Below are 72089 nucleotides of genomic sequence, written 5' to 3' on the forward strand. Positions count from 1 at the left end.
TTCTTCAGTTGGAACTTCAGGTAGGGAGGGATTGACTTCAACTTGAGGTAAACAGTCAATGGCTTCAGCATTGATGATGATAATCTGTTGAAAACACTTATGGAAGTGTTCAACTCACTTCTTTAGGATCATGTCCTTATCACTAATAGATGTGGCTCCATCAGCACTGAGTAGTTGAGATGCATCTAGGTCTTTGGCCCATAAATAGCCTTCAGGGAATGATAAAAGTACTTTGGATTGTTATTATCAACATAAAAGTGAATTTCACCTGTGCAGCCTCTGAAGCAGAAATGCAACAAAGTATAGATTGATTCTCTGCTGCTTGCGCTAATTTTGGCCTAACAATCAACATCAAGAAAACACAGATACTCCATCAGCCACCACCATACCATCCACACTCAGAACTATCGGTTATAGCAAATGGAGAAGTTTTAAATGCTATGGATAAGTTCACGTATCTTGGTAGTGTACTTTCCAGGGATGTAGATATTGATAATGAAGTTGGCGCACAAATTGCCAGAGCAAGATCAGTGTTTGCAAGCTCCAAAGGAAAGTATGGAAGAGAAGAGGCATTAGACTGATTACCAAACCAAAGGTCTACAGAACCATTGTGCTGACTTCATTATTAATGAAACCTGGGCAATATACCAGCACTATACCAGGAAACTGAATCGCTTCCATATCCATTGTTTCTGGAAGATTCTGAAAATCATCTGGCAAGATAAAATACCAGACACTGAGGTCCTTTCTTGAACTAAACTGCCAAGCATTCAAACTTTACTACAGAAAGCACAATTCTGATGTGGGCTGTCCACATTGTTTGAATGTCAAACATACACTTGTCAAAAAGACTATTTTATGGAGAACTCACACAGGGCAAATGCTCCCACGGTGGACAAAAGAAGTGATACAAGGACACTCTCAAGGCCTCTCTTAAGAACTTTGGCTTTGATTGTGTGACATGGGAGACACTGGCACAGGACCACACAGCATGGAGTGCCCTCATCAGAGAAGGTGCTGGGCTCTATGAGCAAAGCAGAATTGAAGTACCTCAAAAGAAACACGAAATGTGCAAATTAGGGAACCCACACCAAATGTTCACGTGGACTACTTGTGCCGACTTGTGATAGAGCATTCTGAGCTCGTATCGGTCTGATCAGCCACATTCGGACACACCGTAACTTGACTTTAACATAGTGATGTTATTTTGATCCTCTTTGAGAATGAAGGACAGCAACCAAAGCAACTATATGTGTGTGTGTGTGTGTCTATGTGTGTGTGCGTGTGTACATATATATGTGTGTGTATGCATGTATGTATATATGTATGTATGTATGTATGTATATGTATATGAAACTAAGAAAGATAAGAGTAAACTGAAGTCAATTCATAGTAGAGAAGAGTAGTGTCATAAAAGACCACTGGATAGCAAGAAGAAGGACTGAGGTTGGCATCCCACATCAAACCCTTGCACACTGTGTGATCTTGAAGAAGTCCTACAACTTCACAGTACCTCAGTTTTATCATTTAAAAAAAATTAAGGTGCCAGTAGCAGGGCCTTGCCCTCCTCAGAGGGTGCCTGTCAAGAATAAATGAGCTATCATAAGGGATATAAGCCAAGAAATGCTATACACAAGTGAAACAATCCTGTTATTCCCGTTGATAGAGAAATTCTAGATCAAGTTATGAAACAGGGATGGAAAATACTCATCAGGACAGATCTGACACCACCTGAAAAATTGAGAGTAAGGACTAGGAAGGCAAGAAAAACAACAACTCAGGTGTCACCATGAAACACACGCTTTATTTGAGTCAGTGGGAGGAGAGTTACAAGGGCTCAGAGAATGGAAATCACCACCCAGGTTGCAGCACAGAGGAGAGCTCATGCAGTGGCAGGGGACCAGGAGTCTGATCTCTCAGGGTTGTCCTTCCATTGAAGCTCCAGGAAGCCTGGAGTAGACTAGGTTGGTACGTTCTCTGTAGTCTCTCATCCCAGGCGTGGGATGATGGGGGTGGAAGATGGGAGTGAGACAGAGGTTTCATTTCTGAAATGACTACAATTCTAAGAACAAAAGCCTTCTCCTTGACTTTCCTTTCGGGGAAAAACAAAGGCAGAGAAGCGTGGAGATTCAGAGAAAATGGCTGGAAACTCAGATAGCCGTAGGATTGCTCAAGCTACTTGTTTCATGGTGCTGCCAGCATCAGGCACTGTTACTTCCTCTTGGGTGGGCACTGCTGCTGGCAGGGTGGAGCACGTGGGGGGAATTTCTGCTGGCACTGCTGTGGTGGACTTGGCTCTGGGCACTTGGGAAGACATGGTTCTGGGCACTTTGGAAGACATGGCTCTGGGCATTTGGGAGGGCATGGCTCAGGGCATTTGGGCTGGCAAGGCTGTGGGCACTTGGGAGGGCAAGGCTGTGGGCACTTGGGCTGGCAAGGCTGTGGGCACTTGGGAGGAGGCTGGCAAGGCTGTTTGCACTGCTCCTGATACTGGTAAGACATCTCTCCTGGATCTCAGTGAATCTGAAAGAAACAGAAGACAGTGTTCACAGTCAGGTACTTTTAAGGGCAGGATGGCCTGAACTAAGTATGATCTTGGAAATCTTGGGCTAAATTTTAGGGTTTCAAATGCCACTTGACTGAGAGTTAGAAGACCTAAATTCAAATCCTGAGTTTGACAATCACTAGCTGAATGATTTGTGCAAGTCACTTAACTTTTCTTAGACTTAGTTTTTCCAACTCCAAAGTAGGCATAAGAATATCACCCTATTTATCTGCTTACTTCATGATGCTGTTATATGAGGTAAGTTCCATATAAACTGTAAAATGCTATAAAGTGAGCTGATGTCATAATTTCTCCCCTCACACCACTCCCCCAACATGGCATTACAAAAAAGTTACCCTGGAGTCTCAATGCCTAAAATGAGGAGTACAACCTCTAGCAGGTCCTTCCTAGTTGGAAGAGATTTTAATTCAGGACAAGCAATAGATGATTTGTGTGTGACCTACCAAGTTAAGCTCAGTTTTTTTGGTAGGTGATAAATTTTGGAAGCCACGGCAACTCATGGAGACCATAGATTAAGGCATGGACAGGTGGGAGAGAATTCTCAGACCAATGAAATTGTGGATATTTGGGCGATTTATCATCATCATCATCATCATCATCATCATCATCATCATCATTATCCCAATTCCAATGGAATTCCCCTGCCTTCCACTTTCAGTGCTCATCTACTCCTTGCTCCCTCTAGCTAATTTCTCTCTGTCCTCAGTTCATTTTCCAAATATTTTAAGAACTCCCAACTCATGATGGTAACAAATACCACAAGTGTCCCATGGGAACAGTGAACTATTTCTTCTGCTTCTCTGGATCTGTCTTCCCTTCTATAAAATGAGAAGGTTGGACATGTAGGACAGAAGAAAAAATATTGGTCTGAAGGTAGAACATATGTGTCTGAGTCAAACAATCAAGAGGCATTGAGGAAGCTCTCACTGTGTACCAGAAACTTTACTAAGTACTGGAAATACAAAGAAGACAGAAATACGTCCACGCCTTCAAAGAGTTCACACTATAACAGGGGAGAAAACATGTACATAAATTGGTTTATATAGGATACACACACAGTCTAAAAAACATAACCATAGAGGGGAAGGTTTCTCTGAACCTCAGTGTCCTCATCTGAAAAATATAGGGGTTGGAGGTGAACCAGATGATATGGAAGGTCCCTAACACTTCTAAGAGAATTTTAAATAAATGTTTGCTGAATGAATGTTCAACGGCTCTATGATTTTATAAGTGGTTTGTGAGCATCTATAAAATCTTGACGGAAAAGGACCAAAATCACTGAAATTCTGGCTAATTCATGATGAATCCACAATACCAACATCGCCACAACCATGGGTCCTTATACACCACAAGCTGTACGGAGACAGTACCAGCGGCTCTCATGCTGCCCCAGAAGCTTACCCTCAGATGGGTGACTGTGACAGTCAAAAGGGAGATTCTGCTCTAACCATTGGACTCCTGTAAAGGAGGATGGGGCCCCAACAAGCATCCTTTAGTTCAAGGCCCTTCCTAGATTTCTCCTGGGCTTCTTTACTTCTTGTACAAAGTATATTTCAACACTACCCACAGGCAAGCCAACAAAAACAGTCTATTAAAGACCCTTCAACAACCTTTCCTGAATACCCCAAACCAGATAACCAATTGCATGAGCTTCATTAAACAAAGGTTGAAGATTCAGAGTGAAAAAGAATCTTTGACATTGTCTAATCCTCCTCCTTCTTTTTACAAGTAAGGGAACTGAGGCCCAGTAAATTGCCACAGGTCACACAGGTGGGTAGTAAGTGACAGAGTCAGGATTCGAACTCAGGTCTTCTGAATCTAAATTTAGCCGTACCCTACCATGCCGCCTCCATAACATACAGCATAAAATTGTAGTTTTAGAAATGATCTTGGAGGTCAAAAAGAATCTTTGTGCCAGAGCTGGGAGAGTTTTGAGCTTATCAAAAGGCTTTTGTTGTCATTGTTCAGTCATTGCAGTTATATCTGACATTTTGTGACCCCATTGGGGGTTTTCTTGGCAAAGATCCTGGAGTGGTTTCCTACTTCCTCCTCCAGCTCATTTTACAGATGAGGAAACTGAGGCAAACAGGGGTAAGTGACTTGCCCAAGTTCATACAGCTAGTAAGTATCTGAGGGCAGATTTGAACTCAGGAAGATGATTCTTCCTGACTCCAGGCCCAGTTCTCTACCCACCACACTACCTAGCTGCCCTCTTCACCTTTAATCATTTAAAAGATGATTAAGGCCCAGAACAAAAGTGACTTGACCAAGGCCACATTGTTGATTAGTAACAGATGTAAGATAAAAATTCAGGTCTCTTCCTTTCTGAAAAGGGCTCTTTAATCAATTTTGCTAATTTCAGCGTCAATAAGGACAAATCAAAAGTGTTCCACAAGAACAGCTTAGGTATTTAATATGAAATTATCTAGTTGTGGTATTTCATAGAAACATACAATGATCAGTCAACTGATAAACATTTAAGTGCCTACTATGTGCCAGAAGCTACGCTAAGCACTGGGGATACAGAAAGAGGGGAAAGGCATTCCCTGACTTTCCAGGACACCAAGGCACCTTCAAGATCACTGATAGGCCACCAAAGACCTTACAGAGATGAAGAAACTCATGCCAAAAGAGGGTAAGTGACTTCCTTAAGGTTCCAAAGCTAGTTAGAGACAGAGCAGGGACTAGAACTCGGACCCCAGGACTCCTGATTCCCCAGTCAAGGCTCTCTCCACTCCGCCAGACTGCTTCCTCTGCCCATCAGCCTCCAAGAGGAATCCCAGTCCCAAGATGAGCCCTGAAGAATCTCAGACTCACCCAAATGCTCCAACGCAGATGAAGACCGGGTGGCTGGCGGATGGCTGCAGTGTCAGCAAGAGCCCCTTTATAGAGCTGGGAAATCCTGCCCAGAGGAAGTGGGGGCAGTCCCATCTCTGCAATCCCAATTATCTCCCGAACAAAACGTAAACTACCTGCAATTCTGAAAATGACTTGCCACCCTCACCCTCATTACCAGAACCTCCCTCTTTTGCAAGCCTCCCTGGGGCAGCTGCCTGCCCGTGAATGACTCATCCAAGGAGTCCCTGCCTCAATTGGAAGACACAGAATGGACTGAATCTATCCCATCTTTGCCACTGCTGGAAGCATCGGGGTATCTAAGCTTTGCAGTGGGTGAGAGAATCATGGAATCTAAGAGTTGGAAGAGACTTTGGTGGCCATCTAGTTCAATCAATACATTAAAGGAAGCCCCACTCTAACATTCTTATCAAGTGGCATCCGAACTCTTCTTGAAAACCTCCAAGAAAAGGGAATCCATCACCTCTCACAGCAGTTCATTCTTATTTTGATTAGTTTTGATTGTTAGGACATTTTTCCTCATGTGAAGCCTAAAGTTGCCTTTTTGTGATGGTTTTGTGGTGCTCCTATTTCTGCACCAATGGGACCCAAGAGATCCTCCATGCTAAGCATGCCAACACCCTTAATTCAATCATCATATATCATAGACTCGAGGCTCTTCACCCTCTTGGTGGTCCTCTTCAAGAGCAATTAGGTGCTCTCAAATTATTTCTTTCCTTATACTGGGTAGCAACTTCCTATTAGCTACTTTGTTCTGTCATTTCTGGGGCAAAGACCATTCTCCTTAGCTGAAAAAAATAAGAAATGAAATAAGAATTCAGTGACTCATCGTTGTTGTCAGTTATCATTGCATCCACCCCAAGGAAATGTCCTATCTCTTCTCTGAGCCCCCTTTTTTTTCTTTCAATATCACCAAAACAAAAACCCTTTTTGTTGCCTTTACATTTCCTTCACCATCTTCAATTCATTCTGAGCATTAGCAACCCTGCACTATCTTTATAGGACTGTACTTCCCTCTCATATACTTTTTTGGTTATCTGCATTTACTTCCATGTTCTATGCCTCTCTTTAACATTTAAGTTGGTTGGTGAATTGGCTGCACATTCACAATGGTCTTTTCAGACCAACCCCAGTTTTTCTCCTAATTGGGATTTTTTTCCCTTTGTGCCTTTTGAATTTCATTCTTTAGCATTCCCTTTGAGCTGGCTTAGCCTGAAGTATGCTATTTCATGAGATCCTATCCCTATTTTCCCCCTGAACTTAATGAAATCTGCTTTCCCAAAACTGAAGATGCCTGTCAGACTAAACCCAGATTTCCTAGCCTTCTCTGTCTCAAACTCCAGGATGGAGCAGTCACTTCCTTCCAACCTTCCCACTATTTCCACCTCAGCAACTGGTTCCTCTATGACAGTGAGAATCAAATCCAGAATACACCTGGTGGGTTCCTACACTTTTTGAAAGATTAAATTATTGTTGAGCAAATCAAGAAGTCATTGCCTGGTCTGTTCTTGGTAGGGAGAGAATTCAAGCAGATATCTCAACTGAATCATCATTTTATCATGCCTTTGTATAAGGTTTGTGATGTGTTTCTTAAAGTCTCTCTATTTCTTCTTCCTGTCCATCTAGAATATGGCCCTAGTTTCTTAATATTTTTCATTATCTAGTTGGGTATTCATTCATTCGTTTGACCATTCATTTACTGATTCAATAAACATGTGATGATTGTCTTCCATATTCTTAGAGACATCTAGGTGGCTCAGGAGTTAGAGTGCTGGACTTGGAATCAGGATATACCTAAGTTCTAATTCATTCTCAGACACTTACTAGCTCCATGACTCTGAACAAGTCACTTAACCACTGTCTGCCTCAGTTTTCTTAGCTGTAAAATGGGGATAATAACAGCACATATCTCCCAGGGTTGTTTTGAGGATCAAATGAGACAATATTTGTGAAGCACTTGGTATAGTGCTTCACCTAGCACCCACATACTAATAAAAATGCTCATTCCTTTCTCTTCCCTTCCCTTTCAGGGCTCAGTGTTAGGACGCAGTGTTGGACTTGTTGGGTATAGATCAAAGACAGTCCCTGGCTTCCAATAGCTTAGTAGTTTCTTTAACTACATAATTCATTTTTTGCTATATCTTAAAACATAGGTTCACAGTTGCTGAATATCTGGGAAATAACCCAAGAAGGTTGGCAGTTGGGAAAACCTCCTTAGGCTTAAAAATAAATGGCTGAGGGGCAGCTAGATGGCGCAGTAGGTAGAGCATCGGCCCGGGAGTAAGGAGGACCTGAGTTCAAATCTGGCCTCAGACACATGACACTCACTAGCTGTGTGACCCTGGGCAAGTCACTTAACCCCCATTGCCCAACCAAAAAATACAAAAACAAAAACAAAAAATAAATGGCTGCCAGAGATTCACAATTGAAATAATTTCCACACAGGAAGTAGAATGACCTTGCTACTGTCTCCTAAAACAAAGGGGTTCAGATGGAGATTGGGGATGAAAAACTTTGCAGCTTGGTGCAGGAGTCAAAAGACTTGGGTTCAAGTCCTGCCTATGATTCTGTATGATCTCAGTCAAGTCACTGAATCTTTCTGGGCCTAAATGTTCTAAATTTTAAAATTAGAAGTCTAAACCGGATGGCCTCTGAAATCCTACCAGCTACGAGTCAATGTGCCTATTTAATAAAACAAATAAACTACCACAGAAGGGAGTGAGCTTCCTGACACTAATAATAGCTGACATTTAGATAGCTCTTCTAAGCAAAACACATTACATCCTTTCATTATCTCATTTGAACTGTGATCAACAATTCTGTGAGGTAAGTAGTACTGTTTTTATTATGCCAATTTACAGATGAGGAATCTGAGGCTCAGAGAAATAAAGTGGCTTTTCCAAGGTCATGGCACAAGTAAGTGCAGGCAGTAAGATTTGAACTCAGGTCTGAACACCAAGTCCATAATTTTTCACTATGTACCCCATGCTGCTTCTCATTAAAAATATTCAAGGAGAGAGGCAACTAGGTGGCACCATGGACAGAGCACTGACTCTGGAGTCAGAAGGACCTACCTGAGCTCAAATCCGGCATCACACACTTACTAGCCATGTGACCCTGGGCAAGTCACTTAACCCCAATTGCTAACAATGAGGAGGAAGAGGAGGAGGAGGATAAATATCCAATCAGGGCCTTGGATGACTATTTGTTGGGAATGTTGGAGAGGGGATTCTGATCCTTGTACAGTCTAGGCTTCTGAGGATCCTTCTAAGTCTGTGATTTTATGAAATATTAACTGCTGACCAATTATTAACAGTCATAGAATCATAAATTCATAGAATCTCAGAATTGGAAGAAATTTGAAAAGTCATTTCCAGTCCAACTTCCTTTCCTATTTTTGAATAAGAATAACTAGCATTTATATAGTGCTTTGAGGTAAGGTGCTTTGTAAATACCTCATTTTTATCTTTTCAATAACTCTGGGAGGTAGGTGCTATTATTAAGGCATGTATGCCTCACTTTTCTCATCAGCAAAATGGGGATAACAATAGCACCTACCTCCCAGAGTTATTGAAAAGATAAAAAGGAGATATTTGTAAAGCATTTTGCTAGTAGAATATAAAACAATTTAAATTCTGGTGTTATTATTTTATACGTGAGGAAGCTGAGGCAAACAGAAATTACATGACTTCCCCACAGTTGCACAGCTAAAAAGTGTCTGAGTCTACATTTCAGTTCAGGTCCTCTTGACTCCAGGACCATGGCACTCTATCCACTGTAACACCTAGCTGGATGTTATAATTTCTTACATACAGTATTCCCAAGTAGCCAGCCAGCTTTTGTTTGAGTACCTCCAAGGACAGTACTTCAATCCATACAACATTTTTAAAAGAATGATACAACTGAGAGTAACACACACACACACATACACACTCTCTCTCTCTCTCTCTCTCTCTCTCTCTCTCTCTCTCTCTCTCTCTCTCTCTTTCTCTCTCTCCTTGCCCCTCCCCACCTTCACTCCCATGCAAACCTTCCCCTCACACACAGACTCAGAACTTCTACTTTCACCACTTCCTTTATGTCCGCCTCTCCTCAACAAATACTCTTCTTCATGCATGCCTCTCCTTCACCCAAATGCACACTTCCCCCTACATATTTCACACATATGCACATCCCTCCCTACATCTATCTCTTCCTCCCCTCTGTCTGTCTGTCTCTACGTCTGTGTTTATGTCTGTCTTTCTGTCTCTCTCTTTGTCTCTGTTTCTCTGTGTGTGTCTGTCTCTGTCGCTGTCTCTCTCTCTCTCTCTCTCTCTCTCTCTCTCACACACACACACACACACACACACACACACACATACACATATACACACACATTCACACACACACACACACACACACACACACACACACACACACACACACTCCACCACCACCATCAGAAAGAAGAGTCAAGCATTTACAATCCCAACCATCTTCTTAACCCAAACCCCTTTTCCAAACAGCCTCGAAGACAGACCTCAAAATGCAGTCTGCAATTCCCTGGGTATGTTAGGATTGGCAACTATGGTGCATCCAAATTGGACTAAATTGTGGGGTGGGGAAAATCAGGGCATAAAAGGTTTAGAGAGGAGGGGTAGGTGATTTGGGCTAGTACCTGAAAGGTTAATCATCTCTTTGAAAATCTTATACTCTGTATCCAGGAGGGACAGCATGGGCTTTATCCCTTTTACCCACCCATCTGTAGATCTGGAACAGATTTAGGTGGATTAAGGAAGCTAAACACAGGCAGTAGTGTCAGAGAGAATTGGGAAAGATTCTTAATCTACCTGCCCAAGATGGCACTTTCTGGTGAAATACCAGAGATTAAATGTGACCTCAGTTCTGCTTTGTGCATAATATGCAGAATATCCCAGGTATGAATCATCTCCCTGCCATGACCCCATAACACTCAGAGCCTTTTGCCTTTAATTGAATTCAAGTCGTTCTAAAAGTCTCCTATCCACAGTATGGGATCTGTGTGGCTCTGATTTCACTTTGGGGTTGGATTTTGCTTCCAAAGTCAACCTTTGCCTCCATCCAAAGACTTAGCTTATCTGCTTCAATTTTAGGGTCTGGAAAAAAAGATACCACCCTAAGAAGCAGAAGTAAGAAAGAAAAGCATTGTGGGCAAAGGGTACAGCCAGTGCAAAGGCACACAGATACGAAGTCAAGTAGACCTCAAGTAGGCTTGTCAGGCTATGGAGTGTGAGAGAGAGGTTTCATGTTGTCCAGAGTCAGGGGTGGGGAACTTTGGCCTCAAGGCCACATGTGGCCTTCTATATTCTTGGGTTCAGCCTTTTGACTGAGTCCAAGTTTTACAAAACAAATCTTTTTATTGAGGCGATTTGTTCTGTGAAGTTTGGATTCAGTCGAAAGGCCGCACTTGAGGACGTAGAGGGCCACACATGACCACAGTTGCATGAGCTATCCATTGAGTAAGTCCATCACTATGCACATCTAAGATAGGCCCTGCAGATAATATACTGAACTGGGCCTAGACTTGGGTCCATCTTCTAAAGCATGGGTCAAACTACATCAACTCCCTACTCAATAAACTCCTGCAGCTCCCTACCCCTTCCAGGATCAAATACAAATCCTCTGCTCAGCATTCTAAACCCTTCAGAGGTTGGCCCCTTCCCACCTTTCCAGTCTTCCTACATTTTCCTGCTTTCCATGCACTTAGCCATTCACTGGCCTCTATTTTTTTTAACAAAACACTGTGTTGCCAGGGATGGCTTTGATGGCTTACATATAAAGAGTAAAAGGAATAAGTCATTTTTGCATTTGTATGTGAGAAAAGAGCATGAGGTGGTCACTTTAGAGAGAATAGCAGATGACAGTGGACACACTCTCGGCCCTGAGATATTAAAAAACAAATAAATGAACAAAAAACCCAAGGAAAGACCTTCAAGACATTGGAGAAAACTTCTTTGCTAGATTTGTGACGCTGAAATCTACTTCTGAGAAGGAATGCCTTTACAGAAGAAATCATTCACCCATAGGAACACCCAAGTACCAGGCAACTGGCAAAATCAACTGCCAACATAAGGATGTTTAGCCTGGAAGACTCAGTAGATAACATGGTAGCTGTCCTAAAATATTCAAAATGTCGTTACATGGAAGAAGAATTGGACTTTTTCTGATTGGCCTCAGAGGGCAGAATCAGAGGATGGAGGTTGCAGTGGTCAATTTAGATTTAGGACAACTTCCTAACAATTAGAATGACTCTAAAATGGAATGAGCTGCCCAAGGTAACAAGGTTCCTCTTTATCAGGCATCTTCAAGCAAAATCTGAATGAACATTTACTGGGAATACTGGAAGGGAGATTCGCATCTGACTATGGTTTAATTCAATGATCCATGTAGTCCTCTCCAATTTTGAGATTCTGTGAAGATATTGTCCAGGTGACCATTGCTTTATGCATCTGGTACATTCCTGAACGATTAAGTGAAATCATATTTCTGTGTATATAATATTTTAAACAAATCAAATTTTAGCTTCACTGCAGGGAGCTGGGAGTTTTAAAGATCCCCTGGGCTGAATCCTTCTGTGAAGATTTTTTTAAATAAATAATGTCTCTGAGTTTTTGTTTCCATTTGGATTTTTAATTATTTTTGTTGTGTTTATTCAGTCATGTCAGTTATGTCCAGCTATCTGTGATCCCCTTTGGGGTTTTCTTGGCAATGATACTGGAGTGGTCTGTCATTTCCTTCTCCAGCTTATTTTGTATATGAGGAACTAAGGCACACAGAGCTAAGTGACTTGCCCAGGGCCACACAGCTAGTAAATATCTGAGGCCAGATTTGAACTCAGGAAGATGAGTCTTCCTGACTCCAAGCCCAGTGCTCTATCCACTGAGCCACCATTTTCTTAAAGTGAAACAAACCCGTGCTACAGTAAGACATTAGGACATAGAACAGACTTTCCCCTTGTTTTGCCTCTAAATTTTGGAAAGGATGACAGGTCATGAAAATAAGGGCAGGGGCAGTGAGGTGGCACAGTGGATAGAGCACTGACCCTGGATTCAGGAGGACCTGAGTTCAAATCCAGCCTCAGACACATAACACTTACTAGCTGTGTGACCCTGGGCAAATCACTTAACTCCATTGCTTGGCCAAAAATTAAAAAAAAAAAACCATAAGGGCAGAGTTGAATAAAAGGACACTCAGAGCAACCACTGAAGGAATGTGAATACATTCCATGAATCACTGTTTACTCTGCAAATATTTCATAAAAAAAAGATGTGGCTGAGATGCAGAAATATGGTAACTACATATTCTGGCCAGGCCCAAACCTGAACATGCTTGATGTATGTGCCCTCTACATGCGCTCTCTGGCCACATCTTTTCATGTATATTTACTAGTTACATATGTTCCTTTGATGTAGGCTCTCCATGTGTATTCCCTGGCCAAATGTGTTCTCAGTGTGCATGCTCTGCCCTACTGATTGTGTGATGATCTATAGGATAGTATAGTCCATGGGTGCATAAGTGGATCTTCTCTTATTACTTCATTTTTTATTCTCGTTGACTAAACTTGGTTCGGTGAGCAGATCACTAGATCTGGAATCAGAGAACTATGTTGAAGTCCCATTGACAGAGGAGTCAGAGGACCTAGGTTCAAATCCAATGATTTTCTTTTATTATCTATGTGACTTTGAGTGAGTCACTTAACCCCTCTAGTTTCCTCATCTGTACAGTGAGGATATTGTCCTATATGGTCTCAGAGGTCCCTTCCAGCTCTAAAACATTTTTTGTTTTGATCATATGAACCCTAGGGCTAACCTGTAAAAACAACACATCAGTTGGGTCTCATAAGCTCTAGTTTTATGAGTGAGTATTGGACCACAGAATGTCTCAAACATGGAACATTTTTTCTGGGGGCCCAGATAGGGGAGGTGTGCCCTAGGGGCTACATCTTGATTGAAGAAGACAGAAAGGCAAGAGAAAAACTGCACTATCTTCCAAAGAAACAAGTGGATAAGAGAAGCAAGTAAGGAAATTATAATGGAATCTGTCCTGCTGCTATGCATGGTACATCGCCCTACATGCATTGCCTTCTTCTTTGTCTTCTTTTCAATATCACACATTGTAAGAGAACAAACATTTGTTAAGCAACTATCATATAGGTGCCAATCACTGTGCTAAGTGCTTTGTTGATATCTCATTGATAATGTAAGATGCACAGAGATCGGATGAAGCTTAAAGGATTGTACCGTTCTTTTCAAAATCCAGAGAATAAAAAGCTATGGGCATTAAAATGAAGGAATGATGCCTTTCCATACTCCTTGTATCATTGTTTTTGGTCTTGTTGGCATAAAGAGAACCTCTATGTTGGTGAAAAAACTTCCATGGAGCAAAATACAAAACTAAGGTCCCGGCAAACTATAAAATGGAGTGAATGAATGCCAACCTTTGGTTTAGGGGAGGTTTTTTGGTCAAACGATTTTAATGATTTGAATGTGTACTTTTAAAATATGCAAATAAAAAGTTACAAAACCTGGGGAAACAGAATAGTCTTGAAAATCCCTGAGGTTGTAAGCCAAGCACACTTTAAAAAATGATAGGATCATAGATTCAGGGCAAGATATAGAGCTTATCCTGTCCATATGCTTTCATTTACAAAGAAAACTGAGGTCCTGCAAGATTAAATGATTTAAGGGGCAGTTAGGTGGTGCAGTGGATAAAGAACCAGACCTGCATTCAGGAGACCCTGAGTTCAAATCCAGCCTCAGACACTTAACGCTTACTAGCTGTGTGACTCTGGGCAAGTCACTTAACCCCAATTGCCTTGCCAGGGGGAAAAAAAAAGATTCAATGACTTACAGAAGGTCACAGAGCTTATAAGAAGCAGGCTATAATTTAGCAGTGAAGATTCTAACGGTTAATTTCTCAGAATCCTCTATTTCATGAACATCATCAGCTTCTCAGAGCAAGGCAAATACATTAAAATTCACAACATGGTGAAAAGAGACCAATCAATGTGTTGAAAGACATGTAGGCAAAGGAGAACAGCATGAGACTGAGAAACAATGAGTAGACTGGTTAGACTGAAACCTAGACTGTTCATTCTATGCAGAATGACTGGAAAGGTAGCTTAAAGCCAGGTTGTAGAGGGTGAGGCTATTTCCAGTATATTCAATAGACAATAGGAAGACGCTGAAGGCTTTTGAGCAGAGAAGTAATGATGTCTTAGGATCTGCATTGATGTGAAGGATGGACTGGAGAGAGGGACAGGATCCATTAAGTCCACTTAGTAACTGATAGTTACAATAGTAAGGTGAGAAAGAGCTTGAACAAAGATGGTAGCTATGATAGTGGAAAAGAAAGGGAAGATGTAAGACATATTTAAGAAACAGAATACACTGGACTTAACAATTGATTAGATACAAAGGAATAAGAAACTCGTGATGTCATATAAAGAGGACTGGGTTTGGAATCAAAGGACATGAGCTCGAATCCTAGTTCTGTCACTACTTATATGACCTTGTAAGTCACTTCCTTTCTCTGGGCCTCAGTTTCCAAATTAGACTAGATCAATAGTGTTAAAATGCAAATAGAGCTTGCCACTAAACTGCATATAAGGATCTCTGCTGGCCACACATTGACTTAGAAAACCAAAACTTAACATTCTCTAAGTTTTATTATATTTTTATGTTTGTTAAATATTTTCCAATTGATCTTAATCTGTTTTAGGTTGTACTAAGGTATGTTGCTGGCCATATTGGACCCCTGGCAACTCCTGTTTGAAACCTGTGGTCTAGACACACTCCTTTCATATTCTTATACACTGCTTTATATGATTAGATATCTTTGCATATGGTTATTTCAAGTGTCTACAACTAGATTGTATATTCTCCAGGGTATTTATTGACAATATGTGATATTTCTTTGTATTAACCACAGTTACTAGCAAAGATGTGGGTATATATGATAGATGCTCAGCAAATCAATACTTTTTGAGTAGTAGACTGCATAAGATCTTTGAGGGCTTGCATTGTTTTGTTTTTGCCATTGTAGTCTCAGTTGCTAGCAATGAGTGCAGTTGCTTAACCAACCTTTGTTGATTGGAATGGAATTCAATTGAATAAGTCTCACAGTACTGTCCTAGGGAGGCTGATTGTACCCAGCATGAATCATGTCTCCCAATTCCAACACTGAGATCACCACTCCAGCACCACCAATGACATCTCTTTGGGAATATGTTACACCAAGAAGAACTGTCAGATTATTCCTCCATCTATAGGAAGGGGTAGCACACAAAGAACTGATGTCTGAGCCAGGAAGACTTGGGTTCAACCTCTGACACCCACTAACTACGTATATGTAAATCCCTTAAAACTTTCCGTGTTCTAAGCAACTCTCTAAGACTATAAGTTGCAGATATCTGACCTGCATTGATAGAATGAGCTATCTCACAGTCCCTATCTGTACATAGAACCAACCAGGTATGACTCTATTCAAAACATTTCAGTGGCTTGCTATAGCTTACTGAATAAAACCCCAACTCCATAGGCTGCTCTAAGCTTAGCCTGGCACCAAAGGCTCTCTCCACAAGCTGAAGTATACCACTAATCACCACCCTAAACTGTCTTGCATCTGCTTCTCCATGCCAGAATGGTCTCCTCCAAACCATTCTGTTTCCACCTATTGAATTCTAAGCCTTCAGTAACTGCTCAAACCTTTTTTGACATCAGATTATTCTTGTCAGAGTGAATCTATATAAAATTTTTAAACATTGGAAAGCCCTCAGACAAAGCTGACAACATCACAGAATGAGTATGAGAGAAAACCTAGCTGCAATTGATGCCATCTAGTTACATCTGTTTGTATTAAAGAACATAATAATGAGGTTTCTTTATGAATCCCTTCCATAATTTTTTTTTCATTTACTGATAGAATCCAGGCCATTTATTTATTCAGAACACAGCTATTATTGCAATGAATTGGATTTGTCTTCTGAAGAAAAAAATTCTACCCATTCTTTAAGATCCAGCTCTAATGTCACCTCCTCTGGAAAGCCTTCCTTTTCCTAAAGTTGGCAAAGTATTTTTCACAAATCAGCATAGCATTACTATTCAATAGATATAGCATAGGTGCGTTTCTGTGCCAGTAACTGCGGGTGGGGAGACAGTGTGTCACATGTTAGGGTCAGCAAATATAGCTAAACAGTAGAGTGTAGGAGGAGTAATATGTTTTGAATTTGAAAAGATTACATGGAAGCCAGGGTGTGAGAGGTTTTAAAAGCCAAATAGAAGGCTTTATTTTATTCTAGAGCTGATATGAAGCAACTGGAATTTGTTGAGTGGGAGAATGACACAGATCTACACATAGAAAAAGTCATTTTGACAGTTGTGTGAAGGACAGAGAGACTTGAGGTATACAAGGAAGTTTATGGGAATCCCAAATGAGTCTCTGAACAATGTGTTACAGGAGTTCAAAGATCACGGTAGTCATACGAGTATGATTATTGCTACTCTACAGCTATGGAAACTGAGGCACTGAAGGTTTGATTTGTCCATACTTACATAATAAGTATCTGAAGCAATATTTGATCTCCTGACTCCAAGTCCAGCACATTTTCCCCAATGTCATGTTACCTTTAAGAGGATGAACCTGAAAAATAATTGGTGCTTGAATGCATGTGCATTAGAGCAGAGTGGGGGGCAGACAGGGAAGTGAGAAAGATCTCTAATCAAAATATGATTAGAGGGCAGAGAAGGATTTTAAAAGGTTTATGCTGGACTCTGATAGAACAAGGAGAGGGAGGAGGTCAGAAGCAAAGCTGGCCCTGGGGGGGAACAGGGAAGGAGGTAAAGTGAAGTCTACAATGACCCTCAGGCTCTCCTTCACCATCTAGACTATGTTCCATTTCTATAGGGACAGTGTCTCAACTACCTGTCAGCTAATCCCCAGGAAAATATTAGCTAATAACTGAAGCTAAATACTGAGTGGGCAGCTAGGTGGTGGGACAGCTAGGTGGCACAGTAGATAGAGCACTGGCCCTGAAGTCAGGAAGACATGAGTTCAAATCTGACCTCAGACACTTACTAGCTGAGTGACCCTGTGTGCCTCAGTTTCCTCATCCATAAAATGAACTGGAAAAGGAAATGGCAAACCACTCCAGTATCTTTGCCAAGAAAACCCCAATGGGGGTCATGAAGAATTGGATATGACTGAAAACAACTAAACAACCACAACGGCAACTAGGTGGAATAGTGGATAGAATGCTGGCCTGAAACTGAGAATATCTGAGTTCAAATCCAGCCTCAGACACTTACTAGCTGTGTGACCCTGGGCAAGTTAATCCATATTTTCCTCAGTTCCTCATCTGTAAAATGGGCACAGACTAGAGAAGGAAATGGCAAACCGCTCTAGTATCTTTGTCAAGAAAACGTTATGGACAAGTCTAGGGAGTCTCAAAGAGTCAGATTCAACTGAACAGCAACAAATACTGAATATTACTTTTCCCAAGGGAAACTTGTATTTTATGGGAGATTTTTGAAGACCAAAAGTCTTCAGGGTACTTAGGTGGGCAGAATTTTGGGGTCTGGTGGATATTTTGGGGCAAGGCAGCCCCCTAAATCATATTGCATAGGCAGTCCTCTCCTCTGTTCACTCATAGGGTCAGACTAGGGGAAAAAATGGATCAAGGGAAGAAGAGCAGAAGAAGAGGGAGAAATAAAAGGGAAAAAAGGGGGAGAAGAAAGTGGCATGGGTAAGAGGATGATGAGAAGAAGAGAACGGTCAGTTTTTGTTCGCCTTTGTGCATCATCAATCCTGGAGCTGACTCTTCTAGGGACAACAGTGACAACTGAAACTGTGCTCAGGAGACATGAAAGCATCATACAGTACAGAGGAGAGTGCTGCACTTGGATCTGGAGTGCCAGGAGGGAGTTCTTGCTCTGTGTGACCTTAGGCAAGTCACTTCTCTGAACCTCGGTTTCTCCTCCTATGTAAAAAGAACTGCCTCATAGAACTGCCATGGGGCTCAAATGACAGAGTAGATATAAAAGTACTTTGTAAACTTTCAAGTGCTATACGTAAATGTAAAGTTGGAAGGAGACTTAGGGTGACTTATGGTCTGGTAAACTCATCAGTTTGTTGAGGGTGGTCTTTTCAGCAATTAGCACAGTGCTCTGCACCAAGGAGGGCACTCACTAGATGCTAATAGCCTTGGAATTCTGCCTACCGTGAAGAAAAAGGAATGAGAAAAATAGAGATGGCCCAATGGACAATGACTAGAGGTGAACATACGTTGACTTAAAAATTGCCTAAGCATAGATGCCAATCTCCGTAAGAAATCATTACCAGTATACATAGCCTCCTACGTAGTTCTGGGTTGTGTCCCAGTTTTGCTTCTGTGTAACCTATCTGCAGGCCTTAGAAGGGCTGTCACAAGAAAGAAGGAGGCGATGAGTTCTGTTTAACCCCAGAGGGCAGAAGTAGAAGCCAGTGGGTGAAAGTTGCAGAGATGATGATTTAGGCTTGACAGAATGAAAATCTTCCCAACAACTGGAGAGCTGTCCAAAAAAATACAACAGGCTGCCTCAGGAAGTAGTGGGATCCCACTCTTTGGAGGTCTTCAAACAGAGAATACACCATGTGTTGGCTGAGTTGTAGAATAGATTCTCTTTTCAGGCACTGGATGAGATGTCCTCTTAGATCTTTTCTAGTTCTGAATTTCTGTGTGTTACCTCAGGTGAAGCAATTCCTTTCACTGAGCCTTGGTTTCCCTGTCTGTGAAATGGACTAGTTATCTTCTATGATGTTTTTCAACTCTTGCCTTCTTTGGTTTAATGAGTCCAACCCAGACCCTGTCTTTAAACATTCCTGAGACAATGGGGTGGGGGGGAAGGGGAAGGAGTCTGGATGAGGGTAGAGAGGGCATTACTAAGTATAGTAATCTTAAGCACTCCCCCCTCCCATACACACACACACACACACACACACACACACACACACATTTCAACACTCCCCTCCCAAACAAAATTGTTAGCTCATCAGCAAAGATTACCTTTCAGACCTCTCTCCCATCTCACTCTCAGCCAAGATAACAGAAAGGCCCCTATGCTATGAGTCAAGAACAAATAATTTTGTAGCTCAATGAATCAAACATGTTTGCAGAATCATGGGAAAGATAACTAACACATTAGATAGCAGAGTCAGTCTACAAAACTATCTCAACAGCCTAGAAGGATTTATTTAGAAGGCAAATTTAATGCAATTAAATTGAGTGAGAATAAATATAAAGTCCTACACTTGGATTAAAAAAAGTGCACATATGGTGGGGGGGGGGCAGACAATAATATCTGAGGTTTTAAGTGAGCTGCAAGCTCAATAAGTCAACACTGTGACATAGGCAGCCAACAAAGCTAATGGATGAAGAAAGGTCCAGTGTCCAGGGTGATGGAAGTGATAAGCCCTGCTTTACTGGGCAGCTAGCTGGTACAGTGGATGCAGTGCTGGGCCTGGAGTCAAGAAGACCTGAGTTCAAATCCAACTTCAGACATTTACTCATTGTGTGACCCTGGGCAAGTCACTTAACCCTGTTTGCCTCAGTTTCATCATATGTAAAATGAGCTGGAGAAGGAAATGGTAAACCACTCCAGTACCATTGCCAAAAAAACTTTAAAAAAAATTGGGGGGTGGTTTACAAAGAGTAGGACAAAATTGAAAACAACTGAACAACAACAACTGTGCCCTGGTCAGATCATATCTAATTCATTCAGTTCTGAGGGCCACATTTAGGAGGAAAATTGACTATCTCTATAATGTCCAGAGAAAATCAATTAGGGAGACCTGAAAATAATGTCAAGCAATGCTCCATTAAAGGGAATGAGGCTGTGTAGTCTGGTGAAGACTTAAGTGGAAACATGATACATAAGGCAATTGTATGGCATGGTAGATAGAGCACTAGACCTGAAGTTGGGAAGGCCCAAGTTCCAATCCAGCCTCAGATACTTCCTAGTTGTGGGATCCTAGTCAAGTCACTTAAGTCTGCCCCAGTTTCCTCATTTTAAAAATGGGAATAATAATAATAGCATCTGCCTCACAGGTTTGTTCTAAGGATAAAAGGAGATATCTGTAAGGCACTTAGGAAACTTTAAAATATTATACAAATACTAACTATCATTATTATTATATCTTGAAGTATTTGAAGAACTGTCATGTAGAGGATAGAATAGATTTATTCTAACTGACCCATAAGGGAAGAATTCTATGACCACTGAAAGAAAGTTACAGAAGCAAATCTAAGCATCAGGTAAAGGAAAACTTCCTGTTAGGTAGAGCTGAACAAAAATGAACCAGGCTACCCTGGGAGGCAGTGGAGTTCTTCATCAGTGGAAGTGTCCAAGTAGAGGCTGGACCACCACTTGTGAGACATGTTTTTGTTGAAGAAAGGATTACTGCTCAGATATAGGTTGGTCGCATAGTCCTATGAGATCTATTCCATCATGAGATCCTGTGATTATACTTTGGCCACAGAGGGTTGCTGGAATATATACCGTTTGTCATTTTTAGTGTTTTGAGGGAACCAGGATATCTCGATTTAGAGTCCTGAGACCTAGATTTAGAGATCTGAACCCAACTATGTGACCTTGACCATGTGTCACTTCAGCCCTCTAGATTTTAGCTTTTTCATCTGTAAAATGATTGGAGTTTTGGATAGAATGACCTCTAAAAATCCTTTCAACACTAAACTCTATAATCCTAAAGTTATCTTGAAGGTCAAGCACAGTAGGAATATATAACATTACCAAAGCCCCATACCCAATTTCTAGAGAACTCAGACTTTTCATTAAAAGTTAATTTTTTTAAGATTAGATTGCTCAGTTTGTTCTTATTTATTTTATTTTATTTTTAATTTATGAAATAAAACAAGCATTTCCATAACATGATATAATAAAAAAGATTATTGCATATGAAATTATAAATCTATTATGTATAATTTTCTATTTCTTTTAAATATACAATAAATTTATCACATAAATTTATTTTTTTTCCTTTTTTTTCTTCAGTTCAGGACATATGAAGGATTACTGAGATTCTTGAGGCATGAAGCAAATATTAGATAAAGAAAGGAGGCATTACTAACCCAATCTGTTCTCTTTTGCTCTCTCCCCAAACTTAAATCCTGAGATTCCTCTTATATTTGTAAGAGGGCTAGAGGTATGTAATGAAAGAAATGTCTCTCATAAACTTTTGGGGATGAACTAACTGAGTGTCAGAGTTCGTTATTCTCCCATGACGCTTCTTCCTGTTGCCTTTTGGGAGAAGGAAGGGGAAAATATCACTTAGTGATTACATAAGATTGTGATCAGCTCACAAAAAAACTCATTAGAAAATGCATTTGTGTGCCCTGGAATATATGGTGGGGGTAGAAAGGAAGGGGAAAAGACAATCAATGTTGGCAAGATCTGGAAATGGCAGCAGAAGAGCAGGGAATGGCTGAATTAGGCATTGGGTACCACAACCCTCTGAATCTAGGGATATAAACCAGCTCATGGGTCAAGGAATGTTGAGCCAGCTTGATTCTAAAGGCTGAAGATCAATAAAGTTTAGAAAGTAGTGAAAGGAGAAAGTCTTAGGCCAGGGGCTAGGGGCCCTTGGCTCAGTTCTAAGGGGGCACCTGAAGCCCTGGAAAACCACACTGGTCAGCAAGGCCTTGGGTCCAGACTAGATTCTTCACAAGGATACTAGACATCTGTGAAATACAAATATAAATATATTTGTACACATGGATTGAATCAAACTGTCATTTCAGAGGAATTGAGAATTGTAATAATTAGTTAATAATTAATATATGGTCCACTGAATTATATCTGGTAAAAGCAAGTTGCTAGATTTGGCAGAAGGGTGTCAAGTAGGGAGAAGGGGAAAACATTTGGAAAGGGCCAATTTTGATCAATCAACGAAAAACATTCATTAAGCATTTACTAGATGCCAGGCACTGTGCCAAGTGCTGGGGATACAAAAAGAGGCAAAAGACAGCCCTTGCCCTCAAGGAGCTTGTAGGAGAGACAACACATAAACAAATATATATATATATATATATATATATATATATATATATATATATATATGTGTGTGTGTGTGTGTGTGTGTGTGTGTATATATGTATATGTATATGCATATTTATATATAAAGCAAGATATATACAGGATAACTAGAAATAATTAAGAGAGAGAATTTGGAAGGGGGGACTCCCCCTTCCCTTCCTAGTTGTCCAGGAGTACTTCCTAGAAGTAGAGGGGGATGGAAGAGAGAGGATTTCAGAACTTGGGGAAAAGATAGAAAATGGGAAGGCCAATGGGTCAAATGTGGAGAGAAGGCAGGCTTGAACAAGGCCTCTGGTTCAGAGGCAGGAAGGAGATTATCAGACAAAGGGGAGCAAAAAGCAGTTGAGGACTAGTACTATGATGTAATACAATAGAAAAGCTCAGGGCCAATTCCAGAAATCAATCAAGAGAAGGCTTCCTAGGTCTCGGTGAAAGAATCCACCCACGTCCATCCCCACTCCCATAAAGAAGGAATGCTGCTGGACTTCATCCAGGGACTCAGGATGAGGGAGAGTGTGTCTTATTTAACCAGCAGGTGCTAAAAATGGGCCTGAAGCTAATTCCTACACATCAAAAGCCCATAAGCTCCCCCCACCCACCTCCATTTCCTGGGCATCACAAGGTCCTGTACCATGCCAGCCTTTTCAAGTTGTCCCCCAAGAACAACACCAAGTTCACACAAGGCACTGTTGACATTTCAGAAGGAGAAGGTTTCTACAAAACATAAATCTGTGCACGTGTATGTATCAGAGCAGTCAGTCACTTAGGGAGAGAGGTAAGCATCATTAGTCACTGGATAGTTGCCAAACTGTAATTCTCCATCTAAAGAATGAGTTTGGCAAGTCATTTCAGGAACCAAAGCTGGAACACCCTTAGTGGGAAAACGATTGGGACATTTTGTTGATTCTGCCAGCCTGGAGCTGGATTAAAAGTCTCCAGCAGAGGCCATCTTTATGCTCACTGCCATCTCTGGGTTTGTAAGAGACGAATAAGTGTGTCTTCTCTGCAATAGTCCACAGGGAGTCCTCTACAGCCCTGGCAAGTTCCTGTTTAAGCCAAGAGGGACTGTTTTGTCAACATCCATTTCCTAAAATGTGATGCCATGTGTATCTGACCAAGGCACAATACAATGCAACTCCATTTTCCTTGTTGTAAATAGTACATCCAAACCACATCAGCTTTGGGGACACTTCTATCACACTATGGCCTAAGAGTCTCCTTTAAATTGTTTAGGTATCCAATATTTGTCTTTGATTTCTTACTGGTCTACTAAGAGTCCAGGAAGATGCCCTATCACTAGCAGTAGAAGCAGTATCAGTACAAACCTCCCTGTCAGCCACCTCAAAGGTCTCAGAATACTGTCCACTCATGCTCCCAGAGCAGTGCCCACCACCACTTAACCCACAGAAGTGCCCATCTGCACAACCACTCCCACTTGAGCAGAAATATCCACCCCTAAAGAGGTCACATCTTCTGAAACTCTGTACTCCACCCCAAACCACAAAATGAAGCTGTGCCCCACCCCAGGAAATGCTGTATTCTTGAATAAAAGCAAACATTTCCTCCTGAAGAGGCAAATATTCACCAGATCCAACAAGAAATCTTCTGCCCATCTGGCTTTGTTTCACTTTATCCATTTGTTCACCCTAACCATGTCTATAGTTTTCTCCAGTTCCAGCCTCAATTTGGGAGACAGGCTGTGACTGGACAGACACAACATGCTTTTTTTTTTATCACCCCTGGCTAGAGGACACTCCTTCCTTCTTCTGTTCTGCATTTCTGTTGTGGCCAGTGTAGGGCCAGTTCTACAAATTATTAACTCTATGCTCCTACCCCCCAAAATTCTTAGTCCATCTTTCTTTTTTTTATGTAATTTATTTAGTTTTAGTTTTCAACATTCTCTTATTTTTGGGGGGGGAGGCTAGGCAATGGGGTTAAGTGACTTGCCCAGGGTCACACAGCTAGTCAGTGTTATGTGTCTGAGGCCAAATTTGAACTCAGGTCCTTCTGAATCCAGGTCTGCGCCACCTAGCTGCCCCTAGTCCATCTTCCTAATACCCTTCCCAGCCCCATCCTTATCTCCCAATGCAAAAATGCTAAAAGGAACTTGATTCTTCCCCACTGTCCTTTCTATATTTCCCCCAAAAAAAGGGAGGGAGAAAATGTAGTTTGGAAAGTTTGACAAGGAAAATAGCCTAAATGAGTTTAAAACTCTCCCATAAGCTCCTTTCCTGACATTTCTGGCATTCTGTTCCTTTGATTCCCCCTTCTCATCTAGGGACTGTTCCTCTGCATGGCTGGGAGTTGTTACATGCACACATGCACATACAAACACACACACACACACACACACACACACACACATACACCACACCATGAACACTTATAGATCATAGGGTCAAAGTTTAAAAGCTGGAAAGAACCTTAGAGGTTATCTACAATCTAATCTCTTCATTTTTATAGATGAGGAGATTGAGGCTCAGAAAGAGTAAGTGATTGGTCAACTAGTAAGTGTCTGAGGCAGGCTTACAATCCATTTTCTCAAAATTAAAAAAAAATAGTCTTATGGCCTGATTCCTGCTCATTTGACTTTCTTGGTGCTGTTTACTGGGCGGGGTGGGGAGGGGTGCCACAAGCAAGAGCATAGAGAATTAGGATTCAAAAAGATAGGTGGGGGCAGCTAGGTGGTGCAGTGGATAGAGCATTGGCCCAGAAGTCAGGAGGACCTGAGTTCAAATCTGGCCTCAGACCAAACACTTGACTCGTACTAGCTGGATGACCCTGGGCAAGTCACTTAACCCCAATTGCCTCACTAAATAAACAAACAAGCAAACAAACAAATAGATAGATAAATAAATAAAGATAGGTGAAGAATGTATGAAAAGACAATGAGGGAGGTGGCAGCCCCAGAAGTAGGTCCACAGTAGAATAAGGAGAAATAACTCCACAAAAGGACAACAAAAACTGGCTTATATTTAGCACTTTGAAGATTACAAAAATACTTTACATGTGTTATCTCATCTGAGCCCCATGACAATCTTAGGAGAGAGGAACTATACAAAATATTTTATAAATGAAACTAAACATTGAGGTTAGCTGACTTGCCCACAGCCACATAGCTAATGTGTGTGTCCCAGACAGCATTTGAAGTCAGGTCTTCCTGATTCCAGGTCCAGCACTCTACTCCTATGCTATTCTGCATCTCCATAAGAAAAGATTTCCAGTTTGTAAATGGGCTTCTTCATCTTAGTCTCCTGGGTTCCAAGTTGTCTTTATCCCAACTCTACTTTGAAGGACATCATGTGAAAAGAAGAGCATACTTGGAGTCAGGTAATCCAAATTGGAATTCTGGCTCTGCTCCTTTATAATCTCTGTAATATTGGGATAATTTCTTCATGTGTCTGGGTCTCTATTTTCTCATTCAAAAATGAGATGGTTGGACTGAATTGGCCTCCAAAGTACTTTTAAACATGAAAATGCTGTAATCCTAAACCCCATCTCCTCTCCCCTCTTTTCCTGACCAAGTAGGAATAGGAAATAAAGAGTGACCAAAGGATAAGCCCATGATCACTAGCACTTGCCCCAAAAATTACTAAGTTGCCAACCTGAATTGGCAAGAGTTCTCTCATCTATGAGCTCCCTGTACCAATGCGTACGTGTTCCATGGGTATATCCACACATACACAAATACACCAGACAGCTTGGTCTTTATGTTTTGCTTCCTTGGAACATAAACTCCAGGCAAGCCACGGGTCCGAGCTGAGCCAGGTAACTGTGGCTTTACCCAATAGTTGTCCTCTGATGATGCTAGTGATGATGTCATAATTGAAGGCCAATATCTTTCTTCAGGACAGGGTAAAGGATTCAGAGGGCAAAGCCATCAGCCCAGGCACAGCCAGACTTTCCATCTATCCCACTCAACTTCTTGTCAAGTTTGGTTACCACCAAACCACAGTAAGTTGGATTTTGACAACTGGAAATAATCATTCAGATTAGATTCCTTTTCTGGGTTTGGGGTCTAGTATTCCAGAAAAAAAAAAAACTGATATTTGGTACTGAATGTATTTCAGATGATTTAGGCTTTGGTTGAAATCATTTTGACTCTTTTGGGGTTTTTTGTTGTGAGTAACAGGTTATGTTGTCCCACAGCTTCTCAGCCATTTAGGAACTGGAACATTTTATCACTGTTCAGTTTTGGGGTCACATGGGACTGAATATTTAGAGGCCCTTTTTTGTATTTCTTTTCTTTCTTTCTCCTCTCTCCTTTCTTTCTTTCCTTCCTTTCTCTTTTTCCTTTTTTTCCTTCTCTGAATATGAGAAGTAGAAGGAATTTAATTCTAAGACACACCTTAGAGCCAGAATGGACTAGAAATCATTATCATTGATAAAGAAATTTAACTTGGCCATACAACATCACTTAGAACCACAGAAGAGAGTCATAGGTGGGGAAAGAAACTTATTTTTGTAAAAACTGAATTCCTTTTAGCTCTGAGCAGTGAAATTTTCTACCCCCCCAAAAGAAAGCCCTTAAATGGCCACCATCACAGAGTAATTAGAATTCCCTAAATAATTGCCTCCTGTCCTGATTTTCTCACATGATCATGTTTGTAACTGAATTAAGAGAAGAATCACTGAATCATAGAATATCAGAGGTGGAAGAGGACTTAGAGATTGTACCTAAACTTTAATAGAATTATCTCTGCAACATCTCCAATAAGTGATCATTTAGCCTCCACCAAGGGCTTCAACTAGGGTTGAGCCAACTGGTGTTGTCAACCATGGTCCCAGTCTTGGAGGAAGAACAAGCTTATGTTCTCCCTCAAAGCATAGATCTAAGGCAGTTTCTCCTTTCTGCTGGATGCCTGCCCTTCATTGGTGGTGGACAAATTACCTAGTTAGTATTTCAGGACTAGATTCCTGTTGACTATTAACTGGTATCCCTACCCTCTACCACCTACTTCATCATTAAATTTATAGACAGTTGGGGATGGTAGGGAAAGAAGAGAATCAAGTGGGTGATGGGAATGAGAAGAATGAGCCAAAAACAGATTCAAGAGAAGACAGGATAGTGGACCGAGCTGAACTCGGAATCAGGAGACCCGAGTTTAAAGCCTCCCTCAGACATTAGCTGTGTGATCCAACTTGACAAGTCACAATCTCTCTTAATGCCTCAGTTTCCTCCTCTGTAAAACAAGGATAATGATAACACCTATTTCACAGGGTTGTGAAGACCAAATGAGATAAGATGTGAAGGACTTTGCAAATCTTGAAATTACAGATAACTGGCTATTATCATTATCATATACGATCATTAAAAATAGGCTGGTGCCAAAAAGTGACTAGCAGCATTAATGTTGCCCAAGAGTTAAGCTGAGATTATTGAGCATTCTAACACAGAGAAATTAGCCAAGAGTCTAGCAATCCATAGAAGCATTAGAAAATTACAGAAAGCATGTGTTATGGGCGGAGGGGCTAAAAATTGTCTTTTTTTCCTACAGAGACCTCCTTGGTCTCTCCTTCCTCTCTTAGTTCAGAAAAGAAACTAAACAAGGCTTACCTAAAGGATAAAGGATCGATATGTGAGCGAAAACAAAAGATAGGGGCTGTACAAAGTCTCTCCAATTCGTCCTCCTCACATGTGTCTATCTGATGCTTCTTCATTTCTAGAATCTGGAAAAAGAAAACCACATGCCAAATGAAGAAGACAAAAACAAGCCCTATGAGCCTAAGTGTGAACCCAAGTGTTGTGAGCCCAGGTGCCAACCAAGCTGCCTGAAGAAACTTCTGCAGCGGTGCTCTGAGAAATGCGCCCCAACCTGCCCACCCAAATGTGTCCCATGTCCTCCTCCTTGCCCTAAGCCTTGCCCACCTAAATCCTGCCCACCACCATGTCCTCCTCCTTGCCCACCTAAATGCTGCCCAGCACCATGTCCTCCTCCTTGCCCACCTAAATGCTGCCCACCAAAAAGTCCCCCTCCATGTCCCCCTCCTCCACCATGCCCTCCTCCACCATGCCCCCCACCAGAATGAAAACCATTGGATATTGACCTCCAACATCAACACCACCAACATCATCATCTCTGTCCATCTTGGTGGGTGGGGTGCCTGTAAACTGAAGCCATGAACTGACAAGTAAACGTGTTTCTCTGCTGTGCAACAAAAACATGCCTTTTTCTGGTTGTTTTTGGTTTTTTGTTCTGCGTTTTTTTTTTGTCATAAATCAAATTACGCAAGCCAAATTACTTTGGGCCAACTTCTCCTTTCCATTAGTCAACTCTTCCAAGATTGGTCCTAGATTACCAATAAGCAGAAAGTAATTCTAACTTATGTTCCCCACACACACAGTGGATTATCCACTGGAAAATTTCCACCTTGGCTCCTTTCATAGTTGCTACCTTCCTGAGTCACACAAAACTCTGCCAGATACTTGAAGTTCATTCTGGGAATGGCATGGCATGTCTGAAAAAGCAGGGACCTGGAGTTGGAAGATCTAGAGCTTAAATCCTGACACTGTGGCTTACTTAACTATGGTGCCTTAAATTCAATTTCCCTCTCTGGATCTCCTCATCTGCAAAATGAGAAGATAGAATTCTAAGGTCTCTTTTCCAGATTTAAATCCTCTGATTCTATGAATCTCAGTTAAATCAGCTCAAGCTATTTAAATTTAGGATACCAATTATTGAGGGAGGGGGATATAGAATTCACCAAATCAAACAAAATACTATAGTTCAGAATCAAAATGGACCTTTAAAACTGCCAAGTCCAATCCATGCCTGAAAATGAATCCTCACTATAGCAACATCTAATATATCAATGGTCATCTAGATTTTGCTGGAAAACTCCAGTGAGAGAACCCACTGCCCCTCAAGATAGTCCATTACACTTTTGGACAGTTCTCATTATTATGAAGTTTTATGTGACTTCAAACCTAAATTGGTCTCTTTGTATTCACTGCTCCTTCTAGAGCCAAATGGAGGACAAAGTGGATGCTCTTCCATGGCATTCGTTATGTCTCACCCAACCTAAGTATTTGTTGTCATGTCTCACCAGTCCCACCTCACCTCACCATCATTCCAGGCTACCTCTTCTCTTGGCTAACCACTCCAATCCAATACTTTAATGGCCTGGGCTTAAGACCCTTCGATATCCTGGATCAACTCTTCTGAACATTGACCAACTTAGTATCTTTTTTCTTAACTCTGGTCCCTAGAACTGGGCACAATACTCTAGATGAGGTCTGACCAGAACAGAGTACAGTGGGATCACCATCTTTGCATTAATTTTCTTGGTTGTATTTATCTCTTTGCTGTCAATTCATATGGAGAATTACTGTCTGCTAACCCACACACACTCACACCAATAACTTTTTCAAACAAATTGCTATCCATCCATGTTCCTGTTTTGTACTTACAAAGTAAGTTTCTTGGATCCAAGTGTAATGTTTATTAACATTTATCCCTACTCAGTTTTTATTAGATTCAATCCAATTCATTCCATAGCCAAGTAAGAAAAAGAGTCTTTGTTTTGTTGGATTATCTGGGCTAGATCAATGAGCCAAGATGGTGGATTAGGAGCAGCCACTCAGCTGAACTCTCCCAACATTACTCTCCAAACAACTTTAAAAAAATGCCTCAAGTTAAATTTTGGGGCAGCAAAGACAACAAAGAAAAGGTCAGGGTAAGATAGTTTTCTGGCCTAAGAAAAATGAAGAGGTTAGCAGGAGAAGTCTGCGGCACCCCAAGGCTAAGGCTTGTCCCAAGCCCATACAATCAACAACAATGGAGGCAGTAGCATCAGCAGAAGAAGCTTTGGGGGGTCTCAGCCCACAGACAGTAAGTAGGTCAGGCAACTGCTCAGAAAGAGATTACAGGGGACCTTATGCTGGCCCTGGTATGGCTGGCACTGATTGGCAACTCTATTGCCAGTTCCAGGGTAGAGAGCAGTACCTGTGGTCAATCACAAGAGAAAAGGGCCCAGGTCACAGCACCAAAGCAAAGGGGAATGCTAGCATGTGTAGCTGCAGAGGATCAGGGGCTCTTCCTTGGCAAAAAATCGGAGCACAGACTAGGAGAGAAGTGACCACACCTCTCCCAGGATCACACAACCTTGGAAGGACCAAAAACTTGCAGGCCCCCAACTAGCTCTGGAAACGGCAGCACAAAAAATCCTGAATCTTGGGACAGTGCCTCCCACCCTCAGGTGAGCAGAGCCCAACTTTAACATAAAGTTCAAAGTCAAAAAATAGGCTGAAAAATGAGCAAACAACAATTTGGCCATAAAAAGCTACTATGGTTGCAGGGAAGACCAAGACATAAAACCCAGAAGAAGACAACAATGTGAAAACAGCTACCAAAACAAAGCCTCAAAGAATAATGCTAAGTGGATCCAAACCAAACAAGAATTGCTGGAAGAGTTAAGGAAAGAGATGAGTGGTAGAGGAAAACTGGAAAAACAAATGAGAGTAATGCAAGAAAATTATGAAAAGAGAATTAACAGCTTGATAAAAGAGACACAAAAAATGTTAGAGAAAATAACACCTAAAAAAAAAATTGGCCAGATGGTAAAACAGGCACAAAAATCCATTGAAGAGAAGAATTCCTTAAAATTTAAGAATTATTGGACTATCCGAAAACCATGATCAAAAAGAGCTTAGACATCATCTTTCAAGAAATTATCAAGGAAAACTGCCCTGATATTCTAGAACAATAGAACAAAATAGAAATTGAAAGAATCCACCAATCACCTCCTGAAAGAGATTCCCAAAGGAAAACTCCTAGGAATATTATAACCAAATTCTAGAATCCCCAGTTCAAGGAGAAAATATTGCAGGCAGCCAGAAAGAAACAATTCAAGTATTGTGGAAACACAATCAGGAAAATACAGAATTTAGCAGTTTCTACATTAAAGGTTTGGAATACGATATTCCAGAGGTCACAGGAGCTAGGATTAAAACCAAGAATCACCTACCCAGCAAAATTGAGCACAGTCTTTTGGGGAAAAAATGGATATTCAATGAAATAGAGGACTTTCGAGCATTCTTGATGAAAAGACCAGAGTTGATTAGAAAATTTGACTTTCAAATACGAGAGTCCAAAGAAGCATGAAAAGGTAAACAGGAAAGAGAAATCATAAGGAACTTATTAAAAATTGAACTATTTACATTCCTACATGGAAAGATGATATTTGTAACTCATAAGACCTTTCTTGGTATTAAGGTAGTTGGACGGAATAGATAGATAGATAGATAGATAGATAGATAGATAGATAGATAGATAGATAGATAGGTAGGTAGATGGTGCAGGGTGAGTTGAATATGAAGGGATGATATCTAAAAAATAAAATTAAGGGTGAGAGAAAATTGTACTGGGAGAAGAGAGAAAGGGAGAGGTAGAATGGGGTAAATTATCTCACATAAAAGAGGCAATAAAAAGCTTTACAGTGGAGGGGAACAACGAGGTGAGAGGGAATGAGTGAATGAGTGAATCAGATTTGGCTTAAGGAGGGAATAACATACACACTCAATTGCGTATGGAAATCTATCTTATCCTACAGGAAGATAGGGGTGAAGGGGATAAGAGAGGGGGGATGATAGAAGGAAATATAGATTGGTGGAGGGGATAATCAGAAGCAAATAGTTTTAAGGATGGACAAAGTCAAAGGACAGAATAGAATAAACAGGGGGCAGCATAGGATGGAGGGAAATATAATTAGTCTTTCACAACATGACTGTTACGGAAGTGTTTTTGCATGACTACACATGTATAACCTATATTGAATTGCTTGCCTTCTCAATGGTGAGAGTGGGTGGGAAGGGAGGAAGGGAGAGAATATGTAACTCAAAGTTTTAAAAATGAATGTTAAAAATTGTTTTTACATGCAACTGGGAAACAAGATATACAGGCAATGGGGCACAGAAATCTATCCTGCCCTACAGGAAAATAGAAGGGGAAAGGGATAAGAAAAAGGTGTGGGGGAGTATAAGTGAGGGCATTCAGAATGCATATTGTCTTGGGGTGGGGGAGGGGAGAGATGGGGAGAAATTTTGGAACTCAAAACCTTGTGGAAGTAAATGTTGAAAACTAAAAATAAATCAACAAATAAAAAGTTTTTTTTAAAAAAGAAATATCTCATCACAAAAACAACTGACATGGAAAACATAGATTTAGGAGAGATAATTTAAGAATTATTGGACTACCTGAAAGCCATGGTCAAACAAAGAGCTTAGACATCATATTTCAAGAAATTATCATGGAAAACTGCCCTGAAATCTTAGATCCAGAGAGTAAAATAGAAACTGAAATAATCCACCAATCATCTCCTGAAAGAAAGCCCAAAATGAAAACTCCCAAGAATGTTACAGACAAATTCCAGAGCTCCCAAGTCAAAGAGAAAATAATTCAAACAGCCAGAGAGAAGCAATTCAAATATCACAGAGCCACAGTCAGAATCACCCAAGATTTAGCAGCTTCCACATTAAAGGAGCAGAGGACTTGGAATATGATATTCCAAAAGGCAAATGAGCTAGGATTACAACCAAGAATAATCTACCCAACAAAACTGAGTGTCATCCTCAAGGCAAAATGGTCATTCAGTGAAATAGAGGACTTTCAAGCATTCCTGATGAAAAGACCAGAGCTGAATAGGAAATCTGACATTCAAATGGAAGACTCAAGGGAAGTATAAAAAGGTAAACATGAAAGAATGATTGTAAGGGACTCGAAATTAAACTGTTTGCATTCCTATATGGGAAGATGATACATGTAACTCTTAAGAACTTCATTATTATTAGAGCAGTTAAAAGGAGTTTATATAGACAGAGGGCATGGGTGTGGTTGATTATGTTGGAATGATCTCAAAAAAAAAAAAAAGAAGAGGTGAGAAAGAGGAATATAGTGGGAGATGGGGAAGGGAGAAGTAGAAGGGAAGAAATTATCACACATAAAAGTCACTTAAGGAAGAGCTTTTATAATGGAAGGGAAAATGAGGAAGGCAGGCAATACTTGAATCTCATTCTTACTGGAATTGGTTCAAAGAAGGAAGAATTTCACAGAGAGAGAGAGAGAGAGAGAGAGAGAGAGAGAGAGAGAGAGAGAGAGAGAGTTGCATATAGAAATGTAAGTTATCCGATAAGGAAATAGGAGGTGAATGGGATAAAGACAAAGAGTGGGGAGGGGGGTGATTGAAACAGAAGGTGGATTAAGGGAGGCAGTGGTTAGAAACAAAATAGACTTTTGAGGAGGGACAGGATAAAAGGAGAGAAAGGAGGAAAAGAAGAAAATGGGACAGATGGAAATAAACAGTTGTAATCATAACTGTGAATGTGAATAGAATGAATACACTCATAAAACAGAAGCAAATAGCAAAATGAATTGGAAACCAGAATCCAACAATATGTTATTTACAAAGGCACACTTGAAACAGAAAGACACACAGAGACTTAAAGGACTGGAGCAGAATCTAATATGCTTCAGCTGAAGTAAAAAAGGCAGAGGGTAGTAATCATGATCTCAGACAAAACAAAAGCAAAAACTAACCTAATTAAAAGGGAAATAATCAGGGAAAATACAGTATGTTAAAAGATACCATAGACAATGAAGTAATATCAAAAATTTTACAACAAGTTTCTCTGATGAGGGCCTCATTTTTGAAATACATACTGAGTATGGAACTGGGTCAAATTTATAAAAATAGCCATTCTCCAATTGATAAATGGTCAAAAGGATATAAACAGGCAGATTTTTAGAAGAAAAATGCTCTAAATTACTATTCATTAGAGAAATGCACATTAAAACAATTGCAAGGTACCACTTCACACCAATAAGAAATAACAAATACTGCAGGGGATGAGGGGACAAAAGGTACACTAACAAGCTACTGGTGGAGTAGTGACAGGTCCAATCATTCTGAAGACCAATCTGTAACCATGCCCAATACCCTTTGATCTAGAAATACCACTACAAGACCTGTACCCCAAAGAAATTAAAGGAAAAGGAAAAGGATCTATATGTATAAAAATAGTTACAGCAACCCTTTTTGTGGTGGCAAAGAATTAGGAAAAAAAAGGGAATGCTCATCAATTGGGGAATGGCTGAATAAATTGTGATGGACTACTATTGTGCTATAAGAAATGGTGGGGGGAGTGGTTTCAGAAAAACGTGGCAAGACCTTTACGAACTGATTCAAAGTGAAGTGAAAAGAACTGGGAGATCATTGTGCACATGACAGTAACACCGAAATGATGATCAACTGTGAAAGACTTAACTGCTCTGATCAATACAATAATCTAAGACATTACCAAAGGACTCATAATAAAAAAAAAATGCTATGCACCTCCAGAGAGAGAACTAATGAACTGAGTGCAAATTGGAATATAATCTTCTCACTTTATTTTTCTTGGTTTTTTCCAATATGGTAATATGGAGATATATTTTGTAGGATTTCACATGTATAATTGATATCAATGGGTGGGGAGGAGGGTGGGAGGAAGGGAGAGAATTTAGAACTCAAAATCTAAAAAGGAAAAAAATATTAACATGAATAACAAATTAAAATGTTTAAGAAAAAAAGATTATCTGGGCTTCCATTCCAGTCTCATTAGCAAAGTTTAATGAAGCGGACACCAATCTGAAAGTGTGCTTGAACTATGCACTCAGAGCAGTCCCAGGTAGAGCTCCTCTTTACTATCTGCTCATAGCTCAAATACAGAATCATTGAGGTACCCACTGCAAGAGCTTGGAGTCAGAAGCCATGGGCTGGAGTCCTGCTTCCCACTCTGCTTACTAGCTGAGTGACCCTAGGGAAGTCTCTGTACCTCTAGGGGCCTCAGTTTCCTCATCTGTGAAATGAATGGGTTAAACTAGATGAATTCTAAGGCCTTTCAGTCTCTAAATCTATTATCCAATGATCACATGGGCAGACTATGCTCGGGCTACCTCCCTGTGAATGAACTGCTATTGTTATTGTTTATCTGTTTGTTGGTTACTGCTTGTCCTTTGATGATACGAGTTAATTGGATTTAAGGGAGGCAGAGTTGCATAAATCAGCCTCACTCTCTCTTCCAGAGTGATTGATGTCAGTGGCAGGACGAAAGTCAGGAAAACTGGTGATGGCCCAGGCTGCAACTGATGACTTTGGCATCTTCATGTCTGACCAGGCTCTAAGTACCCTGCAAGACCTGCTTCAGACACCTTAGTGGTCATTGGAACAAACTGTTCTCATATGTCCATCCTGTCACAGGAAGTCTTCACATGCTTGGTGTGGACATCCCCCTAACTAACCAATGGGTCTGAAGCCTGTTGGTTACCTTCATCCTCGTTTTAGCCTGTCTGCTGAGATGGTTTACAGGGTGTGGCCAGGGTGAATGCTACAGCTTCCTAAAGCCACAAGTGAGTGTTGGGTGAGAGGTGGACCCCAAAGGTGAATGAGCAGCCTTAAAAAGGGCTCAGCAAGCCCTTTTTATGCCAGTGATGCTAGTCTTCCCTGAACACCCATACACCCTGAGCTGTTACTAGCCAAATAAAGGACTCTGAAGAAGCTCATTTCAGCCTCTTTTATGAGGTTGGTTGATTAAACCCTCTCCAAGGGTGGCACCTAAGTGCGCTGTCTCTGGGTCAGAAGGGTCTGAGAGGACATCCTTCCAGGGTTCCAGAAATGTCCAGGTTGGGTGAATTACCCAATATGTATGAAGCCCCTACAAGTCATTTACCCATTTCACTTCTCTGACAAGAGGCACTTCAGGAAAGCCTGGCTTAGGTCCTAGTATTTGTTTCTATGGTAGCATTGACCCATGTCCCTGACCAGACCAGAGTTACTGACCAGTCAGTTCCCACTCTCTCCCTGTTAGTTCTGAGAGAAGATTTGATACAGTGACACTAAGATCTTGGGAAAGTCACTAGCCCCCCTGGGCCTGAGTCTACTCATCTAGGTCTGTTTCAGCTCCCTATTATCCTTCCAGGACTGCGGTGGGGAGAAGGAGCCACTTTGAGAAGGACTAGCCGTAATTTGAGCTTGAGGACACCTAGGAGAGGTGCTCTATTCTCCCAGGTAGATGGAGCCTAAGATAGATATCGCCTAATTTCTACTTTCCCAGCAAAGAGCCAGATCAAAGGGAATTCAGGGAAAGAAACACCCTTTGTGTGTCATCTCTCTCCTGTGCACAGTAATTACACCTGGCCAGGACATTAATAACCGCTTACCCAGCCCAAAGTGGAAGAGTGTTTTATAAATAAACAGCAGTAGAATGCTAACACAAGAATTTGTGATTACAGAGTCAGATGGCCCTGAGATAATGGGGATTCCTTTAAAGAGGCAATACCATCCAACCCCAGGGAGGACAGAAGGGGGCAGGCAGCCTCCTTTATAAGTAGGCACGAGTTGCCCTTACTGAAAAAGACAATATGGGGGAGTGGAAAAGGCTCTGGATTTGGGGTCTGAGGATACAATCAGATTTGAATCCTGGCTGTGCTACTCATTCATAGAGGTAGCATGACCACCTTAGGCAAATCATTTCATTTCTCTGGGTCTCAGTTTCCTCATCTGTAAAATGAGGAAATTGGTCTAATTGGCCTATAAAGTCTTTTCTAGCTCTAAAGTGACAATCCTATGACCTATGAATCAAGCAGGATCACTGGCCCAGGAGCAAACATTTTCTAGGCCAGGTTGAAGGCATGATGCTGCTAACTAAACATGAATAACATTAGTAACACCAAGGCAAAGCATCATAAGACTCACAGAGTGTCAGAGCAAGGAGAGTCTCAAGTGAATGTTAAATGTTGGTGACTCCTCCTCATACAGAAACAAAGGTAGCATATTCCTTTCCACTGTACCAGCAGAAAGAATACTAGATCAGTATCAGAGGGTCTGGGTTCAAATCCTGACTCCGGAACAACCTTTGGCAAAAATCACTTCAGGATCTCTGTGGGCCCTAGTATCCTCATCTGGAAAATGAGGGGATTGGATTAGAAGACCTTTAAATTCTTTCCAGGTATAAATATATGATCCTGAGGCCCAAAGAGGATTAGCAGAGAGCAGTGTGGTATAGTAAAAAAAAATGCACTGAATGTGGAGTCAGGAGTCTTAGGTTCGAATCAAGTCTCTACTTACCCATATCCTGGAGAGGTGAACTCAAGATTCAGAATTTATTTTACAAAACATATCTTACAGACATATCCAATGAAGAAATTTGTTTTGCTTGACAAGACATATTTGTTATAAGGGGGGTTCCTTCTACCCAATGGATAGGGGTGTGGGAAAGAAATTTTTTTTCATTGGGGGAGGCTAGGTGGCACAGTGGGTAGAGCACAGACCTAAAGTCAGGAGGACCTGAGTTCAAATCCGACCTCAGACCAAACACTTGGCACACTTACTAGTGGTGTGAACCTGGGCAAGTCACTTAACCCCAAATGCCTAAAAAAAGAGAAAGAAAAATTTTTATTCATTGAAAAAAATAAAATTCAATTTTAAAAACTTATGGCTCGGAAACCAGCTATAGATTCTTTGGAAATTCACTTGGCCTCCATGGGTCTCAGTTTCCTCATCTGTAAAATGAAGGGGTTAAACTACTAATCTCTATGAAGTGCCTTCTAGCTTCTTTTTGATGTGTTCCTATAGAGACTTGGGTCCACAGCTCTTTCCATAATACCGTAACACTTTGGGAGCAGGATTGAAGTTGAATACTATAGATGAGTCTGGAAAAGATAATCCTTTATGATAAGGCAACGGGTAAGGAACAAGAAGATTGCCAAAAAATCCTCCCAAAATTTCCTAATACTCCCTCTACAATGGGTCCCAACCATGTGCTTGGTGTCACCTCTCCCGCTACTCAAGGTCAGTGGGTCTTCAGTTGTAAACATACCTAGAATCCTTCCCTACCCCCATTGCTACCTCTTATCATTGAGACCTAGAGTACCATGGCAGAGGGGATTGGCTAGAGAGACCTGTCCTGGGCCCCAGGGAAATTGACTGAGGGACTGACCTACACACGAGGTTTTATTGATGAATATGCATCTTAACTACTCAGACACTGTTGATGCTCATCAAATAAATAGATATGTAAATACAGGAAAACTATTTGCACAACACATTAAGATGCTGAGATAGAACTAATTGTTAAAGTGCATACCAGAATACTTTCAGCTGTAGCGTACATGTGTATATTTTTCAGGGTGCGTGAAACTTTAGGTGCTGGGTATTTGAACTCATTCATTTATTTTGTCATTAGATTTGTGGGTTTGTTTTTTTAAATCAGATGACACACAGCACACTCTCAGTCTTCTACAGGAGTATTCAAGATGTCTCCATCCCTCAATTTCAATGTCCTTCTTACCCCCTGGCACCCTAAACTGAACACAGCACCCCAGGTGAGGTCTGAGGAGGGCAGAGTACAAAGGGACCTACATACGACCTTTCTGTTTCTAGAAGCTTTAGTCTTTTTAATGTGACCCATTACCATTTTTGGCCATCACCTCACCATAGTAGCTGCCTAAACTATCACAATGCCTGGTACACTATAGTGCTTAATAAATGTTTACTATTTGTTTGATATGAACAACGATCTATCCAGCAAAGGCTTGAGGATCTCCAATGAGAGGAAAAGAGTGGTTCCACTACTCCCCAAGGCACTGAACACTTCATTGAATATCTCTAACTATTGAAGAAGGTTTGGGGTGGAGTGGAATCCCTGACATCAAGCCCAGAATTGTTCCTTGATTCATCCTATTTTGACATATTTGACCTACCACTGAAAGAAGACACCTGGGACGAAATGGGTGGAAGTTAACAGGGAGACATTTCAGCTCAAGTAAAGATGGGACATTCTAACAAGTAGAGTTGCCCGGCATTGTCCTGTAGGGAGGTAAGAACTGGTTGGGTTTAAGGAGAGGCTGAATGACTGTAGGGTAACTAGGGGGTACAGTGCATAGGGTGCCAGGCCAGGAGTCAGGAATACTCATCTTCCTAAGTTCAAATCCAGTCTCAGTTACTTACCTGCTATATGACCCTAGGCAAGCCACTTAACCCTGTTTGCCTCAGTTTCTTCATCTGTAAAATGAGCTGGAGAAGAAAATGGCAAATCACTCCAGCGTCTTTGCCAATAAAATCCAAAAAAAAGGGGTCACAAAGAGTTGGACATGACTGAAAAATGACTAAACAAAAACAGAATGACTGGCACCCATTAGGGAAACCAGAGGGAATTAGGGAATTGGATTAGATCAAGGGTTCTTAACTTTTTTGTGTCATGATTTAAGTGGACCCTTTCTCAGGATAATGCATAAATTTTAATGCATTCAATATTTTTAAAGGAACAAGATAAAATACATAGTATTACAGAAAAAAACCATTATACTTAAATAAAGATGTAATTTTTCTCATCTAAGTTCATGGACCAGACTCCCTAAAATCCATACACAGACTCTTTGAGGGTCCATGTTGAGCTTAAAAAAACCCTAGTTTAGATGACATCGGAGGTCCAATCTTATCTCTGAGATTCTATGTTTCTTTTTAATTACAGTGTCCTCATTCATGGGATGCCCTCCTCTGTCTATGCCACTCTCTTGGTCCAGAACACCAGGTTTTATTAGGGAAAGCAACCATTGATGACTTGAGCTCTGCATGAAATGAAATGAAGTCAAAATAGCATGTTGTCAAAAAAGTAATCTTTTCTTCCTCAAATTTTCCTGGGGCAGAGATCCTTTGCCCCTACTATGCTACTCTTATTTAGTATTATATCTATTTATCAGGTGTCATGACCCCATTATGGAATCTTCTAGGGCAGCAGTAGCCTCAGCACAGTACATGACATATATATAGTAGGCACTTAATAAATATTTGTTGACTGACTGATAAGGACTATGTCATTTTTCACCTTTGAAATATGTTTGACTTCTACATTAGGTACTTTAAAACACTAAATTGAACTGACTATCATATTTCTCCCCTTCCCCTCTCTACCCCACCCTCACCAAGGAAGGGATTGGACTGCTCTAGAACAGACTGGACATCCTCCCAGAAGCCATCAGTCCAACAATGGTTTAAAATGCTTATGTCTCAGGCCTCAATTTCTTCCTCCTTTTCTTTTTCCCAGGGAGGAAGTTAGGATAAATTCTGTTATAGAATGAAAGGAAAGGAGGGTGGAGGGAGAAGACTTTTGAATGCAAGTGGAATTTTCACTCATTGGGTTAAAATTTTGGTCATCCATAATGTAGAAACATGTTTAATGTGATCACGCATATATATAACCTATCTCAGATTGCATGCCATCTTGGGGAGGGGGAAGTGGAGGGAGGGGGAAAATTTAGAACTCAAAATCTTATAAAAGCAAATGTTGAAAACTAAAAATAAATAAATTTTTTTTTAAAAAGTTTTTTGAACATCCAGGTCCTCCTTCCCCCCAAACAAGGCATGACAGGCCCACTGAGAACCAGGGTGTCTAGAGAAGGCCAGAGCCAAGATGAACACAAAGTAATCATGTGAAAATGAGTCTCTGACTTCAAACCAAAAACCTTTTATCAATTGCCAGTAAGGAAAACCTGGGTTCAAATATGACTTTAGACACTAGCTGTGTAACCCTGGACAAGTCACTGAACCTCTCTGTGCTTCAGTTTCCTCCTATGTAAAAGAAGGGGGTTGGATTTGATGGCATCTCCCTTCTATTAGAATACTGTTATCTCCAGAGTTCTAATCCTTTCTCTGACTTACTGACTTCTAGTGTGCATCTGAGTACTACTGGGCAAACCACCTTTCTGGGCCTTAGTTTCTTCATCTGTAAAATGGACTCATTCATTCATTTAACAAGGATTTATTGAGCATTTACTATGTGCAAGATGTTAAGATTAAGGGTTTAGAGTCTAGTTAGAGACCTGTAGGAATCATAGTTAGAGCTAGGAAGGGCCTCAGATGATCTTAGTCTGAACCAGGGGTGGGGAACTTGTGTCCTCGAGGCCACATGCGGCCTTCTACGTCCTCGGGTGCAGCCTTTTGACTGAGTCCATTGGGTTTTACAGAACAAATCCTTTTATTGAGGTGATTTGTTCTGTGAAGTCTGGATTCATCTGAGGCCCTTCCTAGCTCTAACTATGATTCCTCTGGGTCTCTTCTCAAACCCTTCTGATTCAAAAATGGTACTCTGAAATGACACAGAAAGAAGGCAATTACTGAAAATGGCGGCATCTCCCCCAGGGAATTCATAAATGCTGCAGTCACATGAGGCACCCTGCAATACGCCTGGCATCTCATCCTGTAGTGAAACGGGAATGACCACATTCTGCACCATTCAGTTTTATCAGAAACACAGCCCTGTCATACGCAGACAGGGCATGGCAGAGTGAGTGATTCACAGGAGTCTGGGAGCCTTTATAATCTGAACAAAGGCTATGCTTAATTAATGAGGCTGAGAATAGCGATGTCATGGACACACCTGAGTCTCCTCCACTGGTCTTGTCTAATGACACCTTGGATCTCAATAATGACAGCTGTAGAAATCTGGAATCTTGCATGTTGGACATTATTAAATCAGATTAACCCCAGTCTTGCTGGAGGGTTGGGAACCGAGGAAACTAATTGGGATCATAGGATAAAGAGCTAGAAAGGGAGACCATCTATTTCAAACTCTTCATTTTACAGATGACAAAACTTGGGCCTAGAGTGAGGGCATAAGCAGGAAGTCTCACTCATCAGTAAGTAGTAAAATTGGGATTTGAACTCAGGTCTCCTAACTCCCATTCACTTTCCTCTTCATCTCTTAGTTGTTGGGACAACTTCTCCAGAGCATGCTAGGTACATTTACAAGATGCCAGAGTACTTGGCAGATTTTCCAGGGACTCAAACATCAAAAGTACCTACCGCGTGCAGGGTAGTAGAATTACAAGATTGAAAATGAAACTGTCCCTGCTCTTAAAGGATGTAAATTCTACCTACTCAGGCCACTGCTGAATACTACCACCATCAATGCTACCCTTTGTCCCAAGCAAACAGGTCATCATCTCACACTCTACTAAGTGACTATGTACAGAGCTCAGGGATTGGTGGTGTTTCTGGGTATAGGGATCTGAGGATTTCTCCTTTGAGTACCCTATAGTCTAGGTAAGGAGACATAATACTGCAGACATATACATGCCCACACTTTTGCGTAGCATAAGAACAAAAGAGAATTAGTGAAGGATGAAATTATGTGGAGCAGACAAAGAGGAAAGAATGGTTTATAGTTAAGCAAGGAAAGCTTCCTGGGGGAATGATTTGAATAGGCTTTTTTTTTATTTTTAGTGAGGCAATTGGGGTTAAGTGACTTGCCCAGGGTCACACAGCTAGTGTCAAGTATCTGAGGCCGGATTTGAACTCAGGTCATCCTGACTCCAGGGCTGATGCTCTATCCACTGTGCCACCTAGCTGTTCCTTGGTAGACTTTAATGGGTGGGTCTGGAAACACAAACTCATTCAACCCTTTTGGAAATACTGATGTCTGACTATAGGGGGAAATCGGAAGATACGACAAACTCTGACCTATTTCTTCCTTTTTTTTTTTTGTTTTATTGTTGGAGGCAATTGGGATTAAGTGACTTGCCCAGGGTCACACAGCTAGTAAATGTCTGAGGCTGGATTTGAACTCAGGTCCTCCTGACTCCAGGGCCAGTGCTCTATCCACTGTACCACAACCTATTTCATAAAACCAGATAATCTATGACTTCCATTCCTTTCCCCCCTCATAAATCATTCTAGTAATCTGGCTTTTGGAAGGACTCTGGGGTTGAATTGCTGCATGATCTTGGGAGAGTCATGTGGCCTATATGGATTTTGGTTTTCCCCTCTGCAAAGGAATATGATTCTCCAGAATAAACAGTAAAAATTCAACAAGCATTTATTAAGCACTTACTATGTGCAAGGCACTGGGTTAAGTGTTCAGAATACAAAAAAAAGACAAAAACAGTCCCTGAACTCAAAGAGCTCCCATTCTAATGGGGGAGAAAACATGTAAATAATATAAATATATACATATATATATGTATATGTATATATATACATATATATATACACATGTATATATAAAAAATTATATGTAAAATAACTAGGTTCATATAAGATATACAGTGTAGATGAAAGGTAATCTCTAAGAAGAAGGCACTGGTAGCTTGGGGAAATGGCAAAGGCCATGTAGAAGTGACAGGATTTAAGCTAAGTTTCGATGGAAGCCAGGGAAACAAAGGGAGGAACAGTATTCTAGGCAGAGAGGACAGCAAGTGCAAAGGCAGAGATGGGAAGTGGAGTGACCTGCTCAAGGAATAGCAGTATAGCTATAGCAATAATCCAGTGTCATTAGGACATAGAGTGCATGGAAGAGGAATAAAGTATAGGAAGACTGGAGAGGTAGATGACAAAAGAGCCTTAAATGCCAGAACCAAGGATTTTATATTTGATCCCAGAGGTAACAGGGAAACATTCAAGTTTATTGAGTAGGGGGTGAAATGAGTAGATATATATAGATATATAGATATAGATTTAGGCAATTGGGGTTAAGTGACTTGCCCAGGGTCACACAGCTAGTAAGTGTCAAGTGTTTGGTCTGAGGCCAGATTTGAACTCAGGTCCTCCTGACTTCAGGGCCAGTACTCTATCCACTGCACCACCTAGCAGACCTATATTTTTAAAGAGTCACTTTGGTAGCTGAGGATGAATTGGAATGGGAAGATACTTGAGACCCAGATACCAATTAGATGATTATTAAAATTGTATAGCTGATATATCGAATTGCTTACTGTGTTAGGAAGAGAGGAGAGGAGGAAAGGGAGGGAGGGAGAAAAATTTTGAACTCAAAATTTTGTAAAAATAAATATTTTAAAATGTCCTCGGGGCAGCTAGATGGTGCAGTAGATAAAGCACCAGCCCTGGAGTCAGGAGGACCTGAGTTCAAATCTGGCCCCTGACACTTACTAGCTGTGTGACCCTGGGCAAGTCACTTAACCCTAATTGCTTCACCCCCCAAAAAAATGTCCTTACATATAATTGGAAAAAATAAAATACTATTAAAAAAAGAAATTGTACAGGTGAGAGATGACAAGGGCCGGAAGTAAGGTAGTGGATATGTAGGGAGAGAGAAAAGAATGTATAAGAAAGATGTTGTAAAGGTAGAAATGACAAATGAGCAACAAATTAGATTTATGAAATGAATGAAAGAGAATAAGGAGTCAAGGATAACACTAAGGTTGCAAACCTGGGTGACTGAGAGGATTGGTGGTGCCTTTTATATTAATATGGAAGTTTGGGGGAAAGAGAGAGAGAGAGAGAGATAGAGAGAGAGAGAGAGAGAGAGAGAGAGAGAGAGAGAGAGAGAGAGAGAGAGAGAGAGAGAGAGAGAACTTAGGGAAAAGATAATGAATTATGTTTTGGACATATGGAGAGTTTGATACGCCTGTAGACATCCAATTCAAGATGTCCAAAAGGCAGTTGGTAGTATAGGACTGTCACTCAGGAGGAAGACAAGGGCTGGATGTAATGACCTAGGAAATATCTGTATGGGGATGACCATTTAAGCCATGGGATCTGATGAGATCACTAAGTGAGAGAGATTAGAGCAAAAAGAGATGAGAGACATCCATGGTTAATGGGTATGACATGGACAAAGAACCAACAAAGGTGACTAAGAAGGGGTGTTCAGACAGATAATAGAATCAGGATACAGAAGTATTATTGCCCCCCCAAAAAAAAAACAGAAAAGGAATATCCAGGGGAAGGAGGTAATCAATAGTGTCAAATATTGAAGGGAGGTCAAAAGGATGAGGACTGACAAAACACCATTAGGTTTGGCAATGAAAAAATCATTGACAGCTTTGGAGACTGCAGTTTCAGTTGAATGATAAAGTTGGAAGCCAGACCGAAGAAAGTTTAGAAGAGGAGGTGGAGGCATTGAGTTAAAGTGTCTTTCTTTGAGAGTTTAACTGCAAAAGGGAGGAGAGAGAAAAGATGATAGCTATTGAAGATGTGAAGATGTGAGGATCAAGTGAAGGTTTTTAAGGATAGGAGTGGGGAACATGGAGGCAGACAAGGGGTCAGCAGATGAGAAAAACAGTAAAGATAAGAAGACAAGAGAGAGTGTGGAGAAGATAGTGGGCACAATCTTCTGGAGAAGATGCAGGAGAATGGGATCAAGATTGCTTGTGGAGGAATTGGTCTTGGCAATAAGTAGGGCCGTGTAAACAATGTCTCTACAACCATGATAATCAATTGTAACCAGAAGATTCAGTCAATCTAATTCCCTGTGACCAGTTGACTCTAGGATAGCAGGAAAACCTGATTTTGCTATGGCTATCAACTAACAGATGGTACAGTGGATAGAACAGCAGATCTGGAGTCAGGAAGACTCATCCTCCTGAGCTCAAATCTAGTCTCAGACACTTGCTAGCTGTGTGACCCTGAGCAAGTCACTTAACCCTGTTTGCCTCAGTTTCCTCATCTGCAAATTGAGCTGGAGAAGGAAATGGCAAACGACTCCAGTATCTTTTCCAAGAAAACCCCACATGGGGTCACAAAGAGCCAGGCATGACTGAAACAACTGAAGAACAGCAACACCAACTACTAGACAGTCTTCATGAGCCATGAAGACTTCATGGTCAGAGATCACCAACCTGATTAGGTGCCTAGGATTTCTACTATGGTTGTATAGAGTTAGCCATTGAGTTCTAGAACAGGAACATGCAACAAATCTTTGGCATCCCTCTTAAGTTGGTGCTAAGACTGGAAGCCCTATACTTTTTAGTCCTTGAAAATAGACTTTCCCTATAGAATTAAAAACAGTTTGGGGAGAGTAGAGTGGTCATTAAAGTGTATAATCCCAAGTAAATCATTTAAATATACAAATACTTAACTTCAATGTTGTTTCAGTGGAGCTGTGATCTCATCAATGTAGGTATTACCTTCAGCAGCACAGATCACAAAGCCACCCACTTCATCTTATTCAGGTAAACTCTTGTCAATATCCATCATATATCTTTCATAGGGCATTCACCCAAAGTGCTGGGAACCTTCCCCTAGATCTCCTGACCTTTTGTGAATATCAGTGAAGTATCTTGGCTATCCATTGGTTATTTCTTGGTCTTGCTCATGTGCAGCAGGCCCACTCCCTTTTTCTGGTCATGTAGGCATCAAGAAATACAGGAAAGAATGTGGGATTTGGAGGCAGAGCACTTGAGTTCAAATCCTGATTCTACCACTTAAGTGACTTTGGGCAAGTCACAATATCCTTGGGCCCCAGTTTCCTCTACTGTAAATGAAAGAGCTGGAATAGATAACTTCTAGGTCCCTATCATCTCTAAAGCTATGATATCCTTGATCTTGACCAATTCTTCATTGGTAATAAGTTGCAAACTACTCACATCCGCTAAGTGCTTCTCCATGGCTTTTGGGGTGACCCATAACATTAATTTTTTTGATAATTGCGGTATTCCATGATGCACAGCATCTCTGGAGGAATATTGTAAATACATTATAATATACTGTAAAGTATGCAAATAGAGTAGTTCCCAGAATTTAGCACAGTGCCAGAAACATAGTAGACACTTGATAAATTCTTGTTGTCTTGTTGACTTCTAAGTTTCTGTAATCCCCTTTCAGTTTAGACTACTTGCGTGCCTGGCACATACTCCCTCCCTATCTCTACTTCTAAACCTAACTCCCTCACTTCCTTCTCAACTCACAGGTGACACAGTCGCCATGAAACCTTCTCTGAGCTGGGCATGGTGGCACGTGCCTATAATCTCAGTCACCTGGGAGGCTGAGGTTGGAGGACCTGTCTCTTGAGGCCAGGAGTTTTCAATGAGCTATGCCAATCTGGTGTCCTCACTAAGTTTAGCACTAATATCATAAGCCCTAGAGTGGGAGGCGGAGAGGAGCAGATTGCCTAAGGAGGGGCAAACCAACACAAATTTGAAATGAAGCAAGTCAGAGTTCCTGGGGTTATCAGCAATGAGATTAGACCTATGAACAGCTCTTACACTTGCAGCCTGACTGAGAGAGGGAGACCCAGTAAGAACAGGGAAAGAAGGAAGGAAGGAAGGAAGGAAGGAAGGAAGGAAGGAAGGAAGGAAGGAAGGAAGGAAGGAAGGAAGGAAGGAAGGAAGGAAGGAAGGAAGGAAGGAAGGAAGGAAGGAAGGAGGGAGGAAAGGAGGGAGGGAAGGAGGGAGGGAAGGAGGGAGGGAAGGAGGGAGGGAAGGAGGGAGGGAAGGAGGGAAGGAGGGAAGGAGGGAAGGAGGGAAGGAGGGAAGGAGGGAGGGAAGGAGGGAGGGAAGGAGGGAGGGAAGGAGGGAAGGAGGGAAGGAGGGAAGGAGGGAAGGAGGGAAGGAGGGAAGGAGGGAAGGAGGGAAGGAGGGAAGGAGGGAAGGAGGGAAGAAAGGAAGAAAGAAAGAAGGAGGGAGAGGGAAGAAGGAAAGAGAAAGGAGGGAAGGAAGGAAGGAAGGAAGGAAGGAAGGAAGGAAGGAAGGAAGGAAGGAGGGAAGGAAGGAAGGAAGGAAGGAAGGAAGGAGGGAAGGAAGGAAGGAGGGAAAGAAGGAAGGAAGGAAGGAAGGAAGGAAGGAAGGAAGGAAGGAAGGAAGGAAGGAAGGAAGGAAGGAAGGAAGGAAGGAAGGAAGGAAGGAAAGACCTCTAAGCCCCTCAGGTAGAAATCCTGTCTTCTTCCTCAGATTTTTCTATAGCACTTTTTCTGGATTCCCCTTCCATCACTCTATACCCCATACTATACTATAAAATGAGAGCAGTTGGAATTGATGGCCTTTGAGATCTCTAAATTTATGATCCCATGAATTTGTCCAAAGCTTAGATAACCTTTCAGAGTAATGAGTCCCATCTGTTTTCTTTCTACTAAGTCCAATGTCATTTCCTTTCATTCAGCCTAAATGCTTTTCCTAAAGCTTCAATGGGGGCATCCTTCTCCTAGCATTTAAAGGTTTGGTTGTCACCCTCTACATCCTCTTAGTAATTTTACAGATTCGAATCTCCTTTCCCATTGATCTATTTTCTCTTCCTTTCCCATTCAAACAAACCCTTCTCCATGAACTCCATCCTCCTCAATTCATCCATTTTTATTTGTTTACTCTACCTGTTCCCTTAATCCCATGCCTTTCAGCCTCCTCCAGGACCTTCCTCCCACAATTATCCTCTCTCACACACACATCTGTTTCTCCTTCTCCAAACAGTTTCTTCCCAGTTGCCTATATAGGTGCCTAGATTGTCCCATTTTTTTAAGGCAATTGGGGTTAAGTGACTTGCCCAGGGTCACGCAGCTAGTAAGTACCAAGTGTTTGGTCTGAGGCCAGATTTGAACTCAGGTCCTCCTGACTTCAGGGCTGGTGCTCTATCCACTGCACCACCTAGCTGCCCCTGATTGTTCCATTTTTTAAAATGCTTCCTTTGACTTTCACCTTATTTAGCTAATCACAACTCTATTATCCTCTTCAGGGCCAAAGTCCTTGAAAAAATAGCTTGTGCACAATTCCTCTAGTTATACATCACATTGTCAATGTTTTGTCTTATATTCCCACCACTCCTATGAAATTACTTTCACAGATATCACCAGTAACCTTTTTAATTACTAAATCTATTGGTCTTTTTTCCCCTTCTCATCCTAATTGATCACTGTCCAAGGTATTTTATATCATTGATGTCTTCTCATTGACTTTTGTAGGAGTGCGTATGTAGCTATTTATGTACATGTTGTCTCTCATTAGAATGTAAGTTTTTTGAAGGCAAGAATTGTTTTTGCTTTTTCTTTCCATTCCCAGTGTTTAGCACAATGCCTGACATGTATGCAGTAAGCACTTACTAATTGCTTGTTTGTGATTTTTTTTTTGGCTTTGCACCTTCTCCCTGATCCCTAATGTGGGTGCCCACGAAGATTCTATCCTCAATCCTCTTCTCTTCCCCACCCCTGTGTCTAAACTTTCTCCCTAGGAAAATTATTACCCATGGCTTCAGCTATCATCTTGACTCAAATGGCGACCCATCTCCAGCCCTATCCTCCTGACTCCATCTCTCCTCAGTTCATATCTCCAAAACTGTCTCTCCAACCACCCACGGAACATTTTTACCTGTATATTCTGCTGACAGCTTGAAATCAACATGGTCAAAACCAAGCTAACCTTCCCAAAAATCTGCTACTTCCCCAGTCTCCCAGGTTTGAAAACCTGGAGCTTTATTTGAGTCTTTCCCTCCCCTCAACTCTCATATCCAGTCATGGCTGTGAGCTTGAATCAGTCACCAGTATCTCTTGGCAGTATCTGTCTGTCTCCTCTCTGCTCCCACGGCCAGTACACAAATCCTTCATTACCATCTATCTGGGTCAGTTGTCACCCTGTCAACCTGTCCTTCACATGGGCCGAACTAATCTTCTTCATGCTGAGAAAAAATCATTTGGCTCTTCTTCTCCCAATCAAGAAAGTTAAAATTCCTTAATCTGCCATTTGAAACCCTCCAAGCTGTTACTACTCTATCCTTCCAGTCTTATCTCACATTAATCCCCTCTAAATTATATACAATTCCCCCAAAATGGACTACTAATTATCTTCCAGGCTCACACCACATTTTCCTAACCCTGTCCCTTGCTCATGCTTTCTCCTTGCCATTGAGACTGCTAAATTCCTACCCATCTTTTCAAGCACAGCTCAAATCCCACCTACTCTATGAAGATACATGCATACGTATGTGTGAATCTCCAGCCTGTCTCTCCTATGAGTTTCAGTTTTCCATCACCAATTGCCTATTAGACATTTCATTCTTTGTACTTGTATCTCTAGCATCTAGCACAGTGCCTGGCATACCATAGATGCTTAATAAATTCCTCTGGATTGACAAAGCCTTCCCTGATTCCCCCATTAGTGGCAGTCTTTGGCCAGCCTCCTGCCTGGCCATCAGGCCATGTGGGCTGAACTCCTAAGACCTCACTTCAAACTCTGCTTACATCTTCTCGTGCAAAGCTGTCTATTATAGTTATCTAGGCACCATATACTTTACTAGACTGTGAGCTCCTAGAGAGTAGGAAGCATGTCTTAACTAAAATTTGGCTCTCTTCCAGTGCTTTATGAACAACTAGGTGGTACAGTGGAGAGAGTGCAGGGCCTGAAGTCAGGAAAATTCATCTGCCTGAGTTCAAATCTGACCTCAGACACTAGCTAGCTCTGTGATCCTGGACAAGTCACTTCATCCTGTTTTCCTCAGTTTCCTCATCTGTCAAATGAGCTGGAGAAAGAAATAGCAAACCACTCCAGTATCTTTGCCAAGAAAACCCCAAATGGGGACACAAAGAGCTGGACACAGCTGAAATGACACAACAACAATGCTTTGTACATATATTGAACCGATACTTACTGAGTACTCACTATGTATGAAGACCTATACTAGACACTGTGAAGATACAAAGTTACAAACGCAATCTCTGTCCTCAAGAAGGTTGTAGTGGAGTGAAAATACTTTATGCAAATAACCATAAATACACACTCAAGGCAGTGTGGTACAGTGGAAAGAGTGCTGGATTTAGAATCAGAGAATTGGATTTAAACCCCAGCTCTTCCACTTTGCTGTCTGTGTGATCCAAATCAAGTTATAGGATCTCCAGGCTTCATCTGTCTCATCTGTAAAATCGGTATTTGCACTACATGGTCCTTTATAGCTCTAAATCCGTGATCCTATTTGGCACTGGGCTGTGCCATGTGGATGGTACAAATCATAAATACTACAGGAAAGGGATCAGAGGAGGACAAAGTCTTCCAGTGGGGGGATCACAGGAGGCTTTACCGTAGCAGGTGGCACTTGAGCTGTAAGGATGAAGAGGATTTTAACTGGAGGAGTCAGGGAAGAGGGAAGAATTTAAGGATCAGCCACCCAAAGTGTGTTTCTTTCAACACTCTCCCTTTCATCCCCCTAGACTTTTATTGACTTGAAGAAGTCTTTCAAGAATTCTTACCTCATTCCACCCACCTTTCTGGGTGGCAATGGAAATAAACCAATGAGTAATCCCTTAACTAGTGAAGATGAAGGAAGAGGGAAAGAAAAGGATATTCAGCCAGCCTGACCTCTCCCCTAGTCTTCACCAAAGCCTCCTTTTAGGAAACCATTTGCTCTCTGCGAGAACATTTCTGCCTTCATTTTCTTGAAACCACCGGGTTGGCCCCAGGGGTGGGTTTGTTCGGTTAGGTAAATCAGTCCCTCCATGAGTGGGAGTCTCTGAAACAGGCTATGCAGCCTCTTGGCCCCCAGCCCATCTCCCAGACAGACCCCTTGGCTTCAGAAGCCATTGAGGCTCCCTTCATGTTGGCATATACAAGATGAAGGAGATGGATCTTATCTCTCACTTATGGCCCCAGTGAGTTGCGCAAGCCCCTGCTAAGACATGTAGGCACCAAGAGACCCTGGGGTTTGAAGAGAACAAGATAACATCTTTCAAACATTCTTCTCCCATCACCTCTAAGGTGAAAGCTGAGGGGTGGGGGAAAGGTGTCCAGAAATATCCCTTCTTTTCAGGTCCCAGTGTGTGCCCGGACCTAGAAAAGGAGGCTGATTAACAAGCTTCACAAGCGATGATTCAAACCCCGAGGCAGTTATCGAGAGATCCTTGTGGTAGCTCTACAATTAGGGGTTCAGCCCACGTGGCCCGATGGCCCGGCAGGAGGCTGGCCAAAGACTGCATAAAAATCCTCCTCTCCACTGCCTTCTCAATCCATTCAACAGGCCTCACTCTGTCTCACCTGGAGGAGAATTGGGTAAGTCCAGATGCCCTAACTGAGCCTGGTGGCCTCACTTGCTGGCTGTCTTGCCTATATCTATTTTGGTGTGTTTTTTTTAATCCCTCTAGGAACCTACAACCCAAGGACCAAGGGTGACTCACTTCTTTTCTCCTTCACCCCTATCCTCTTGCTGCTTCTCCTGTTTTCTGATTATTTCCAAAATGGTTTGCAATCCTCTCTTGGTTCCTCCTAACAAGCCAGTGTCAATTCTAGGCAACGGAATCTCTCTCACCTGACTTTTCCAAGAAAAATGGTACCAGGATAAAAAGAAGACTTTGAGGAGAAAGGGAAAGGAAAAAAGCATTCCAGGGGAGCCTGGGAGGCTGGGGTATAAGGAAATCCAGACTTGAAGCTATGGGAAATACCCCCAACTAAGATGAGAAAAGGAAACAGGAGAGGGGAAGGTCAAGGATACAGAAAAGATCAGACATAGAATCTGGCAGAGAAACAATGCTCTTCCGATTTTGTGAACACTAAACAGGGGGAAGAGAGTGGGATTGGACTAGGATCATAAATGTGGAGCTGGAAAGGACTTCAGGGACCAACAAGTCAGATGAAGTAGCTGAGACCAAGAGAAGTCAAGTGACTCGTATAAGGTTGTGCTGGCAGGTATCATGGGTAGGATCTGAACCCTGATTTTGCCTTTCGTTGTATACTGAGCACAGCGCCTGAAACATGGAAAGCATGTGATAAATGCTTGTTAATTGGCTGATTCCAGAGGCAGTCATCTTTCCATTCTCTATGGTCTCTTCCTTTTCTAAAATCCAAACCTATCAAATCCCTGCTCCCTTCTCTCACCACCAATATCACTCCTACTCTACAACCAGTAGGTCGAACATGAAAAATGCCAACTCTTATTTGTTTCAGGTTTCTGCACATCAGACAAAATGTCTTTTAGTGAGCAGCAATGTAAACAGCCATGCCTGCCTCCTCCTTGCCTTCAGAAAACTCAAGAGAAGTGCCCAGTGCAAGTTCCAGAGCCCTGTCCACCACCGTGCCAAGAAACATGTCCAGTGCAAGCCCAGGAACAGTGCCTCCCTAAATGCCAGGAGCCATGCCAAGAAATAAGTCCACAGCAGTGCCAAGAGTCAAGTCTCTCTCAGTGCCAAGACCCATGTGCACCACCCTGCCAAGACCAAGTCCTGGAGCCACAATGCCAAGAGCTATCTCAGGTCAAGTGTACGGAATCAGTCCCTCAAAAATGCCAAGAGAAATGTCTGCTCCCTAACCTGGGTAAATAGCCATCAATCTAAAATTCCACAGCTGTGGCAACATCTGGAGGCAAAAGAAATGACCCACAGATTAAAAAGCCCAGTCATAATCCGTATCATGGTGAAGTTCTCCTGTTTATGACTCTGTTCTCATTGGTTTTTCTCGTGTCTTTGCCTTGGCAAGTGTTCCTGATCATCGTTCGGGTCACGATCTTTCTCTGGGAAAGTGATTCTCACTGTATCTCAGCAATCTCTATAAATAAGCGTGTATCTCCCAAACAGTGGGAAAATGGCATGCGGCAGATCAGTGCTTCTGTAAAACCATAGAATGTCAGAGTTGAAAGAGACCTCAAAGACCAACCCTTTCATTATATGGAGAAAAAAACTGAAGCACATAAAAGCAAAGGTAGTCAGTAAGAAATCGAGGAGAAGAATCCCTGGCTTCCTGACTCCTAATCCAGCCTTCTTTCTACTACATCAGCCTTCTCAATACCGGGTTTGTAGAATCTTAAGAGGTTTCCACCCACTTAGTGGGATATAATGGATCCATTTTTAAAATGTAAACTCTTTGAAGGTAAGGACTGTTTCAGTCTTGTCTTGGTATCCTCTGCACCTTGCAGGGTGTCTCATGTATACTAGTTAACTGCCTAATGAATGTTTTATAAATTATTGAATTCTCAAGTGATTCTCAAATACAAATTAATTTGGAAACAACACACACACACACACACACACACACACACACACAGAGTATTATAGGGGAAGGAAAAGTAATTAAATCCTTTGAGAATTTTTAAAAGGCCTATATTATACATTCCAGGCACTGCTAGTTTATATAATTACCAAGACAAAGACAAAAGCAGTCCCTCCCTTCAAAGCCGCATTCTACCAGAGGGAAGAAGATATGTCACCAAATCCAGCAAAATCTGTTAAGGTGCCCAGCTCCTCAGGGGTGGAAAAATCTCTGTTCCATACTCTACAACTATCCCCAGACCCTTGGGCATCAACATTCTGGTGCTATGGTAGCCAGGAGAATGGCAACGATGTAATAATTGATGCTACAAAGTGAAGCTGGGAGAATGAGATGGGATCCTCTGAATTCCCTCTTTCTTGTTGTTTTCTCTGTTGTTAGCTCACTCTGGGCCACTAATGCAGGCTGTTTCTAAACTTCAGAGATGTGATTTGTATTCTATGTGATTCCATGGTGGGTCCACTTGATTGTCCAACTCTCTGTCCTTTTTCTCCAAATGTGAAGGTAAAACATTAAAGCCTCCAGCTCCAGCTGCTGCCTGACTCCTGGTCCTTGAACTCTTTGTGTGTTCTTCCATTCTTTAATACTTACTTAATACTTACTCAATTACTTACTTAAATACATAATTTAATCCTGCCGAGTCCTCCACCTGGTAGGTGGGTGTCCCATCTTTTCAGAAGATGCTAATTAAAGTTGCTAATTAAACTCAATTCCGCTTACCTCTTGTTTCTTTATTGCCTAGAGCAGGGGCAGCAGCTTTATTGCCCAGCTGGCCTGGGAGGGAAGAGGAAAGTGGAGAGAGTAGGCAGGGGAGGGGGGGAAGCCAGCAAGTCCAATCCACACCTACTATGTGCAAGGTGCCATGATAGACAAAGACAAAATACAAAGTAGCCACTGTCCTCAGAGAGCTTATGTTCTCCTGGAGAGTTTTACAAGCCCAAAGGAAACAAAGCAGACATGCAGAATCCTGGTTAGGTTGGGGCAAAGTCTAGTAATATAGCTGGGGGATGAACAGAAACTCTCCTTGAATATTAAATCTGAGCTAAATGAAAATGTGCAAGCCTCAGAGGACCAGCAATGGAACTGCTCTTCTATTTGACTGAATTTCATCAGTGTATCACAACCTAGGCTAACTGCTTGCACCCCATATGCTGGCATGCTGACCTCACACTTCTAAGGAAAGTATATATGGCCACTAGCTCTGGCGCTAATAGGAAACCTGCACAGATAGAGAGGTACAAGGCACGGAATCATGGGTAAGGAACTAAGACAGACAACATGTCTTGTAGTGAGAACAAGGGAGTACTCAGATGACCAAGGGCAGATCCTGATGACTCTTCTGTGGGAGACCATTTTCTGAGGTCCTTCCAATGAAATACAGGAGGCTCCACATTCAGACACTCTCCCATGGCTCTCCCTCCTCTTGACCTAGAATACTGAGTTTCAAGCTGAGAATTAAGTCTTTAGTAGAAGCCACGAAGAGGCAGCTGGTGACTCAGTGGATAGAGCACTGGGTCTGGCTTCAGGAAGACCTGAGTTCAAAACCAGCCTCTGACACTTCCTAAATGTGTGACCCTGGGGAATTCACTTGATCTCTGATTGCCTGACAAAAGGATCCACTAGAGAAGGAGATGACAAACCACTCCAATGCCTTTGCCAAGAAAACCTCACGGGTAGTTGGCCCATAGGGTAATGAAGAGTCAGACGTGACTGATCAGCTGAGCAACTAAAAGAAAGTCATGAGGCTGCTCTCAGGGAGGACTAGGAAGCAGGAAGCCAGAGGATGCTTCATAGTTGTTTGGTAACTGCTGAGTGAAAGAGAGCACCTCCCCTATAGAAAGAAGTTTAAAAGTTCATCCTGTCCAAGTAGCCTTCAAAGCTAAAGTCCCCACCTCTCCCAACCCCCCACCAAGAGAGCATGGGATCCTAGGGTTTGATCTGGAAGAGATCTTAAAGCCATCTAGTACAACACTGCCATTTGACAGATAAAGAGCCCTAGTTCAAATCCCAGCTCTGCCATTCACTGTCTATGGACCTCAGTCTATGGACCTCAGTCTCTTCATCTGGGAAATAAAGAGCGTTGGGCTAGATTTCTTGGAAAATGCAATTCAATGACTTTGTGTAGTAGTTCCCACCTGTTCCAGGTCTCCTACTAATACAACCATTTCTAGAGTGTGTCACAAGACCTCCAGACTCTACATTGACACCCTGTACCCACTTAGACAAAGCAGGATGAACCCATCTGAAGCTTTTTTTTCTTTTTTAAAAATTGTATTTCTACTAATGTGTTTTGCTTTTACGTCACTTTCATTTGCAAATGTATTCCTCCTCTCATCCTTATCCGTTAAGCCATCCATTGTTATAAAAAATTAAAAAGAGGATCCCCCCCCAAAAAAAAGTCAACAACGTCTGACAGAGTTATGGAGGAAAGAGCATTGATCCCAGAGTTAGAGGATCTGAATTCAAATTCCTACTTATGTAGCCCTGAAACAAGTCACTTAACCTCTCTGGGCCTCAGTTTCCTGATCTATAGAAATGAGGGGATCAGATTAAATGGTCTGTGAGGTCCCTTCTATCTCCAGATTTCTGATCTTGTGAATAGTTAATATTCTGCACTCATCATGCCCTACCCCTGCAAAGAAGGAAAGGAGGTACATTTTCACCACTGATCTCCAGGGCCAAGATTCTCAGTCATCATAATTACTTGGTGTTTAGTTTCAGGTTTTGGAGGGTTTTTTCCATTTGCATCCATATAGTCATGTATGTTGTTTTTCTGGGTTCAGCTTACTTCACTCCCTGTCACTTCTTCTAAGCCTTCTCTGGACAGAGCTGAAGCATTGGAAAGTGAGAGAGTCCACACCAGGAAGGAGAAGAGCAAATGAATCAAGGCAAGAGGAGAGGCCCAAAAACTGCCTCCTTTCCTTTTCAGAAGTATCATGCGATCTCAGAATCCCAGGGCTAGAGGAAGCCGTAGAGCATCACATCTAACTACCTCACATTATAAGAGAGGACACTGAGGCCGAGAGAAGGCACTGTGCAGTGCCTTGCTCAGGATCACCTAGCTAGGAGAACTAAACTAAATTCCACCATTTCAGACTCTTAGTTAGACTGTTTATTCCATTGTAAAATGCCACCTTTCACCCAGGTACCATCTGCCTCCCTGGGCTCTGGAATAGCTGGCTTTTTTAAGAGGCCATAAAAGGAAAGGAGATCTTTTCTGATATTTTCCAAGAAAGGATCCCCAAAGGTCTGCAAACACCACAGCTGCAGAGACACATGCTTCCTTAGCTCAGGTCCCAAAGGGCTAAAGTGACTCTTCTCCTCCTTCAACTAACTACCCAATGGAGAATGGTCATAGCTGGCTTCCCCTATTACAGTGGCCCAAGCAGGACAGGAAGAGCCCAGATGACCATCCCCTGCCAGCTGTCAGCCTCAGGCAATTGCAGATGACTCCATTGGCATTCCTCTCCCATCCTTTGAAGGTGAGGTTCACAGATATTCCCATCTCACCTGGCACAGATGCAGCTGCCCTGGCCTGAAGCCCAAGAGTAGGGATAATAAGCAGGAAGAGCTCATTTACGTCAGAGGAGGACAAGAAGGTCTAATCAAAGGGGAGACCGAGGCAGATCTTAACAGCTGCCGAAGATCTGCAGTTACAAATCAGTAAAGCAGGGTTTCTCTGATTTTTGCCAGGGTGGGGTGGGAATCCCAAGATTCAGAACCCTCACCCAGACTAGTCAATCACAGTTGATCTCACAAATGTCAGCCTCCTGCCACCTCATCTCCATAAAGCCCTGGATTAATTCCTTTCTTTTTAGGGGCATGAGCTGGTTATGGGGCAAAGAAATACCATAGGCCAATGAAAACTCTATTGGATTCTCATTCCAATATGGCAGAAAACTCTTACACCCAATAGGAAATCCATCACCCCAGATTCCCATGTTACTCACACACTAGACAGGAAGACATGGACTGAGTAGCCCTATGGAGACCACTTCTTTACTCTCAGCTGTCTACAGTTTTTCAGGAGCTGGACAGGCTAGACTGGGGGGTGGGGAACCTGTGGTCTCAAGGCCACACATGGCCTTCTAGATGCTTGGGTGTGGCCTTTGGATGGAGTCCAAGTTTTACAGAACAAATCCTCTTACTAAGGGGATTTGTTGGGTGAAGTTTGGATTCAATCAAAGGGCCACACTTGAGGACCTAGAGGGCCATATGTGGCCTTGTGGCTGCAGGTCCCATGGGCTAAACGGAAACTAAGTCAGGGCCAAGATATAATGACCATCAAAAGCCGTCACTTATCACCAGATGTTTACAGTTGTGCAGTGAAACATTCAAAAAACCCAGAAAGATGTTTTCAGGGAGGGTGAGGCATCAGAGAACTCAGACCTGTGCCCATCCCAGCTAAATAAGGTGCTCCTTATTTGTAGTAATATGATGGGAAATAAGTGACTGGAAGACCTTGGTCTAGCTCTAACTGGAGAACAACAGAGCATCTCCATTCACACACACAAGCCTGGAAAGAAAGGAAGCCCAGTCTTGATATAGGACAAAGGAACCTGGGGTCCCATTTGATGAGTCCCAAAGCCTTGGTGACAGCAGAACATCCATTCATGGCCAGAGGTCACACAGTGGGGAAGGTGGGAGCAGGTAAAATACAGGCCCCAGTTTCGGAGAAATATGAACATGATGGATCTTTTCTCATGCTTCCCTCCTCCCCAGTCCCCTGCCTCACCACCCACAAGAAATGATGTGGAATAATGGATCAGCATGGCCACAGGAAAGGTTGCCTTAGCCACCATGTTTTTGTTTCCTTTACCCTAAGATAGACTTCTTTCTGAGAGTTTTGTGGGCTTGGAGGAGAAAAGGGAAACAAGTCTAAGACTCCATTTTGGAGTAGAGTAAATGGAGTAGATGGAGCTTCTTCCAAGTAGATGGATCTAGGGAGCCAGGGGGAGGAGAGAAGGAGCTCTGCTGGCACTGCCTCTGTAACCAAGCAGGTCAGAACAAAGAGAAAACTGGACAACATCTGGGGAACTGTGCAGGCCTGCATGGAAACCTGGAGAGCTTCTAGACCTAGAGCAGATGAGAACAGGCAGAATAGACAAGAGTAGACCCAAGACTAAAGAGATGAGTGTGCCAAGAACTCCAACTAATGGAAGGTGTGCCCACATCTGGCTATGCGCCCGCCAATCTCCATTACCTTAATGTGCTTCATTCCAAAAGCCTGTAAAGATCCTCCTCTCAATATGTTTGCCAAGGAAATGCCAGTGGGTGCTAGAGGTAGCTAGGTAGCACAGTGGATAGAGTACCATCCTTGGAGTCAGAAGGACCTGACTTCAAATCCAGCTTCATACACTAAGGGTATGATCCTGACCAAGTCACTTAATCCCTGTTTGTCTCAGTTCCCTCATCTATAAAATGGGGATAATAATAGTACCTGCCTCCCAGGGTTGTTGTGAGGATCAAATGAAAGAATAATTGTAAAGCACTTAATACAGTGCCAGGCATATAGTAAATGCTATATAAGTGTTAGCTATTATTATCTTCCCAGTTTTTTTTAAATCTCTTCCCCGCCATCTAGGAAGAGAGGTAGTAAATACCAGAGCTTACTATTTAAAAACTATTGAATTTTTCTTGTTTCCAATACTACTTTTAGTTACTTTACCTTTTCAATAAATCATATAGGTGGGGTGGGAGGAAGGGGAGAATTGTTGAATCCTATGAAGGAGAGGATGCGAATGAGGAGCAAGGATTGAAAATGTGGGAGGATCAGAGCAGAAATAATCAGAATTTTCTGTTTTAATCATTAGAACCTTGGACCAACTTCAGCCATTAGTGGACTCTAGAGAGAACTGAGTGCTGCAGGGAGAGAGAGGGTTATTTTTCTGTGGTCAGAGTGCCATCTGGTGACCACCGGGAAGATTACAGGTCTTGGGAAATGCCGTGTTCTGCAATGACTACCCTCTGATGAAGCCTCGGTTTGGTAGCCCAAGGGCAAGGCTACCTGGTGGCCGAATTACATAAGTACCCTCTAGCTGGTTAATTAGTTAGTTAATTTTATGGCAGTCCCTGCTGCATGCTGTATTTTGTAGAAAACAGGAGTCAGGTGTGGGTGGGAACAGCTCTGGCAGTGCTGCCAATGCACAGCTAGGACCCGCCATTCTCACCATCTGAAACGTAAATACACAGCTTAGTATAGGAAGGCATTTCCAGAGGCACCTAGACTTCATCATGATTTTACAATACCTTCCTATCAACTGTCCCATCCCATTCAGACCTCTCTGACAACTTTCAAGCCTTCTCCACCCTTACCAATATCACCAACCAACTTCATCCCTTATTCTATTTATCTAGATGTTCCTCCACTTCTACCAAGCTCTGCTTGGCTTCTGTGGCACAAGAGATATGTAGTAACTAGGCCATAATTCTTGGACTCTTCCTGGGACAGAGGAGAGAGCCCTGCCTCTGCAGTCAGAGAATCTGGGTTCTAATCTTGCCTCTGATGGTTACAACCTTGTGACTTTGGACAAGTCACTTGACTGACCTCGCTGCAGTTTCTTTACCTGTAAAATGAGGCAGTTGGATGAGACAGTCTCTGAGGACACTTCTGGATGTATGATCCTATGATTTTTCATATCCCATGCCCTCAAGGTCACTCTCTGTCACTCCAAAGGCTCACCTTCAAACTCTAGTTCAAAATTCACCTCTTCCAGGTACGGTTCTGTGATTGAAATTCAATTCAACACTATGTCCACCCCTCAGATCCTTTAAGTTAGCACTCAGGTGGCACAATACTTACCATCTTCACTTGTGGTTGAGTCATTTTTGAGCTGTTTCCCATAGGGCTGGTGTGTTGTCCCTGTTAAGATTAATACTCCCCCAGAACAGTATTTCACCTCCCATGTCACGTGTGTATATGTAGATATATGAACCTTTGCTTTCATTAGGTGATTTGTGACATGGGAGACACTGGCACAGGACGGCCCAGCATGAAACGCCCTCAACAGAGAAGGTGCTACACTCTATGAGCAAAGCAGAATTGAGGTAGCTCAAAAGACACATGAGATGTGCAAATTTAGAGAACCCACCCCAAATGTTCATACTGATTATTTGTGCCTGACTTGTGATAGAGCATTGTGAGCTCACATTGGTCTGATAGGCTAGTCGTACACACTGTAACTTGACTCTGATACAGTGATGACATTTTGGTCCTCTTTGAGAATGGACAATGACTAACCAATAGAGAACTCCTAGATGGGAAAACTCCTACCAATGCAGGTTGGCATCTTCTCTACGACTTAGAACTATAATGCATTGCCTAGAACACTGAGAAGTAAAGTGATTTGTCCAAGGTAACTTAGCTATATATGTCAAAGGTAAGACTTGAACCTAGGTCTTCCTGGTTCTGAGGCCAGCAGATTTATATACCCAATACATACACATATGGTATTTATATATAATACAAATATATAATATTATATTAGAATGTAGAATTAATTCTAATAATTGCTGTTTTAAATTATAATTAATATAATATTCAATTATATATTGTTTTTCATATATCATGTACATAATATAATTATAATTGATGTGTTAATAATATAGTTATAGAATATTATATCCTACTATTATATCATTAATATATTAATATACTATAAATATATAAGTACAATATTTAAATTCTGGTATTTACATTTATAAAACTTACAAACTTTTCTACATTTGTATTTGTTGAAAGCTTTGGCTGTTTCTTTTTATATAATTATTTTTTATATTTTCCTTCAATGATTGGAAAACAATTTAATTGTGTACCATTAAAAGATTGGTTGAATGTAAATATGTTATACATAGTATATAATATACAATTAATTAGATATGGGATCAGAAATGTATATTTCATATATGTGAAATATAGTTCATAAAATGTACATGTGAAATATATTCTGTGCACATTGAATATATTCAGCTTACATCCTTGAGGACAGAGGCTGTGTTTTTACCTTTTTTTTTTTTGCTTCCTTAGTACTTAGTACACTTCCTAGCAGACAGTAGGCATTTAACAAATTTTTATTGATGATACATAGAATATATTCTATAGCATATATGTCCACAAATATTTACACATATGTGAGTACATATACACACAATGTAGTCAAGTCACTGACCCTTCCTGAGGCTTAATCATCTATAAACTTGAGTTAATAATAACTGCCCTGTTGTCCTCACCAGATTACTTTAAAGCTAAAATTAAATAGTGTATACTAAAGTACTTTGTAAATTAACAAACATAAAAGATTCTTGTCTCTGGTTCAACTTCTTTAATCCACAGGAGCAGACCAGGGTGAAGTAAACCGCCCTTTCCTCTCTACTGTTCCCCAGCTCATTTCAACCTATGGAGGCAGAAGTGAAGATCCAGGTTTAGACAGCCCAAACAGACCTAGAAAAGCTGGGAGGTAGACACAGAAGAGGCCCATCTGATCTAGGGCCAGGAGGGCTGGATCCCTGAAGCCCTTGCTAGAGCCTTCCCGGTACATAGGAGGCTTTGGGGAGAAGGCTTCCAAAGGGCTCCACACGTAGGACACACCTGTTCCTCATGCAATAGCACCATCTCCTGGCCACACAGCTAGATAGCCACCTTCTCAGGCTATCTTCACTCCTCTCTTTTAAACAAATATGTCATATGCCTCCTCTTCACCTCTCACTCACATACTCCTCCACTTCCATCAAAATGCCTTTCCTGATCTTCCTAACTGTAGTGTTTTCCCAATCAAAGTAGCATTTAACTACTTTGTAATTATTTCTTATTATTCTATATATATTTACATAATCCCTAATTCAAAAGCCTCTCCTACAGAAGCTAAAGTTATTGTTACAGTAGCTGTAAGAGCCAGTCGGAATATTTAGAAATTAGTAGTTGAGGCTAGCAGTTTTTGAGAAACTAAGAAGAAAGAGTTAATAAGCAGTGACACTGAAAGATTGCAGGTTTTGCAACACTATATATCGAAGAGCCTTTTGCTCTGGGGTTGTGGCCAAAAATATCATACTCAGCAAAGTTAAGCATAATCTTGAATAAAAAGAGATGGACATTCAATGAATTGTCAGACTTTCAGGATTTTGTTGCCAAAAAACCTGAACTCAATAGAAAATTTGACGTCCAAGATCTAAGAGAAAAATGAGGTACACGTCAAAGACTAATTACAAGGGACTCCATTGGGACAGACTATTTACTTTTATAAGGGGAAATGTTAAACGCATATCTAAAATTGTTATTGGTAATCAGATAGTTCAAAAGAAAGACTGGGGTAGACCTGAGCATGATGTGATTTTTAAAAGTAACTATTTAGGAAAAGGTAAAAAGAGTAATTATCTTATACAAATGAGGTACGAGAGGAAGAACTGACACAGAGAAATTAGATGGGGGAGGAAGGCTGGTAGTTCTGGAACCCTATTCTCCTTGGGAATGGTTAAAAAAGGAACAATACATATATGTCTAGAAGGTTATAAAAGTCTTCTAAATTTAGGAAGGAATAAAAGGCTAAGAGGATAAGGAAGGGGGAGAGAATAAGGGAGGGATTTTGAGAGGGAACCCTACTCACATCAAATCTGGGTTAAAGAGAGAACAATGCATTTAGAAGAGAATAAAAGTCTTCTAAATTTATAAAGAAGCAAGAGAGTGAGGGAATAGGATGGGGGTATAGAAGGGTATTTAGATTAATGGGAATGGAAGCATAAGGGAGAGATCTTTGGAGAAGGGTTAGGTTAAGTAATAGGAGGACAAGGTAGTGTGTAAAAGTAAAGTAGAGGAGTTAGGAGGAATAAGAAATAAAGAGGTACACACAAACACAAAATAAATATTAGAAGTAGAATTTATTAGGGTAAAAAAAAGGTAGTAATCATGATCTCAGACAAAGTTAAAGCTAAAATAGTTTTAAACAAAAGAGAAAATAGGGAAACTACACTACATGTCAGCCATATTAATTAATATTGTTTTAGATTTTTTAAAACAATTAGACAGTATAAAGTTGGAATATTGCTGTGGTGTAGGAAATGATGAGTTGGTGGACTTAGAAAAATATGGAAAGACTTGGACTTAGGAAGGAAGATGTTATCCACCCTCAGAGAAACAGAGCACAAACAAGTATAGTACGGTCTTACATAGATGCATGTGAATATATATGTGTATATATGAATATGATTATAGATATCTAAGTATATGTATGTGTATGCAAGTGCATGTGTATATGTGTGTACATACAGGTGGATGCGTATATATGTATGCACATGTATACATATTATGTGTGTACACATATGTGTGTGTGTGTGTGTGTGTGTGTGTGTATCCATGCTTAACTGTAGCCTTCTTGGGGAAGGAGGGAAGGAAGCTAGGGGGAAGAACAAAGTAGAAAGTACACAGCAGAGAACGAAAGAAAATTTACAAGGAAGCAAAGAAAAGATGGACAGCTCTGAACACAATGTGCAGTATTTATTATATAGGCTTTTTCGAAATGGAAATTTATTGCTGTATATTTTGAATCCTCTCTTACATTCTGTTGTGCACATGGTAACACTTTTTTTTGTTTCTTATTTTGTATTTAAGTTTTACTATTTAAGTTAATAATATGTTTCATTTTCTTTTGTTATTGTGTATTTAAGTTTTAGTATTTAAGTTTAAAATAAATTAATTATTTTTAAAAAGAGAGTTAATGGAAATGGTTTGAGAGAAAATATGAGAAAGAGAATGAGAAAAGCTCTCTTTCTTGGGAGAACTGTTAGCTGTTATTTTATGATGAAAAATTAATAAGAAAATTTTGTGAGGGGTAAATCTAGAGAGAAACTGTTCTCTCATGGCTGGAGAAAAGATGGGGAAGAAATAGAGACAAGAAATGAAGAAGCCTTTCCTGATTGAACTGTTATCTTGCAAAGAAATTGAAGAGAATATTGAGATAAAATTTTAGTGAATATCGTGAATGAACTAAACAATGGTACAGTGTTTTCTAAAGTAAAGATAAGTCATCTGCAATGACAGTGATTGATCTCACTATAATATTTCTCATAGATAAACTACTATAGATAATTATTTACCTTTATGTTATTATTGATTATAGCATTAATAAATTACATGCCATCAACTTTAATATTATTTAATTCTAGAAGGTTAAGAGTATTGATATAAAGATATGAGTAACTGCTTATGGGGAAAGAAGTTTCTTTAGTTTATCAGACAAACAATATTTAATAACCTTGGGTGGGAGCTCTGAGCTAACTGATTAATTAATGAGAAAGATATTGAAAATGTCATTAATTTATAAGAACATATCCAAAAATCACCCTTTATTACTTTGCAATTATGAGAATAAATTGATAATGAGTCAAGTAGCAGGTTGAGGGTGACCTATAATGAGGTCAGCAAAGCCCTTTACACACACACACACACACACACACACACACACACACACACACACATGCACACACACATGCACATGCACACGCACACATATGTCGTCTTCCCCTAATAGAATAGACGCGCCTTTAAATCAGTCTTTGTTTCATTTTTTTTTCCCTTTTGGATCACCAGAGCTGAGCATAGTGCCTGACATATAGTAGGCATTTAATAATGTTTGTTGATTGGTTATTTGGTAGAGATTGGTTGTATGAGAGTGCCTTATGTGTAGCATCTTGTTTCCTTTACTAGATTATAAGCTACATGAGGACAGAAACTTTGTCTCATCTATCTTTATGTGTTTCCTATTATCAAACCCAGGGCACTGCTGTTCAATGAAGGTACATAATATAAGGTTGTTTAATTGAATTCAATGAAACATCTAAGTTCAAAGACATTGATACAAGGTGCCTAGGAGGACTACATTCTTTAAGTGACATGGGCATCCAGAGAAGGGAGGGATCATTTCTTATGGGGATGGAGGAACAGGGAGAATTTCACAGAAAAAGTAGACTGGGTTCTAAAGGCTGAGGAAGAATTAGAGGAACATAGAGAATTGGGGAATATATTCTGGGAAAATAACATGAACCAAAGCCTGGAGATAGGATGAAGTAGCATATGTTTGGGTAAAAATCATTCTAGGCAAACTGAAGGCTGTATATTAGAAGAAAAGATCCCTGAGTTATTCTGAGTTCTTGAATTTGCCTCTTAATCAAAGAATGTAGAATTACCCAGGTGAAACAGAAAATAATACAATTCCTAGAAACTAAAAAAAAAAAGAAAGAAAAATACTAGGAAAGGAAGAAATAGAAGACCAGAGAGGGAAGCTTTCATTGATGCTTTAAAAAAAATGATGAGAAAATGGAAATTCCACTTGTTAACAAAGTGAAATTATATGATTTTGTGAAGCTTAGTGTTTTGTTTTGCAGGGTGAGAGGGACAGGTTTGTGATTTTATTACTGTGAACAGCTCTTGGTACTGAAATTCCCTCCACCAGAGAGGACTGGCAATTCATCTGTGACCTATGGCATCAGAGAGTTGCCTAAGGCAATAAAAGATTAAGTGATTTGCCCATAGTCAGATGGCTATTATGTGTCAGAGCATGACTTGAACTTGTCTTCTTGACATCAAAGTCAGCCTTCTATCCGCTATGCTATACTGACTTGCACTATAAAACTTGAGACAATTCCATATGGAATTTTTAAAATTATTAAATATGAAGTCAAATGATACTTTGATTTCTCAATGGGCCTATGATCTCATAAGTGGTTACTTTCTTCAACAGTTCAGCTCACAATCTAGCCATATCACCTCATCTCACAGACTCTTGTCTGTGTCCTTCCATAAATCTTCCACAGAGCATTCTCCCAACATTACAGGGACTATCCCCAAGATCTCATAACATTTTATGAGTACCAATAGAGGAAAGAGAATGTTCATCTGTCATCTCTTTCTCTTACTATATGACCAGCTTACTCTTTTTCTGGTCATGTTTTTTTGATGATATTATTAGCGTGGCTTCTTTTGAGTGATTCTTCATGGGTGATATGTTGTAGTCTATTCATACCCAGCACATACCTCTCCACTGCCCATTGAGTGAAAAGAATCTTAAAATTCTTTGTAAGCTGTAATGTTCCATACTTAACAGACACACAGCATCACTGGAGAATTTTTAAATATGCTAAAAAAAAAAAAACCATGGGCTTATGTTTCAAGGAGAAGCTTGAGGTTAGTAAACAACACACTTTAATAACTTCCTGAAAGTAATCCAGCTTGCCTGCAGTCTACTGTCTGTATTTGGGGCCCAATTCAATATCCATGTGCAATGTTTGTCCGAGACATATGTGCCAATGGAGCATAATCTTCACAAAAGACATTCTTCATCTACTTGTTTTTTCTTACGTGGACAGCTAGACCAAACTCTTCAGAGTGATTATCAATCTGATTTGGAGGCTCAACAGTGTTCTGAGGATTGATAACAATATCAAGTGTATTCAGAATGTGACTTTGATGGTCATTTTCAATGCACTCCGTTTACCCAACATGTGATTGGTTATTCAAAGCCAAACAAAATCTTGGGGTGTAAATAACATATTCAAGAAGATTAACAGTGAATGAAAGACTAGGGAAGAAGAGTCAAAGGAAGTTGTTTTGAGGGTTAAGGGTTTTATATGGGGGAGGGGAGCATCAATCAGGCTACTGCTGATGGAGAGATGGAGACTAGATTACAATACAATTAGATAGATTCAGAAATATTTGGAGTCAGACCTAATGAGTAGTTGCTTATGATTCAATGTCAATATGGCAGGAGTCTTCAGCAGAGCTCCTCAGGGATCTGTGCTTGTCCCTGGTCTATTTCCCATTTTCATCATTGGCTTGCATAAGGCATGAATGGCTTTCTCATCAGATTTGGAGATAGTACCAAGCTGTGAGAAATAGCTAACACAGTAGATGACAGAACCAGGATCCAAGATCTTGGCAGACTAGAACATTTAAGATAAATCTAATTAAGATAGATAGATGTAAATTAGTGTTACTTTTGGAAAAATAAGCCAATATCACAAATACAAGATGACAAAAGCATGGTTAGGTACCAGTTGCTCTTTAAAACAAAAATCTGGAGATTTTAGTGGTCTACAAGTTCAATATGTCATCAGTGATGTGATGTGATGATTAAAGAAGTTAACTGGATCTTTAGCTGAATTAAGAGAGACTTATCTTCAAGAAACCAGGAAATGAAGAGTCCCACTGCTCTTCGACACTAATCAGATCACGTGTGGATCGTTGTATTCATTTTGGGATTCACGGATTAAGAAAGACATTGCTAAATTGGAGAGTGTCTTAAGGAGGGTAACCTGGTTAGCCAAGGGCTTTGGACCAATACTATATGAGGATCAGTTGAAGAAACTAGATATGTTTAGCCTGAAGAAAAAAATAACCAGGGCAGATAAAATAATTGCTTTGAAGTACCTAAAGTATCTGCGTACTTTTCCTTTCGTTTTATTTTTTTCTTTTTCTTTTTTACTTAGCATGGCTATCCGATTGGCTTAACTGACTGTAGCTCAGCAAACTCAAGTGATCCATCAGTCTCCACCTCCCCGCCAGCAGGGACCACAAGCATGGGCTACCATGGCTAGCATGCTCTTCCTTTTCAAGTATCGGAAGAGTTGTAATATGAAGGAAGGATTCAACTTATTCTGTTTTGGCTGGGGTTGGGGGTGAGGTGGGGAGAGAACCAGGAAGACTCATCTTTTTGAGATCAAATATGGCCTGAGACACTTACTGGCTGTGTGACCCTGTTTGCCTCAATTTCTCATCTGTTAAAATGAGCTGAGGAAGGAAATGTCAAGCCACTCCAGTATTTTTGCCAAGAAAACCCCAAATGGGATCACAGAGAGTCAGATACAACCAAAATGACAACTCACCTCAATCCCCAATCCTTAACGCAGTGCTTAGCTCGGATAGGCACATAATAAATACTTGTTAACTGACTGATTGATGAAAGGAGTGGCCTATGGCAGAATCCACCTCTTCTAGGATTGAGGCATCACACCCCCACTACCACTTTATCTGGGCTGGGGAGAGTTCTGCGGATTCCCGGGAGAGCCTGAGAGAAAAGAGAAGATGCCTCACTGGTGGAGAGAATAGTGTTATGGATTTGTAGATAGGAAGGAACCAGGACATCATCCAGTCCAACTCTCTTGTTTTACCGGTGAGAAAAATGAAGCCCAGACAGAGAAAAATGACCATCCCAATACACATAGCCAGCAAGCAGCAGGGTCAATATTCAAAGGTAGGGCATCTGACTCCTCATTCAACTGCTTTTTTATTGCGACTGCCTCTCAGCAGCCCCTTCCCAATAACACAGAACATCAGGGATAGAGAAATGCAGAGGTTTAAAGAGACAGGCAGGCTAGTAACTCAGCACTGTTAAACCAGGGGCTGCCCCAGTATTCAAGAGTGACCCAAAGAGCAAGGTGACTTTGCTCCTTTCCCTCCTCTGTTGATGGAAAAATCTGAAAAGTTCACTCACACTTAGGTGTTTATTAGTTGAAAAAGGTGCCTTGCTGGAATGGCTTTAGAGCTTATAATGGAGTCAGGAAGACCTGGGCTCCAGTCTAGCCTCTGACATAAGTCCTTCATGTTTGACCACAGGCAAGTTTCTTAATGTCTCTTGTTCCAGACAACTCAAAGACCAAGCTACAGATCAGTAGCTGACCTGCATGATGGAAGGATTTTCCATAATGGGATTATCCCAACTGGATGAAGTCACAGCTCTGGCCCAAAAGTGGTGCCAACAGGCTGCAACGTCATACAATGGCTAGAGTGCTGGCCCTGGAGTCATGAAGATCTGAGTTCCAATCCTGCCTCAGATGCTTAATAGCTGAGTGACGCTGGGGAAGTCACTTCAGTTTCCTCAGCTACAAAATGCAGATAATTATAGCACCTACTTCAAAGAACTGTGAAGAAAACATGAGGTTATATTTGTAAAATTCTTTGCAAATCATAGTGTTTTATAAATACCTACTATTGTATATATTATTATCATTATTATTATCTGGGAGGCAGTGTGGTTTAAATCCAGGCTTTGGTATTGCAGTTTAAAAGCACTCGGGAGGAGAGAGCAACTCAGGATACAAAGACAATGAATGAATCACTATAAATAACTCTCACTTTGTAAAGCCCTTTAAGGCTTGCTTCCCCCACAGAAAGCCTGTGAGTAAGGCTGTGGTTGTTAAGGCATTTCAGTGATATCTGACTCTTCATGACCCCATTTCAGGTTTTCTTGGCAAAGGTACTGGAGTGGTTTGCCATTTCTTTCTCTAGCTCATCTTTACAGATGAGGAAACTGAGGCAGACAGGGTTAAGTGACTTGCCCAAGATCACACAGCTAGCAAGTATCTGAAGCTAGATTTGAATTCAGGAAGATGAGTCTTCCTGACTCCAGGCCCGGCACTGTATCCACTGCACAGTCTGTTACAGTAAGCACAGGCTCATACATGTAGAGTTTGGAAGGGATCTTAGAGATCCTCCAACTCTAACTCCCCCATTTTACAGATGAGGAAACTGAGGTCCAAAGGGGGGAAATGATTTACTCAATCATTCAGATAATAAGGAGCAGAATTAAAATTCAAACCCGTGTCCTCTGACTCCAAATCCATTAGTTTTTGCACACTACCACAGCTGCCTCTATGAACAATAGTAGATTGCAAAGAACCCCAGCCTTTCTCAGGCAGATTTCCCAGAATGAAACTGAAGGAATGGGAAGGAGTAGGTGGCCTATCTCTGGAGGTCTTCAGGCAAACATCTGTTTAACCAGAATGTTACAGAGAGGGCCCCGACTCCAATTTCAGGTTGAATTAGATGGCCTCTTAACCTCCTCCGGACTCTGAGAGGTTGTGATTCTCTGTGATGTAGATGAACTGGGATGACAGTCAGAAGATCTGGGTTCTTATCCCAATACTGCTCCTGTGTGGCATTAAACAAGACGCCAGCTCTCTGAACCTCGTTTTCCTCACCTGTAAAACCAGCCAATAACCATTACTCTTTTAACATCCTACTGGAGAGGCATGAGGCTCAAATGGGATAATGTTTGCTATACAAATATAGAGGATTATTAACATTGGCCTATAGGGTTCCTTCAGAGTCTGTCATTCTATCACTAGAAATAAGGATTGGATCTGAGATTCCATTGGTATAAGGAATTTCAGGATCATGAAATCCCCTCTACCAACACAGTAGCCACACCTTCCCTGCCACTTGCTTGTTAGGAGCTGCCTAGAACACTAAAAGGTTAAGTAACTCACCCAGGGTCAAACAAGCTAATATGTGTCGGGGGCAGGCATTGAATCCAGACCTTTCTAGTTCTGAAGCCAGCTATCTATCCTTTATACTACATTGCCTCTCTATTAATATTCCATTAATATTAATATTCTCTGATATTGTTACTATTATAAGAATATCTTTATCATCTAGGCGAGGCCTGTATAACATATGGCCCATGGGCAGTATGTTGTGCAGGCCTGTGTTACGTCCTAGACATGTTTCACAGGCCACCCAAAATCCTTTAGCGGGCCATATGTTGTGCAGGCCAGATCTAGGCTATTGAAGGAACCAAGTAGTGAAATGTACAATTTGTTTCTTATACTACAAACTTGCCCTTCCCCTTTCAAAATGTCTCATTTTGTTACCCAGGTTCACAGAAAGGGGAAAAGGGATCTCTGATCAGCCCTCAACAAAATTGGAGTGGGGTGACATTTGTTTCTGGCATCCTCCTGTCTAACATCCCCCACCTGCTCTAACTCCATTGGGCCTATCACTCAAATCCCTTTTGTTTGCTCAAGGCACCCATTTATAACAAACAGTGCCCTGAGACCAAGACTGATTTCTATACCCTCTCCATC

At 41.2% G+C, this 72089-nt stretch overlaps 1 protein-coding gene and 2 long non-coding RNA genes across 5 annotated transcripts; 2 read left to right on the forward strand and 1 right to left on the reverse strand.

The window, feature by feature from the left end:
• Nucleotides 1-1794: 1794 nt before the first annotated feature.
• On the reverse strand, nucleotides 1795-28193 carry LOC110212156 (uncharacterized). Of its 2 annotated transcripts, none has more exons than XR_013487249.1 (2): nucleotides 28085-28193; nucleotides 1795-2523 (listed from the first exon to the last, which is right to left on the reverse strand). It is a non-coding gene; the product is annotated as an uncharacterized LOC110212156 (long non-coding RNA). The 2 variants fall into 2 exon arrangements; XR_013487250.1 differs by lacking the exon at nucleotides 28085-28193 and adding an exon at nucleotides 16993-17071.
• Nucleotides 8203-26481, forward strand: LOC110212157 (uncharacterized). 2 transcript variants are annotated; one of them, XR_002325582.2, is made up of 4 exons: nucleotides 8203-8248; nucleotides 11739-11869; nucleotides 25698-25857; nucleotides 26377-26481. It is a non-coding gene; the product is annotated as an uncharacterized LOC110212157 (long non-coding RNA). The 2 variants fall into 2 exon arrangements; XR_002325583.2 differs by lacking the exon at nucleotides 25698-25857.
• Nucleotides 28194-53114: 24921 nt separating the features above from the next.
• On the forward strand, nucleotides 53115-54841 carry PRR9 (proline rich 9). Its single transcript, XM_078156796.1, has one exon. It carries the CDS (start codon nucleotides 53168-53170, stop codon nucleotides 53519-53521), a length of 354 nt encoding a protein of 117 aa, XP_078012922.1. The 5' UTR covers nucleotides 53115-53167; the 3' UTR covers nucleotides 53522-54841.
• The last annotated feature ends 17248 nt before the right edge of the window (nucleotides 54842-72089 follow it).

Source organism: Phascolarctos cinereus, unplaced genomic scaffold (genome assembly GCF_003287225.1).
Source record: "Phascolarctos cinereus isolate Bilbo 61053 unplaced genomic scaffold, phaCin_HiC Scaffold_5;HRSCAF=322, whole genome shotgun sequence".
Taxonomy (NCBI): domain Eukaryota; kingdom Metazoa; phylum Chordata; class Mammalia; order Diprotodontia; family Phascolarctidae; genus Phascolarctos; species Phascolarctos cinereus.

Coding starts and splice junctions, on each gene's coding strand:
- PRR9 (XM_078156796.1), top strand. CDS start 53,168: ATGTCTTTTAGTGAGCAGCAATGTAAACAGCCATGCCTGCCTCCTCCT.